Genomic DNA, 54,533 nt, shown 5'->3' on the forward strand with positions numbered 1-54,533 from the left:
GTGCTGTGGCTCTGGCGCCGCCCTGTGGCGTGGCACGGTTTTACACCACTTCCTCAGTCAGCACACGGCATGGCTGCCTGCAGAGAGAGGTGAGTGGCCTTTGTTCGGCCAGTGTCATTGTATTGATACCTAAACGTTGGTCCAAGTCTCAAATGTGTGTTTGCCTCATGTAGTGAGTTGATTGTATGTTATTCTTGGATTTTTCAAAGCAGAGTTGGACTTGAGTTGAGCATTGAGAGGTGTGCATTTGATGTCCTTGTTGGTGAACGTGTTTGATCGTTCCTGTAGCAGTGAGCAAACCTGTGTGTGTGTGTCGCTGCTGAGCCAAGACGTTTGCTCTGTTGATTGAATTGCAGGCATGTGACTGATTGCACTTGTTACATAGAATTGTTACGTTGGTATCGTCTACTATTACAGCTAAGATGTGATGCATGGATATTACATTTAGACTGTTTAATAACAATGGAAAATCTTGCTCGTAGCTGCTTTACTAATAGTTGCAGCGCGGCTGCTCAAACACATACAGTACATGACACTGTCAGTGTCATGGTGTCTGGGGTCAGGGGTCAGTACAAGATGTAAGGCTGGCCATGATTACAATGACTCAGCACTTCCTAATCTCTCTCACTCTCTCGCTCTCTCACTCTCTCTCTCTCTCTCTCTCCCACTCTCTCTCTCTCACTCTCTCACTCTCTCTCTCACTCCCCCCCCCCCCCAGCTCTCAGGTTGCCATGGTTTCATACAGTAACTCCCCCCCCCCCCAGCTCTCAGGTTGCCATGGTTTCATACAGTAACTCCCCCCCCCCAGCTCTCAGGTTGCCATGGTTTCATACAGTAACTCCCAGCCCCCCCCCCCCCCCCCCCCCCCCCCCCAGCTCTCAGGTTGCCATGGTTTCATACAGTAACTCCCAGCCCCCCCCCCCCCACCAACAGCTCTCAGGTTGCCATGGTTTCATACAGTAACTCCCCCCCCCCCCCCCCCAGCTCTCAGGTTGCCATGGTTTCATACAGTAACTCCCAGCCCCCCCCCCCCCCACCAACAGCTCTCAGGTTGCCATGGTTTCATACAGTAACTCCCCCCCCCCCCTCCCCCAGCTCTCAGGTTGCCATGGTTTCATACAGGAACATGCATCTGTGTGTGTGCACATTCCCATACATTTGGCTGAATTACACCGAGCCTCTGGTGCTGGCTGGGTCAGCAAGTCTCTCATTAGCCTCTGGGGTCTAAACCACATCAAGTCGCGTCTTGTCTTTCCTTGTGACAGCAGCAGTGGAGAGTTGAGCTTAGCTTAGCTTTTGGTTCTCGTTTTCCAACGCTGCTAGCGGTCAGAGGAAAGGCGTCCTGCATCCATAGCAGCGCCCTGCAGGCTGCAATTGACGAAGAGTTTTTGCTGAACGCATCCGGCACACAGGACGTCCACCAGGCCAGCTCTCCTCCTCCTCCGCATGCACCTCTCCTGTTCCAGCCGCTGGTGTCTCTGCCAGGCACAGACCAGAGACGCCAGGCATGGGCAATTATCAGTGGCGCTGGAAGTACTTTTAGGTAGGGGGTGCTGCAAGGCCGTAGCCACCGATTCAACATTGGGGGGGACGGCTGCCAGTGCCCACAGGGCAGCAAATTTTTTTGGCCACTTTGTCGCCAGATTAGAGGAATATTAACATTAAGATTAGACTGTTGTGTCATTATTCAGTCACCTTTTCTCACTCACCTCCATGTCACCACTTGCTCCCACTGCTGTGTTGGAATCCTCATTCTCTCTCCCACCCTTTTTGGACTTTTAGCCATATTTAGAGGAATATTTAATTTTAAATTAACATTAGGATTATACTGTTGTGATGTCATTATTCTGTGTCTTCTCCTCTTCTCTGCAGCATTACTCAATTTACCCTCAGGAATCAGGGACAGTGATAGCCTACCTGCTATTACTCCCATATATCCAGGGCCAGATTAATAGTACCATGGGCCCCCGGGGCTATTCATTTTCTAAGCTATTCATTTAGCCTTTTAGTCCTAAAGATTATATCTTCCAGACTGAAACGTTATAACAGAAGTGGAGTATTGGCCAGAATTACATGAACATTTGGACACTTATTCAGCGGGTATTTTGCATGTTGCGTTCAGTGACAAGAAAGGGTTTTAAGTCGATGGCAATTGTGGTGACATTTAGGAATGACAAATGTGTCTAAACAACAAGTCACTAGTGAATAACTTGCTTCATGAGCAACACTAGAATGAGAAAGGTGATCTAAACAGTAACCTTTATTTACAGAGGAAAAACATCTTGTGCCCTGTTCACAGAAGAGCAATAATACAGTACAATAATAGACAATAGACAATAATAGACAATAGGAAAATACAGGGACAATTTTTTAAACATAATCTCTTGTGTTATTAATATTATAGCTAGCCCAAGGGCGCGGGAAGCTGGGTGCGGTAGGTGCTGCAGCACCCCCTGGTGGCAAGAGATGTAAAAAAAAAAAAAAACAGCATGCTTTTTTTCCCTACTAAAAATCTCTGTGTGGTGGGATATTAGACTGATGTTGGACTGTAAAGTCTCCAGTTGTTTGAGGTGGAAGCTTTATTCCTTCTTTCTAGAAAGTGCCAACAAGGATTAGTGATCTAGTGATTTGGGAGGCCATGGAAGGAGTTGGACTTCAACTTTCTGCCCATGAAACCATTCTTGAATGTGTTTAGTAGGAGGCATTCTTCTTTGGCCCATACAAAAACACGCAGAGCAATCATCGGAAACAAATTCACCTTTTTCACTTCCCACCCAATTCACCCATTTTCAATAATGAGAGACTAGAGAGAAGGTACAAATAAACTTTATTGATAGTAATTTGATTTGGCCTATTACTCCATGATATGATGACGGTTCCTTCTGAGATGTGCGGAGGACGGCAGTGATTTATAGGATAGAGAATTCCCCCCATAGGGAATTCATCAGGAGCCATGACGTTGGTGGTGATCAGGGGAGGAGGTGGGGCGAAACATTGCTTTCAACAAGGTTTCAGCAACTGAGAAGTGACAGCACATAGGTGAGTTACAACACAGCGAGATACATGGGAACTTTTATACAACTCATTCAGTTGATTGGCCAGCAGAAAAACGAGGGAAATTAGCTGATTGGGTATAGTCCAGAGAGAGGGAAACCGTGGGAGACAGTGATTGGACAAGGAATGAAGGGGGCGTGTATATCAATGAGTGAATGATATAACGGACTGGCACATTTTAATAAAGTGCAGGAAGATAGAAGATAGAATCACGTTGATAATGTAAAGCCTATAGTAAACTATAGCTTACTGTACAGTGCACACAATCCTAATAATATTAGGATTGTGATTGTAATATGATACTATTATTGTAGATGATATCAGTGTTGTCTGGAGTTATCATTCCAACTTAGAAACTAAGACAGATGTAAACCTGGCCATATTGCATGGTGATACAGATGGGCCCAGCTCAGAGATGCAAAGAAGATGAGTCAACATCAGCGATAGAAGAGCAGTACAGCTGCCTCAGTAATTTCGCTGGATGCACTCCAATATTCACTCCAGTCAAAGCCAGTGAAGTCTCCACATTGGCTTGGTGGATTGTCAGGGAAGTGTCCTCCTCCACCAATACAGAACTGTATTTAAAAAAAAAAAGAGTAAAAAAAATAAAAACACATAGAGACTTGTGTTGTTATACTTGATACTGATGAAGACTTTCCTCTGTCTTACATTAGTTCTGCAGTAACCTAACCCTGGAATACTTCTTTGTTGTAATATCTGCCATTACTGACGTACTGTGTCAAAGTAGTCACTAAAATCAACTCTCACATGTTCAATATCGACTCCTGATGGTTTGGTCCCAGAGCAGATGGCAGTGGCCGCACGCTCACCGTTGATAGCTCTGAAGGTGATGTAGCCTGCGGCAAACTGACCTGATGGAGAAGCAATAAATAAATAAATAAATAAATAGATAGATAGATAGATAGATAGATATAGATTGATTGATCGATCAATCAGTCTAGGGTCTGCATGTGTAAAGTTAGTGTAAATAAAGATGATTGAAGCTAGATAGATGCAAAGAGCTTTCACTGGACAGATCACATGAGCACAGAAACCTGCACATACTGTGCATTAGTACACTCTATATCAGTGGTTCTCAACTGTTGTCGCATCAGGACCCACTATTCTCCTTGTCATGAAGTCTCGACCCAAATTTCAGATTTTTTTTTAAACCACTCAAATTGATTGCACAAAAAATAGCGCATTAATTTAATACACAATGCCTTCATGCACTGTTATAAACCTCAAATGAACAAAAAAGTGCAACAGAAGTGCAACTACGGCTAAAAACCAATTGAAATAAGGCAGACTTGAATTACAAGCCTATATGTTTTTTACAAGTCAAACTGGTCATGCTCAGAAAGTCTTATTTGAACTCTATGAAATAAAAGGCAGACTTATCTTGAATTACATGCCTATATGTTTTTAAACAAGTTAATAATAATAATAATAATAATAATAATAATAATAATAATAATAAAACAAGTTAACCTGGTCATGCTAATCCAGTTTCAATAGTCTGAATTTAACTAATATGAAATAAAAAGGAATCACAGGCAGGCTATATGCTTTTTAGTTAAACTGGTCATAACTTTTAATTAAACTGGGGCCATGCTAATCCAGTTTCAATCATCTGAATTGAACTAAAATTAAATATGAAATGAAAATGCAGACTTCTCTTGAATTACAGGCAGAGCATATGCTTCAGCTTGTTAAACAAGTAAAACTGGTCAGGCTAATCCAGTTTCAATAATCTGAATTTAACTCAAATGAAATATGAAAAAAAAGAAGATTTTTTTTTTTTTTGTTGGCCAATGTCCGCGACCCAATCAAAACGGCCCGACCCACCAGTTGAGAAACGCTGCTCTATATTGTACCAAGATCACAGCAGAAGACAAGAGCAGCACATAGACTATCTGCTAGTACACACAACATGCTCATTTGAGCTCACGTCTCGTCTTACGTCTCGTAATGGCTCCATAAAACATGTCAACAGTCTCTCCATCTCCATGATCATATATGATAGGGAAGGATGATGCATAACTGCCTGGACTCCCTTCATTGTACCTCACTGGGTAACGCTTAAAATTGCAAAAATGAAATGTTAGTGATATTTTCCTACAGCAAAACACAGTGAAACATTACACATTCAATCATTAAACTAATAGTACTGCAAATAACATTTTAAATGTAGTGCTTTTACCAGTTAAGTGCTGTAAAAATACTGTACTCTATGTACTGTACTATACTCTACTTTACTGTACTCTACTGTACAGTCAACCTAGTGACATCATCTATCTAGCAGCGCTCCAGTTGGTGAAAAGCTGAAGTGTTCATCTTCCTACCAATTCTAGGTCAATTTCAGACTTGAAAGCAGTGTCCTGTCTGGTCTGAGGTGAAATGCAAATGAACAAGAGTCACATGATCAAATGTTTCATGTGAGTCATTCTGATTGGTGTGAATGAAATGTCTCCCTGATTCAAATCCCTGTTCACTCCCTGCTAAGCTCAAGCCTTGCAAGTCAACTCAACAGTTCATCCTTTAAGGAACAGGGAATGAGCAGGGATACATTTGGAAAGGAACATCTTTCTTGTAGGCTACTGGTTACATACATAACCCAAGTGCAGAATGTATTAAGGCACAGTAGATCTTACTGTAAAGAGTCCAAAGAGGTTCCCCCCATATGCGTATAAGATGCGTCTGGCTGTGTGGTATCGTAGGATGGCTGTGCTTCTCCAGTTCTTCAGTGGGCTGTTGTTGGGAACATGCCACACTGACATATCGCTTGCAGATAAGTCAAAGTAGCCAGGATTCTGGGAAAGAAAGGGAACAAGTGAAGCAACCATCCCTATGTAGTAATTTATTTCAACTGGACTTTAAAGCATTGATGTTTTTCTCATGAACGATGGTTGTCAGTCAGTAGAATCAGTATAGTCAGGAAGCATCTAGTGATCTCATTGCCTCTCCCCAGAATGCAACACTCCTGCTCAGAGTTGCTCTCTCGCTCCATTGATGGAGTCAAATGTCAGTGATTGCTGCTTCCAGTAGACTTTTTGCAGGTGGTTTTGAACAGACAAGAGCTGGATGCTGCTGAAAACACACACAGTATGCAAATGAGAGTGAGACCATGAGTGATACACCACCTGTGACACAAGTGTAGGTGCCCACTGAGCCCTGAACATTAGCGTGCGTGCGTCAGTGTCAGTGTCAGGTGTCAGTGGCAGTGGCAGTGTCAGTACAAGATGCAATGGTGACTGGTGTCTGGTGTCAGGTGTACAATGTAAGAGTTGTTTTGATCTGACTGGCTCTGGCTCTGCCTCTGGCTCGCTGTTGTGTGACGTTGCGCTGTGGCTCTGGCGCCGCCCTGTGGCGTGCCGGGGTTTTACACCACTTCCTCAATCTGCACATGTGGCCTGCAGAGAGGAGGAGGGGAGTGGCATTTGTTTGCTCAGCGTCATTGCCAATCCCACAGAAAGACTACAGCCAACTGTGGGTAAGTTGTGTGCTCCTTGCTCTGTGTCAAAGCTGTCCAAACTCTCATTGAAGTGGTCACACAGTGTGGAAAAGTCCTCAGCATCACATGTGTTGTGTCTTGCTGTCACTCTGGTAGAGCAACACTTTGGTTAGCTGATGGTTGGCTCAAATGCAGTACTGCTGATTGAAACGTGATGAAAAGGCACGCATTGGAATGCAGCTGCGACCTGCGGTGCGACTAGCTTGTTAATGTGGAGCTTTTCTGTCTTTTCAACAAAGTGGGAGCAAGTTGCCGATGGTCTCGCAGTAGTGCTGACCTGCTCCCACTGTACAGGCATGTCAAATAGCATGTTAAATAGCATCACCACGTTGTGTCAGTTCGCTATGTTAATAGGCAAAAGCCATTCATTAGTGTTTGTGGAATTTGTGGAATGTGACTGCAGTTCTTTTTGTGCACCGAAGGTGGCAGCATGGCACCATATATTACATGTCCTTGTAAAAAAACCATGGCTATTTCAAGTATGGGGGATGAGAGTGTTGACTGCTGACTGTTGACTCGCCCCCCCCCCCCCCCCCCCCCCCCCCACACACACACACACACACACACACTCACTCACTCACTCACTCACTCACTCACTCACTCACTCACTCACTCAGCCTCCCTCTCAAGTCAAGTGTCAGGTGTCAGTACTTGTACTCAAGTCTTTAAGTCCAAGTCAAGTCTCAAGTCTTTGAGGGGCAAGTCCAAGTCAAGTCTCAAGTCTTTGGTCACAAGTCCAAGTCAAGTCTCAAGTCTGGTGTCAGGTGTCAGGTGTCAGTACCAGACACAAGGCTGGCTGGCCCGAATTACATTTGATCTGACACACGCTGTTGTGTGACGTTGTGCTGTGGCTCTGGCGCCGCCCTGTGGCGTGGCACGGTTTTACACCACTTCCTCAGTCAGCACACGGCATGGCTGCCTGCAGAGAGAGGTGAGTGGCCTTTGTTCGGCCAGTGTCATTGTATTGATACCTAAACGTTGGTCCAAGTCTCAAATGTGTGTTTGCCTCATGTAGTGAGTTGATTGTATGTTATTCTTGGATTTTTCAAAGCAGAGTTGGACTTGAGTTGAGCATTGAGAGGTGTGCATTTGATGTCCTTGTTGGTGAACGTGTTTGATCGTTCCTGTAGCAGTGAGCAAACCTGTGTGTGTGTGTCGCTGCTGAGCCAAGACGTTTGCTCTGTTGATTGAATTGCAGGATGTGACTGATTGCACTTGTTACATAGAATTGTTACGTTGGTATCGTCTACTATTACAGCTAAGATGTGATGCATGGATATTACATTTAGACTGTTTAATAACAATGGAAAATCTTGCTCGTAGCTGCTTTACTAATAGTTGCAGCGCGGCTGCTCAAACACATACAGTACATGACACTGTCAAGTGTCATGGTGTCTGGGGTCAGGGGTCAGTACAAGATGTAAGGCTGGCCATGATTACAATGACTCAGCACTTCCTAATCTCTCTCACTCTCTCGCTCTCTCACTCTCTCTCTCTCTCTCTCTCCCACTCTCTCTCTCTCACTCTCTCACTCTCTCTCTCACTCCCCCCCCCCCCAGCTCTCAGGTTGCCATGGTTTCATACAGTAACTCCCCCCCCCCCAGCTCTCAGGTTGCCATGGTTTCATACAGTAACTCCCCCCCCCCAGCTCTCAGGTTGCCATGGTTTCATACAGTAACTCCCAGCCCCCCCCCCCCCCCCCCCCCCCCCCCAGCTCTCAGGTTGCCATGGTTTCATACAGTAACTCCCAGCCCCCCCCCCCCCACCAACAGCTCTCAGGTTGCCATGGTTTCATACAGTAACTCCCCCCCCCCCCCCCCCCAGCTCTCAGGTTGCCATGGTTTCATACAGTAACTCCCAGCCCCCCCCCCCCCCACCAACAGCTCTCAGGTTGCCATGGTTTCATACAGTAACTCCCCCCCCCCCCCTCCCCCAGCTCTCAGGTTGCCATGGTTTCATACAGGAACATGCATCTGTGTGTGTGCACATTCCCATACATTTGGCTGAATTACACCGAGCCTCTGGTGCTGGCTGGGTCAGCAAGTCTCTCATTAGCCTCTGGGGTCTAAACCACATCAAGTCGCGTCTTGTCTTTCCTTGTGACAGCAGCAGTGGAGAGTTGAGCTTAGCTTAGCTTTTGGTTCTCGTTTTCCAACGCTGCTAGCGGTCAGAGGAAAGGCGTCCTGCATCCATAGCAGCGCCCTGCAGGCTGCAATTGACGAAGAGTTTTTGCTGAACGCATCCGGCACACAGGACGTCCACCAGGCCAGCTCTCCTCCTCCTCCGCATGCACCTCTCCTGTTCCAGCCGCTGGTGTCTCTGCCAGGCACAGACCAGAGACGCCAGGCATGGGCAATTATCAGTGGCGCTGGAAGTACTTTTAGGTAGGGGGTGCTGCAAGGCCGTAGCCACCGATTCAACATTGGGGGGGACGGCTGCCAGTGCCCACAGGGCAGCAAATTTTTTTGGCCACTTTGTCGCCAGATTAGAGGAATATTAACATTAAGATTAGACTGTTGTGTCATTATTCAGTCACCTTTTCTCACTCACCTCCATGTCACCACTTGCTCCCACTGCTGTGTTGGAATCCTCATTCTCTCTCCCACCCTTTTTGGACTTTTAGCCATATTTAGAGGAATATTTAATTTTAAATTAACATTAGGATTATACTGTTGTGATGTCATTATTCTGTGTCTTCTCCTCTTCTCTGCAGCATTACTCAATTTACCCTCAGGAATCAGGGACAGTGATAGCCTACCTGCTATTACTCCCATATATCCAGGGCCAGATTAATAGTACCATGGGCCCCCGGGGCTATTCATTTTCTAAGCTATTCATTTAGCCTTTTAGTCCTAAAGATTATATCTTCCAGACTGAAACGTTATAACAGAAGTGGAGTATTGGCCAGAATTACATGAACATTTGGACACTTATTCAGCGGGTATTTTGCATGTTGCGTTCAGTGACAAGAAAGGGTTTTAAGTCGATGGCAATTGTGGTGACATTTAGGAATGACAAATGTGTCTAAACAACAAGTCACTAGTGAATAACTTGCTTCATGAGCAACACTAGAATGAGAAAGGTGATCTAAACAGTAACCTTTATTTACAGAGGAAAAACATCTTGTGCCCTGTTCACAGAAGAGCAATAATACAGTACAATAATAGACAATAGACAATAATAGACAATAGGAAAATACAGGGACAATTTTTTAAACATAATCTCTTGTGTTATTAATATTATAGCTAGCCCAAGGGCGCGGGAAGCTGGGTGCGGTAGGTGCTGCAGCACCCCCTGGTGGCAAGAGATGTAAAAAAAAAAAAAAACAGCATGCTTTTTTTCCCTACTAAAAATCTCTGTGTGGTGGGATATTAGACTGATGTTGGACTGTAAAGTCTCCAGTTGTTTGAGGTGGAAGCTTTATTCCTTCTTTCTAGAAAGTGCCAACAAGGATTAGTGATCTAGTGATTTGGGAGGCCATGGAAGGAGTTGGACTTCAACTTTCTGCCCATGAAACCATTCTTGAATGTGTTTAGTAGGAGGCATTCTTCTTTGGCCCATACAAAAACACGCAGAGCAATCATCGGAAACAAATTCACCTTTTTCACTTCCCACCCAATTCACCCATTTTCAATAATGAGAGACTAGAGAGAAGGTACAAATAAACTTTATTGATAGTAATTTGATTTGGCCTATTACTCCATGATATGATGACGGTTCCTTCTGAGATGTGCGGAGGACGGCAGTGATTTATAGGATAGAGAATTCCCCCCATAGGGAATTCATCAGGAGCCATGACGTTGGTGGTGATCAGGGGAGGAGGTGGGGCGAAACATTGCTTTCAACAAGGTTTCAGCAACTGAGAAGTGACAGCACATAGGTGAGTTACAACACAGCGAGATACATGGGAACTTTTATACAACTCATTCAGTTGATTGGCCAGCAGAAAAACGAGGGAAATTAGCTGATTGGGTATAGTCCAGAGAGAGGGAAACCGTGGGAGACAGTGATTGGACAAGGAATGAAGGGGGCGTGTATATCAATGAGTGAATGATATAACGGACTGGCACATTTTAATAAAGTGCAGGAAGATAGAAGATAGAATCACGTTGATAATGTAAAGCCTATAGTAAACTATAGCTTACTGTACAGTGCACACAATCCTAATAATATTAGGATTGTGATTGTAATATGATACTATTATTGTAGATGATATCAGTGTTGTCTGGAGTTATCATTCCAACTTAGAAACTAAGACAGATGTAAACCTGGCCATATTGCATGGTGATACAGATGGGCCCAGCTCAGAGATGCAAAGAAGATGAGTCAACATCAGCGATAGAAGAGCAGTACAGCTGCCTCAGTAATTTCGCTGGATGCACTCCAATATTCACTCCAGTCAAAGCCAGTGAAGTCTCCACATTGGCTTGGTGGATTGTCAGGGAAGTGTCCTCCTCCACCAATACAGAACTGTATTTAAAAAAAAAAAGAGTAAAAAAAATAAAAACACATAGAGACTTGTGTTGTTATATACTTGTGATACTTATGAAGACTTTCCTCTGTCTTACATTAGTTCTGCAGTAACCTAACCCTGGAATACTTCTTTGTTGTAATATCTGCCATTACTGACGTACTGTGTCAAAGTAGTCACTAAAATCAACTCTCACATGTTCAATATCGACTCCTGATGGTTTGGTCCCAGAGCAGATGGCAGTGGCCGCACGCTCACCGTTGATAGCTCTGAAGGTGATGTAGCCTGCGGCAAACTGACCTGATGGAGAAGCAATAAATAAATAAATAAATAAATAGATAGATAGATAGATAGATAGATATAGATTGATTGATCGATCAATCAGTCTAGGGTCTGCATGTGTAAAGTTAGTGTAAATAAAGATGATTGAAGCTAGATAGATGCAAAGAGCTTTCACTGGACAGATCACATGAGCACAGAAACCTGCACATACTGTGCATTAGTACACTCTATATCAGTGGTTCTCAACTGTTGTCGCATCAGGACCCACTATTCTCCTTGTCATGAAGTCTCGACCCAAATTTCAGATTTTTTTTTAAACCACTCAAATTGATTGCACAAAAAATAGCGCATTAATTTAATACACAATGCCTTCATGCACTGTTATAAACCTCAAATGAACAAAAAAGTGCAACAGAAGTGCAACTACGGCTAAAAACCAATTGAAATAAGGCAGACTTGAATTACAAGCCTATATGTTTTTTACAAGTCAAACTGGTCATGCTCAGAAAGTCTTATTTGAACTCTATGAAATAAAAGGCAGACTTATCTTGAATTACATGCCTATATGTTTTTAAACAAGTTAATAATAATAATAATAATAATAATAATAATAATAATAATAATAAAACAAGTTAACCTGGTCATGCTAATCCAGTTTCAATAGTCTGAATTTAACTAATATGAAATAAAAAGGAATCACAGGCAGGCTATATGCTTTTTAGTTAAACTGGTCATAACTTTTAATTAAACTGGGGCCATGCTAATCCAGTTTCAATCATCTGAATTGAACTAAAATTAAATATGAAATGAAAATGCAGACTTCTCTTGAATTACAGGCAGAGCATATGCTTCAGCTTGTTAAACAAGTAAAACTGGTCAGGCTAATCCAGTTTCAATAATCTGAATTTAACTCAAATGAAATATGAAAAAAAAGAAGATTTTTTTTTTTTTTGTTGGCCAATGTCCGCGACCCAATCAAAACGGCCCGACCCACCAGTTGAGAAACGCTGCTCTATATTGTACCAAGATCACAGCAGAAGACAAGAGCAGCACATAGACTATCTGCTAGTACACACAACATGCTCATTTGAGCTCACGTCTCGTCTTACGTCTCGTAATGGCTCCATAAAACATGTCAACAGTCTCTCCATCTCCATGATCATATATGATAGGGAAGGATGATGCATAACTGCCTGGACTCCCTTCATTGTACCTCACTGGGTAACGCTTAAAATTGCAAAAATGAAATGTTAGTGATATTTTCCTACAGCAAAACACAGTGAAACATTACACATTCAATCATTAAACTAATAGTACTGCAAATAACATTTTAAATGTAGTGCTTTTACCAGTTAAGTGCTGTAAAAATACTGTACTCTATGTACTGTACTATACTCTACTTTACTGTACTCTACTGTACAGTCAACCTAGTGACATCATCTATCTAGCAGCGCTCCAGTTGGTGAAAAGCTGAAGTGTTCATCTTCCTACCAATTCTAGGTCAATTTCAGACTTGAAAGCAGTGTCCTGTCTGGTCTGAGGTGAAATGCAAATGAACAAGAGTCACATGATCAAATGTTTCATGTGAGTCATTCTGATTGGTGTGAATGAAATGTCTCCCTGATTCAAATCCCTGTTCACTCCCTGCTAAGCTCAAGCCTTGCAAGTCAACTCAACAGTTCATCCTTTAAGGAACAGGGAATGAGCAGGGATACATTTGGAAAGGAACATCTTTCTTGTAGGCTACTGGTTACATACATAACCCAAGTGCAGAATGTATTAAGGCACAGTAGATCTTACTGTAAAGAGTCCAAAGAGGTTCCCCCCATATGCGTATAAGATGCGTCTGGCTGTGTGGTATCGTAGGATGGCTGTGCTTCTCCAGTTCTTCAGTGGGCTGTTGTTGGGAACATGCCACACTGACATATCGCTTGCAGATAAGTCAAAGTAGCCAGGATTCTGGGAAAGAAAGGGAACAAGTGAAGCAACCATCCCTATGTAGTAATTTATTTCAACTGGACTTTAAAGCATTGATGTTTTTCTCATGAACGATGGTTGTCAGTCAGTAGAATCAGTATAGTCAGGAAGCATCTAGTGATCTCATTGCCTCTCCCCAGAATGCAACACTCCTGCTCAGAGTTGCTCTCTCGCTCCATTGATGGAGTCAAATGTCAGTGATTGCTGCTTCCAGTAGACTTTTTGCAGGTGGTTTTGAACAGACAAGAGCTGGATGCTGCTGAAAACACACACAGTATGCAAATGAGAGTGAGACCATGAGTGATACACCACCTGTGACACAAGTGTAGGTGCCCACTGAGCCCTGAACATTAGCGTGCGTGCGTCAGTGTCAGTGTCAGGTGTCAGTGGCAGTGGCAGTGTCAGTACAAGATGCAATGGTGACTGGTGTCTGGTGTCAGGTGTACAATGTAAGAGTTGTTTTGATCTGACTGGCTCTGGCTCTGCCTCTGGCTCGCTGTTGTGTGACGTTGCGCTGTGGCTCTGGCGCCGCCCTGTGGCGTGCCGGGGTTTTACACCACTTCCTCAATCTGCACATGTGGCCTGCAGAGAGGAGGAGGGGAGTGGCATTTGTTTGCTCAGCGTCATTGCCAATCCCACAGAAAGACTACAGCCAACTGTGGGTAAGTTGTGTGCTCCTTGCTCTGTGTCAAAGCTGTCCAAACTCTCATTGAAGTGGTCACACAGTGTGGAAAAGTCCTCAGCATCACATGTGTTGTGTCTTGCTGTCACTCTGGTAGAGCAACACTTTGGTTAGCTGATGGTTGGCTCAAATGCAGTACTGCTGATTGAAACGTGATGAAAAGGCACGCATTGGAATGCAGCTGCGACCTGCGGTGCGACTAGCTTGTTAATGTGGAGCTTTTCTGTCTTTTCAACAAAGTGGGAGCAAGTTGCCGATGGTCTCGCAGTAGTGCTGACCTGCTCCCACTGTACAGGCATGTCAAATAGCATGTTAAATAGCATCACCACGTTGTGTCAGTTCGCTATGTTAATAGGCAAAAGCCATTCATTAGTGTTTGTGGAATTTGTGGAATGTGACTGCAGTTCTTTTTGTGCACCGAAGGTGGCAGCATGGCACCATATATTACATGTCCTTGTAAAAAAACCATGGCTATTTCAAGTATGGGGGATGAGAGTGTTGACTGCTGACTGTTGACTCGCCCCCCCCCCCCCCCCCCCCCCCCCCACACACACACACACACACACACACTCACTCACTCACTCACTCACTCACTCACTCACTCACTCACTCACTCAGCCTCCCTCTCAAGTCAAGTGTCAGGTGTCAGTACTTGTACTCAAGTCTTTAAGTCCAAGTCAAGTCTCAAGTCTTTGAGGGGCAAGTCCAAGTCAAGTCTCAAGTCTTTGGTCACAAGTCCAAGTCAAGTCTCAAGTCTGGTGTCAGGTGTCAGGTGTCAGTACCAGACACAAGGCTGGCTGGCCCGAATTACATTTGATCTGACACACGCTGTTGTGTGACGTTGTGCTGTGGCTCTGGCGCCGCCCTGTGGCGTGGCACGGTTTTACACCACTTCCTCAGTCAGCACACGGCATGGCTGCCTGCAGAGAGAGGTGAGTGGCCTTTGTTCGGCCAGTGTCATTGTATTGATACCTAAACGTTGGTCCAAGTCTCAAATGTGTGTTTGCCTCATGTAGTGAGTTGATTGTATGTTATTCTTGGATTTTTCAAAGCAGAGTTGGACTTGAGTTGAGCATTGAGAGGTGTGCATTTGATGTCCTTGTTGGTGAACGTGTTTGATCGTTCCTGTAGCAGTGAGCAAACCTGTGTGTGTGTGTCGCTGCTGAGCCAAGACGTTTGCTCTGTTGATTGAATTGCAGGCATGTGACTGATTGCACTTGTTACATAGAATTGTTACGTTGGTATCGTCTACTATTACAGCTAAGATGTGATGCATGGATATTACATTTAGACTGTTTAATAACAATGGAAAATCTTGCTCGTAGCTGCTTTACTAATAGTTGCAGCGCGGCTGCTCAAACACATACAGTACATGACACTGTCAAGTGTCATGGTGTCTGGGGTCAGGGGTCAGTACAAGATGTAAGGCTGGCCATGATTACAATGACTCAGCACTTCCTAATCTCTCTCACTCTCTCGCTCTCTCACTCTCTCTCTCTCTCTCTCTCCCACTCTCTCTCTCTCACTCTCTCACTCTCTCTCTCACTCCCCCCCCCCCCAGCTCTCAGGTTGCCATGGTTTCATACAGTAACTCCCCCCCCCCCAGCTCTCAGGTTGCCATGGTTTCATACAGTAACTCCCCCCCCCCAGCTCTCAGGTTGCCATGGTTTCATACAGTAACTCCCAGCCCCCCCCCCCCCCCCCCCCCCCCCCCAGCTCTCAGGTTGCCATGGTTTCATACAGTAACTCCCAGCCCCCCCCCCCCCACCAACAGCTCTCAGGTTGCCATGGTTTCATACAGTAACTCCCCCCCCCCCCCCCCCCAGCTCTCAGGTTGCCATGGTTTCATACAGTAACTCCCAGCCCCCCCCCCCCCCACCAACAGCTCTCAGGTTGCCATGGTTTCATACAGTAACTCCCCCCCCCCCCCTCCCCCAGCTCTCAGGTTGCCATGGTTTCATACAGGAACATGCATCTGTGTGTGTGCACATTCCCATACATTTGGCTGAATTACACCGAGCCTCTGGTGCTGGCTGGGTCAGCAAGTCTCTCATTAGCCTCTGGGGTCTAAACCACATCAAGTCGCGTCTTGTCTTTCCTTGTGACAGCAGCAGTGGAGAGTTGAGCTTAGCTTAGCTTTTGGTTCTCGTTTTCCAACGCTGCTAGCGGTCAGAGGAAAGGCGTCCTGCATCCATAGCAGCGCCCTGCAGGCTGCAATTGACGAAGAGTTTTTGCTGAACGCATCCGGCACACAGGACGTCCACCAGGCCAGCTCTCCTCCTCCTCCGCATGCACCTCTCCTGTTCCAGCCGCTGGTGTCTCTGCCAGGCACAGACCAGAGACGCCAGGCATGGGCAATTATCAGTGGCGCTGGAAGTACTTTTAGGTAGGGGGTGCTGCAAGGCCGTAGCCACCGATTCAACATTGGGGGGGACGGCTGCCAGTGCCCACAGGGCAGCAAATTTTTTTGGCCACTTTGTCGCCAGATTAGAGGAATATTAACATTAAGATTAGACTGTTGTGTCATTATTCAGTCACCTTTTCTCACTCACCTCCATGTCACCACTTGCTCCCACTGCTGTGTTGGAATCCTCATTCTCTCTCCCACCCTTTTTGGACTTTTAGCCATATTTAGAGGAATATTTAATTTTAAATTAACATTAGGATTATACTGTTGTGATGTCATTATTCTGTGTCTTCTCCTCTTCTCTGCAGCATTACTCAATTTACCCTCAGGAATCAGGGACAGTGATAGCCTACCTGCTATTACTCCCATATATCCAGGGCCAGATTAATAGTACCATGGGCCCCCGGGGCTATTCATTTTCTAAGCTATTCATTTAGCCTTTTAGTCCTAAAGATTATATCTTCCAGACTGAAACGTTATAACAGAAGTGGAGTATTGGCCAGAATTACATGAACATTTGGACACTTATTCAGCGGGTATTTTGCATGTTGCGTTCAGTGACAAGAAAGGGTTTTAAGTCGATGGCAATTGTGGTGACATTTAGGAATGACAAATGTGTCTAAACAACAAGTCACTAGTGAATAACTTGCTTCATGAGCAACACTAGAATGAGAAAGGTGATCTAAACAGTAACCTTTATTTACAGAGGAAAAACATCTTGTGCCCTGTTCACAGAAGAGCAATAATACAGTACAATAATAGACAATAGACAATAATAGACAATAGGAAAATACAGGGACAATTTTTTAAACATAATCTCTTGTGTTATTAATATTATAGCTAGCCCAAGGGCGCGGGAAGCTGGGTGCGGTAGGTGCTGCAGCACCCCCTGGTGGCAAGAGATGTAAAAAAAAAAAAAAACAGCATGCTTTTTTTCCCTACTAAAAATCTCTGTGTGGTGGGATATTAGACTGATGTTGGACTGTAAAGTCTCCAGTTGTTTGAGGTGGAAGCTTTATTCCTTCTTTCTAGAAAGTGCCAACAAGGATTAGTGATCTAGTGATTTGGGAGGCCATGGAAGGAGTTGGACTTCAACTTTCTGCCCATGAAACCATTCTTGAATGTGTTTAGTAGGAGGCATTCTTCTTTGGCCCATACAAAAACACGCAGAGCAATCATCGGAAACAAATTCACCTTTTTCACTTCCCACCCAATTCACCCATTTTCAATAATGAGAGACTAGAGAGAAGGTACAAATAAACTTTATTGATAGTAATTTGATTTGGCCTATTACTCCATGATATGATGACGGTTCCTTCTGAGATGTGCGGAGGACGGCAGTGATTTATAGGATAGAGAATTCCCCCCATAGGGAATTCATCAGGAGCCATGACGTTGGTGGTGATCAGGGGAGGAGGTGGGGCGAAACATTGCTTTCAACAAGGTTTCAGCAACTGAGAAGTGACAGCACATAGGTGAGTTACAACACAGCGAGATACATGGGAACTTTTATACAACTCATTCAGTTGATTGGCCAGCAGAAAAACGAGGGAAATTAGCTGATTGGGTATAGTCCAGAGAGAGGGAAACCGTGGGAGACAGTGATTGGACAAGGAATGAAGGGGGCGTGTATATCAATGAGTGAATGATATAACGGACTGGCACATTTTAATAAAGTGCAGGAAGATAGAAGATAGAATCACGTTGATAATGTAAAGCCTATAGTAAACTATAGCTTACTGTACAGTGCACACAATCCTAATAATATTAGGATTGTGATTGTAATATGATACTATTATTGTAGATGATATCAGTGTTGTCTGGAGTTATCATTCCAACTTAGAAACTAAGACAGATGTAAACCTGGCCATATTGCATGGTGATACAGATGGGCCCAGCTCAGAGATGCAAAGAAGATGAGTCAACATCAGCGATAGAAGAGCAGTACAGCTGCCTCAGTAATTTCGCTGGATGCACTCCAATATTCACTCCAGTCAAAGCCAGTGAAGTCTCCACATTGGCTTGGTGGATTGTCAGGGAAGTGTCCTCCTCCACCAATACAGAACTGTATTTAAAAAAAAAAAGAGTAAAAAAAATAAAAACACATAGAGACTTGTGTTGTTATATACTTGTGATACTTATGAAGACTTTCCTCTGTCTTACATTAGTTCTGCAGTAACCTAACCCTGGAATACTTCTTTGTTGTAATATCTGCCATTACTGACGTACTGTGTCAAAGTAGTCACTAAAATCAACTCTCACATGTTCAATATCGACTCCTGATGGTTTGGTCCCAGAGCAGATGGCAGTGGCCGCACGCTCACCGTTGATAGCTCTGAAGGTGATGTAGCCTGCGGCAAACTGACCTGATGGAGAAGCAATAAATAAATAAATAAATAAATAGATAGATAGATAGATAGATAGATATAGATTGATTGATCGATCAATCAGTCTAGGGTCTGCATGTGTAAAGTTAGTGTAAATAAAGATGATTGAAGCTAGATAGATGCAAAGAGCTTTCACTGGACAGATCACATGAGCACAGAAACCTGCACATACTGTGCATTAGTACACTCTATATCAGTGGTTCTCAACTGTTGTCGCATCAGGACCCACTATTCTCCTTGTCATGAAGTCTCGACCCAAATTTCAGATTTTTTTTTAAACCACTCAAATTGATTGCACAAAAAATAGCGCATTAATTTAATACACAATGCCTTCATGCACTGTTATAAACCTCAAATGAACAAAAAAGTGCAACAGAAGTGCAACTACGGCTAAAAACCAATTGAAATAAGGCAGACTTGAATTACAAGCCTATATGTTTTTTACAAGTCAAACTGGTCATGCTCAGAAAGTCTTATTTGAACTCTATGAAATAAAAGGCAGACTTATCTTGAATTACATGCCTATATGTTTTTAAACAAGTTAATAATAATAATAATAATAATAATAATAATAATAATAATAATAAAACAAGTTAACCTGGTCATGCTAATCCAGTTTCAATAGTCTGAATTTAACTAATATGAAATAAAAAGGAATCACAGGCAGGCTATATGCTTTTTAGTTAAACTGGTCATAACTTTTAATTAAACTGGGGCCATGCTAATCCAGTTTCAATCATCTGAATTGAACTAAAATTAAATATGAAATGAAAATGCAGACTTCTCTTGAATTACAGGCAGAGCATATGCTTCAGCTTGTTAAACAAGTAAAACTGGTCAGGCTAATCCAGTTTCAATAATCTGAATTTAACTCAAATGAAATATGAAAAAAAAGAAGATTTTTTTTTTTTTTGTTGGCCAATGTCCGCGACCCAATCAAAACGGCCCGACCCACCAGTTGAGAAACGCTGCTCTATATTGTACCAAGATCACAGCAGAAGACAAGAGCAGCACATAGACTATCTGCTAGTACACACAACATGCTCATTTGAGCTCACGTCTCGTCTTACGTCTCGTAATGGCTCCATAAAACATGTCAACAGTCTCTCCATCTCCATGATCATATATGATAGGGAAGGATGATGCATAACTGCCTGGACTCCCTTCATTGTACCTCACTGGGTAACGCTTAAAATTGCAAAAATGAAATGTTAGTGATATTTTCCTACAGCAAAACACAGTGAAACATTACACATTCAATCATTAAACTAATAGTACTGCAAATAACATTTTAAATGTAGTGCTTTTACCAGTTAAGTGCTGTAAAAATACTGTACTCTATGTACTGTACTATACTCTACTTTACTGTACTCTACTGTACAGTCAACCTAGTGACATCATCTATCTAGCAGCGCTCCAGTTGGTGAAAAGCTGAAGTGTTCATCTTCCTACCAATTCTAGGTCAATTTCAGACTTGAAAGCAGTGTCCTGTCTGGTCTGAGGTGAAATGCAAATGAACAAGAGTCACATGATCAAATGTTTCATGTGAGTCATTCTGATTGGTGTGAATGAAATGTCTCCCTGATTCAAATCCCTGTTCACTCCCTGCTAAGCTCAAGCCTTGCAAGTCAACTCAACAGTTCATCCTTTAAGGAACAGGGAATGAGCAGGGATACATTTGGAAAGGAACATCTTTCTTGTAGGCTACTGGTTACATACATAACCCAAGTGCAGAATGTATTAAGGCACAGTAGATCTTACTGTAAAGAGTCCAAAGAGGTTCCCCCCATATGCGTATAAGATGCGTCTGGCTGTGTGGTATCGTAGGATGGCTGTGCTTCTCCAGTTCTTCAGTGGGCTGTTGTTGGGAACATGCCACACTGACATATCGCTTGCAGATAAGTCAAAGTAGCCAGGATTCTGGGAAAGAAAGGGAACAAGTGAAGCAACCATCCCTATGTAGTAATTTATTTCAACTGGACTTTAAAGCATTGATGTTTTTCTCATGAACGATGGTTGTCAGTCAGTAGAATCAGTATAGTCAGGAAGCATCTAGTGATCTCATTGCCTCTCCCCAGAATGCAACACTCCTGCTCAGAGTTGCTCTCTCGCTCCATTGATGGAGTCAAATGTCAGTGATTGCTGCTTCCAGTAGACTTTTTGCAGGTGGTTTTGAACAGACAAGAGCTGGATGCTGCTGAAAACACACACAGTATGCAAATGAGAGTGAGACCATGAGTGATACACCACCTGTGACACAAGTGTAGGTGCCCACTGAGCCCTGAACATTAGCGTGCGTGCGTCAGTGTCAGTGTCAGGTGTCAGTGGCAGTGGCAGTGTCAGTACAAGATGCAATGGTGACTGGTGTCTGGTGTCAGGTGTACAATGTAAGAGTTGTTTTGATCTGACTGGCTCTGGCTCTGCCTCTGGCTCGCTGTTGTGTGACGTTGCGCTGTGGCTCTGGCGCCGCCCTGTGGCGTGCCGGGGTTTTACACCACTTCCTCAATCTGCACATGTGGCCTGCAGAGAGGAGGAGGGGAGTGGCATTTGTTTGCTCAGCGTCATTGCCAATCCCACAGAAAGACTACAGCCAACTGTGGGTAAGTTGTGTGCTCCTTGCTCTGTGTCAAAGCTGTCCAAACTCTCATTGAAGTGGTCACACAGTGTGGAAAAGTCCTCAGCATCACATGTGTTGTGTCTTGCTGTCACTCTGGTAGAGCAACACTTTGGTTAGCTGATGGTTGGCTCAAATGCAGTACTGCTGATTGAAACGTGATGAAAAGGCACGCATTGGAATGCAGCTGCGACCTGCGGTGCGACTAGCTTGTTAATGTGGAGCTTTTCTGTCTTTTCAACAAAGTGGGAGCAAGTTGCCGATGGTCTCGCAGTAGTGCTGACCTGCTCCCACTGTACAGGCATGTCAAATAGCATGTTAAATAGCATCACCACGTTGTGTCAGTTCGCTATGTTAATAGGCAAAAGCCATTCATTAGTGTTTGTGGAATTTGTGGAATGTGACTGCAGTTCTTTTTGTGCACCGAAGGTGGCAGCATGGCACCATATATTACATGTCCTTGTAAAAAAACCATGGCTATTTCAAGTATGGGGGATGAGAGTGTTGACTGCTGACTGTTGACTCGCCCCCCCCCCCCCCCCCACACACACACACACACACACACACTCACTCACTCACTCACTCACTCACTCAGCCTCCCTCTCAAGTCAAGTGTCAGGTGTCAGTACTTGTACTCAAGTCTTTAAGTCCAAGTCAAGTCTCAAGTCTTTGAGGGGCAAGTCCAAGTCAAGTCTCAAGTCTTTGGTCACAAGTCCAAGTCAAGTCTCAAGTCTGGTGTCAGGTGTCAGGTGTCAGTACCAGACACAAGGCTGGCTGGCCCGAATTACATTTGATCTGACACACGCTGTTGTGTGACGTTGTGCTGTGGCTCTGGCGCCGCCCTGTGGCGTGGCACGGTTTTACACCACTTCCTCAGTCAGCACACGGCATGGCTGCCTGCAGAGAGAGGTGAGTGGCCTTTGTTCGGCCAGTGTCATTGTATTGATACCTAAACGTTGGTCCAAGTCTCAAATGTGTGTTTGCCTCATGTAGTGAGTTGATTGTATGTTATTCTTGGATTTTTCAAAGCAGAGTTGGACTTGAGTTGAGCATTGAGAGGTGTGCATTTGATGTCCTTGTTGGTGAACGTGTTTGATCGTTCCTGTAGCAGTGAGCAAACCTGTGTGTGTGTGTCGCTGCTGAGCCAAGACGTTTGCTCTGTTGATTGAATTGCAGGCATGTGACTGATTGCACTTGTTACATAGAATTGTTACGTTGGTATCGTCTCTACTATTACAGCTAAGATGTGATGCATGGATATTACATTTAGACTGTTTAATAACAATGGAAAATCTTGCTCGTAGCTGCTTTACTAATAGTTGCAGCGCGGCTGCTCAAACACATACAGTACATGACACTGTCAAGTGTCATGGTGTCTGGGGTCAGTACAAGATGTAAGGCTGGCCATGATTACAATGACTCAGCACTTCCTAATCTCTCTCACTCTCTCGCTCTCTCACTCTCTCTCTCACTCTCTCTCTCTCACTCTCTCACTCTCTCTCTCACTCCCCCCCCCCCAGCTCTCAGGTTGCCATGGTTTCATACAGTAACTCCCCCCCCCCCCCCCCAGCTCTCAGGTTGCCATGGTTTCATACAGTAACTCCCCCCCCCCCTCCCCCAGCTCTCAGGTTGCCATGGTTTCATACAGTAACTCCCCCCCCCCCCCCCCAGCTCTCAGGTTGCCATGGTTTCATACAGTAACTCCCCCCCCCCCCTCCCCCAGCTCTCAGGTTGCCATGGTTTCATACAGGAACATGCATCTGTGTGTGTGCACATTCCCATACATTTGGCTGAATTACACCGAGCCTCTGGTGCTGGCTGGGTCGGCAAGTCTCTCATTAGCCTCTGGGGTCTAAACCACATCAAGTCGCGTCTTGTCTTTCCTTGTGACAGCAGCAGTGGAGAGTTGAGCTTAGCTTAGCTTTTGGTTCTCGTTTTCCAAGCTGCTAGCGGTCAGAGGAAAGGCGTCCTGCATCCATAGCAGCGCCCTGCAGGCTGCAATTGACGAAGAGTTTGCTGAACGCATCCGGCACACAGGACGTCCACCAGGCCAGCTCTCCTCCTCCGCATGCACCTCTCCTCTTCCAGCCGCTGGTGTCTCTGCCAGGCACAGACCAGAGACGCCAGGCCTGGGCAATGTGGCGCTGGAAGTACTTTTAGGTAGGGGGTGCTGCAAGGCCGTAGCCACCGATTCAACATTGGGGGGGACGGCTGCCAGCGCCCACAGGGCGGCAATTTTTTTTGGCCACTTTGTCGCCAGATTAGAGGAATATTAACATTAAGATTAGACTGTTGTGTCATTATTCAGTCACCTTTTCTCACTCACCATGTCACCACTTGCTCCCACTGCTGTGTTGGAATCCTCATTCTCTCTCCCACCCTTTTTGGACTTTTAGCCATATTTAGAGGAATATTTAATTTTAAATTAACATTAGGATTATACTGTTGTGATGTCATTATTCAGTGTCTTCTCCTCTTCTCTGCAGCATTACTCAATTTACCCTCAGGAATCAGGGACAGTGATACCTGCTATTACTCCCATATATCCAGGGCCAGATTAATAGTACCATGGGCCCCCGGGGCTATTCATTTTCTAAGCTATTCATTTAGCCTTTTAGTCCTAAAGATTATATCTTCCAGACTGAAACGTTATAACAGAAGTGGAGTATTGGCCAGAATTACATGAACATTTGGACACTTATTCAGCGGGTATTTTGCATGTTGCGTTCAGTGACAAGAAAGGGTTTTAAGTCGATGGCAATTGTGGTGACATTTAGGAATGACAAATGTGTCTAAACAACAAGTCACTAGTGAATAACTTGCTTCATGAGCAACACTAGAATGAGAAAGGTGATCTAAACAGTAACCTTTATTTACAGAGGAAAAACATCTTGTGCCCTGTTCACAGAAGAGCAATAATACAGTACAATAATAGACAATAGACAATAATAGACAATAGGAAAATACAGGGACAATTTTTTAAAGATAATCTCTTGTGTTATTAATATTATAGCTAGCCCAAGGGCGCGGGAAGCTGGGTGCGGTGGGTGCTGCAGCACCCCCTGGTGGCAAGAGATGTAAAAAAAAAAAAAACAGCATGCTTTTTTTCGCTACTAAAAATCTCTGTGTGGTGGGATATTAGACTGATGTTGGACTGTAAAGTCTCCAGTTGTTTGAGGTGGAAGCTTTATTCCTTCTTTCTAGAAAGTGCCAACAAGGATTAGTGATCTAGTGATTTGGGGGGAGGCCATGGAAGGAGTTGGACTTCAACTTTCTGCCCATGAAACCATTCTTGAATGTGTTTAGTAGGAGGCATTCTTCTTTGGTCCTTACAAAAACATGCAGAGCAATCATCGGAAACAAATTCACCTTTTTCACTTCCCACCCAATTCACCCATTTTCAATAATGAGAGACTAGAGAGAAGGTACAAATAAACTTTATTGATAGTAATTTGATTTGGCCTATGACTCCATGATATGATGACGGTTCCTTCTCAGATGTGCGGAGGACGTCAGTGATTTATAGGATAGAGAATTCCCCCATAGGGAATTCATCAGGAGCCATGACATTGGTGGTGGTCAGGGGAGGAGGTGGGGCGAAACATTGCTTTCAACAAGGTTTCAGCAACTGAGAGGTGACAGCACATAGGTGAGTTACAACACAGCGAGATACATGGGAACTTTTATACAACTCATTCAGTTGATTGGCCAGCAGAAAAACGAGGGAAATTAGCTGATTGGGTATAGTCCAGAGAGAGGGAAACCGTGGGAGACAGTGATTGGACAAGGAATGAAGGGGGCGTGTAAATCAATGAGTGAATTATATAACTGACTGGCACATTTTAATAAAGTGCAGGAAGATAGAAGATAGAATCATGTTGATAATGTAAAGCATAGTAAACTATAGCTTACTGTACAGTGCACACAATCCTAATAATATTAGGATTGTGATTGTAATATGATACTATTAATGTAGATGATATCAGTGTTGTCTGGAGTTATCATTCCAACTTAGAAACTAAGACAGATGTAAACCTGGCCATATTGCATGGTGATACAGATGGGCCCAGCTCAGAGATGCAAAGAAGATGAGTCAACATCAGCGATAGAAGAGCAGTACAGCTGCCTCAGTAATTTCCCTGGATGCACTCCAATTAACACTCCAGTCAAAGGCAGTGAAGTCTCCACATTGGCGATTTCTAGGGAAGTGTCCTCCTCCACCAATACAGAACTGTATTTAAAAAAAAAAAGAGTAAAAAAAATAAAAACACATAGAGACTTGTGTTGTTATACTTGATACTGATGAAGACTTTCCTCTGTCTTACATTAGTTCTGCAGTAACCTAACCCTGGAATACTTCTTTGTTGTAATATCTGCCATTACTGACGTACTGCGTCAAAGTAGTCACTAAAATCAACTCTCACATGTTCAATATCGACTCCTGATGGTTTGGTCCCAGAGCAGATGGCAGTGGCCGCACGCTCACCGTTGATAGCTCTGAAGGTGATGTAGCCTGGGGCAAACTGACCTGATGGAGAAGCAATAAATAAATAAATAAATAAATAAATAGATAGATAGATAGATAGATAGATTGATTGATTGATTGATTGATTGATTGATCGATCGATCGATCAGTCTAGGGCCTGCATGTGTAAAGTTAGTGTAAATAAAGATGATTGAAGCTAGATAGATGCAAAGAGCTTTCACTGGACAGATCACATGAGCACAGAAACCTGCACATACTGTGCATTAGTACACTCTATATCATACATGGGCAAACTACGGCCCGCGGGCGCCACCTCTGTGGCCCGTGATGGAATTGCAAAAAAAAATAAAAAAATTTTTACACAGTGCACCTGAACGCAACATGCAAGATACCCGCTGAATAAGTGTCCAAATGTTCATGTCATTCTGGCCAATACTCCACTTCTGTTATAGCATTTCAGTCTGGAATATGGAATATCTTTCAATAATCTTTATGACTAAAAGGTTACATTGAATTAGAAATTTAAATAATTAACTCATTGGTTTTGGATTTATTTAGCTTCAAGACTGCATTTTTGTTCGTGTGACCCGCAACACAGGCTTTGATCATCCCGGGCCACTTACTGATACTTATGCTTAAATTAACCCACTCATATTCTGATTTATTTCAAGAAAAACATTTTGGCTAGTGGAAATTCTAATTGCCTGGTAACTTTGAAATCTAGCAGCCATATTGGCAGGTGGTCAAAAAAGTTAATTTCAAGCCCTGAGAGCAGGTGGTGACATAGGAGTGAGTGAGAAAAGGATGAAATATTGGTGGTTAAGACTGAATAATGACATCACAACTGTTAATTTAAAATGAGTTATTCCTCTAAACGTGGCTTCAAATGCACCAAATTTTTCATAGACTATCTGCTAGTACACACAACATGCTCATTTGAGCTCACGTCTCGTCTTACGTCTCGCAAGGACTCCATAAAACATGCGTGTGGTCTCTGCATCTCCATGATCATAGATGATAGGGAAGGATGGTCCATTATCCCTGCCTGGACTCCCTTCATTGTACCTCACTGGGTAACGCTTAAAATGGCAAAAATGAAATGTTATTGATATTTTCCTACAGCAAAACACAGTGAAACATTACACATTCAATCATTAAACTAATAGTACTGCAAATAATGTTTTAAATGTAGTGCTTTTACCAGTTAAGTGCTGTAAAAATACTGTACTCTATGTACTGTACTATACTCTACTTTACTGTACTCTACTGTACAGTCAACCTAGTGACATCATCTATCTAGCAGCGCTCCAGTTGGTGAAAAGCTGAAGTGTTCATCTTCCTACCAATTCTAGGTCAATTTCAGACTTGAAAGCAGTGTCCTGTCTACGCTGAGGTGAAATGCAAATGAACAAGAGTCACATGATCAAATGTTTCATGTGAGTCATTCTGATTGGTGTGAATGAAATATCTCCCTGATTCAAATCCCTGTTCACTCCCTGTTAAGCTCAAGCCTTGCAAGTCAACTCAACAGTTCATCCTTTAAGGAACAGGGAATGAGCAGGGATACATTTGGAAAGGAACATCTTTCTTGTAGGCTACTGGTTACATACATAACCCAAGTGCAGAATGTATTAAGGCACAGTAGATCTTACTGTAAAGAGTCCAAAGAGGTTCCCCCCATATGCGTATAAGATGCGTCTGGCTGTGTGGTATCGTAGGATGGCTGTGCTTCTCCAGTTCTTCAGTGGGCTGTTGTTGGGAACATGCCACACTGACATATCGCTTGCAGATAAGTCAAAGTAGCCAGGATTCTGGGAAAGAAAGGGAACAAGTGAAGCAACCATCCCTATGTAGTAATTTATTTCAACTGGACTTTAAAGCATTGATGTTTTTCTCATGAACGATGGTTGTCAGTCAGTAGAATCAGTATAGTCAGGAAGCATCTACTGATCTCATTGCCTCTTCCCAGCATGCAACACTCCTGCTCAGAGTTACTCTCTCGCTCCATTGATGGAGTCAAATGTCAGTGATTGCTGCTTCCAGTAGACTTTTTGCAGGTGGTTTTGAACAGACAAGAGCTGGATGCTGCTGAAAACACACACAGTATGCAAATGAGAGTGAGACCATGAGTGATACACCACCTGTGACACAAGTGTAGGTGCCCACTGAGCCCTGAACATTAGCGTGCGTGCGTCAGTGTCAGTGTCAGGTGTCAGTGGCAGTGGCAGTGTCAGTACAAGATGCAATGGTGACTGGTGTCTGGTGTCAGGTGTACAATGTAAGAGTTGTTTTGATCTGACTGGCTCTGGCTCTGCCTCTGGCTCGCTGTTGTGTGACGTTGCGCTGTGGCTCTGGCGCCGCCCTGTGGCGTGCCGGGGTTTTACACCACTTCCTCAATCTGCACATGTGGCCTGCAGAGAGGAGGAGGGGAGTGGCATTTGTTTGCTCAGCGTCATTGCCAATCCCACAGAAAGACTACAGCCAACTGTGGGTAAGTTGTGTGCTCCTTGCTCTGTGTCAAAGCTGTCCAAACTCTCATTGAAGTGGTCACACAGTGTGGAAAAGTCCTCAGCATCACATGTGTTGTGTCTTGCTGTCACTCTGGTAGAGCAACACTTTGGTTAGCTGATGGTTGGCTCAAATGCAGTACTGCTGATTGAAACGTGATGAAAAGGCACGCATTGGAATGCAGCTGCGACCTGCGGTGCGACTAGCTTGTTAATGTGGAGCTTTTCTGTCTTTTCAACAAAGTGGGAGCAAGTTGCCGATGGTCTCGCAGTAGTGCTGACCTGCTCCCACTGTACAGGCATGTCAAATAGCATGTTAAATAGCATCACCACGTTGTGTCAGTTCGCTATGTTAATAGGCAAAAGCCATTCATTAGTGTTTGTGGAATTTGTGGAATGTGACTGCAGTTCTTTTTGTGCACCGAAGGTGGCAGCATGGCACCATATATTACATGTCCTTGTAAAAAAACCATGGCTATTTCAAGTATGGGGGATGAGAGTGTTGACTGCTGACTGTTGACTCGCCCCCCCCCCCCCCCCACACACACACACACACACACACACTCACTCACTCACTCACTCACTCACTCAGCCTCCCTCTCAAGTCAAGTGTCAGGTGTCAGTACTTGTACTCAAGTCTTTAAGTCCAAGTCAAGTCTCAAGTCTTTGAGGGGCAAGTCCAAGTCAAGTCTCAAGTCTTTGGTCACAAGTCCAAGTCAAGTCTCAAGTCTGGTGTCAGGTGTCAGGTGTCAGTACCAGACACAAGGCTGGCTGGCCCGAATTACATTTGATCTGACACACGCTGTTGTGTGACGTTGTGCTGTGGCTCTGGCGCCGCCCTGTGGCGTGGCACGGTTTTACACCACTTCCTCAGTCAGCACACGGCATGGCTGCCTGCAGAGAGAGGTGAGTGGCCTTTGTTCGGCCAGTGTCATTGTATTGATACCTAAACGTTGGTCCAAGTCTCAAATGTGTGTTTGCCTCATGTAGTGAGTTGATTGTATGTTATTCTTGGATTTTTCAAAGCAGAGTTGGACTTGAGTTGAGCATTGAGAGGTGTGCATTTGATGTCCTTGTTGGTGAACGTGTTTGATCGTTCCTGTAGCAGTGAGCAAACCTGTGTGTGTGTGTCGCTGCTGAGCCAAGACGTTTGCTCTGTTGATTGAATTGCAGGCATGTGACTGATTGCACTTGTTACATAGAATTGTTACGTTGGTATCGTCTCTACTATTACAGCTAAGATGTGATGCATGGATATTACATTTAGACTGTTTAATAACAATGGAAAATCTTGCTCGTAGCTGCTTTACTAATAGTTGCAGCGCGGCTGCTCAAACACATACAGTACATGACACTGTCAAGTGTCATGGTGTCTGGGGTCAGTACAAGATGTAAGGCTGGCCATGATTACAATGACTCAGCACTTCCTAATCTCTCTCACTCTCTCGCTCTCTCACTCTCTCTCTCACTCTCTCTCTCTCACTCTCTCACTCTCTCTCTCACTCCCCCCCCCCCAGCTCTCAGGTTGCCATGGTTTCATACAGTAACTCCCCCCCCCCCCCCCCAGCTCTCAGGTTGCCATGGTTTCATACAGTAACTCCCCCCCCCCCTCCCCCAGCTCTCAGGTTGCCATGGTTTCATACAGTAACTCCCCCCCCCCCCCCCCAGCTCTCAGGTTGCCATGGTTTCATACAGTAACTCCCCCCCCCCCCTCCCCCAGCTCTCAGGTTGCCATGGTTTCATACAGGAACATGCATCTGTGTGTGTGCACATTCCCATACATTTGGCTGAATTACACCGAGCCTCTGGTGCTGGCTGGGTCGGCAAGTCTCTCATTAGCCTCTGGGGTCTAAACCACATCAAGTCGCGTCTTGTCTTTCCTTGTGACAGCAGCAGTGGAGAGTTGAGCTTAGCTTAGCTTTTGGTTCTCGTTTTCCAAGCTGCTAGCGGTCAGAGGAAAGGCGTCCTGCATCCATAGCAGCGCCCTGCAGGCTGCAATTGACGAAGAGTTTGCTGAACGCATCCGGCACACAGGACGTCCACCAGGCCAGCTCTCCTCCTCCGCATGCACCTCTCCTCTTCCAGCCGCTGGTGTCTCTGCCAGGCACAGACCAGAGACGCCAGGCCTGGGCAATGTGGCGCTGGAAGTACTTTTAGGTAGGGGGTGCTGCAAGGCCGTAGCCACCGATTCAACATTGGGGGGGACGGCTGCCAGCGCCCACAGGGCGGCAATTTTTTTTGGCCACTTTGTCGCCAGATTAGAGGAATATTAACATTAAGATTAGACTGTTGTGTCATTATTCAGTCACCTTTTCTCACTCACCATGTCACCACTTGCTCCCACTGCTGTGTTGGAATCCTCATTCTCTCTCCCACCCTTTTTGGACTTTTAGCCATATTTAGAGGAATATTTAATTTTAAATTAACATTAGGATTATACTGTTGTGATGTCATTATTCAGTGTCTTCTCCTCTTCTCTGCAGCATTACTCAATTTACCCTCAGGAATCAGGGACAGTGATACCTGCTATTACTCCCATATATCCAGGGCCAGATTAATAGTACCATGGGCCCCCGGGGCTATTCATTTTCTAAGCTATTCATTTAGCCTTTTAGTCCTAAAGATTATATCTTCCAGACTGAAACGTTATAACAGAAGTGGAGTATTGGCCAGAATTACATGAACATTTGGACACTTATTCAGCGGGTATTTTGCATGTTGCGTTCAGTGACAAGAAAGGGTTTTAAGTCGATGGCAATTGTGGTGACATTTAGGAATGACAAATGTGTCTAAACAACAAGTCACTAGTGAATAACTTGCTTCATGAGCAACACTAGAATGAGAAAGGTGATCTAAACAGTAACCTTTATTTACAGAGGAAAAACATCTTGTGCCCTGTTCACAGAAGAGCAATAATACAGTACAATAATAGACAATAGACAATAATAGACAATAGGAAAATACAGGGACAATTTTTTAAAGATAATCTCTTGTGTTATTAATATTATAGCTAGCCCAAGGGCGCGGGAAGCTGGGTGCGGTGGGTGCTGCAGCACCCCCTGGTGGCAAGAGATGTAAAAAAAAAAAAAACAGCATGCTTTTTTTCGCTACTAAAAATCTCTGTGTGGTGGGATATTAGACTGATGTTGGACTGTAAAGTCTCCAGTTGTTTGAGGTGGAAGCTTTATTCCTTCTTTCTAGAAAGTGCCAACAAGGATTAGTGATCTAGTGATTTGGGGGGAGGCCATGGAAGGAGTTGGACTTCAACTTTCTGCCCATGAAACCATTCTTGAATGTGTTTAGTAGGAGGCATTCTTCTTTGGTCCTTACAAAAACATGCAGAGCAATCATCGGAAACAAATTCACCTTTTTCACTTCCCACCCAATTCACCCATTTTCAATAATGAGAGACTAGAGAGAAGGTACAAATAAACTTTATTGATAGTAATTTGATTTGGCCTATGACTCCATGATATGATGACGGTTCCTTCTCAGATGTGCGGAGGACGTCAGTGATTTATAGGATAGAGAATTCCCCCATAGGGAATTCATCAGGAGCCATGACATTGGTGGTGGTCAGGGGAGGAGGTGGGGCGAAACATTGCTTTCAACAAGGTTTCAGCAACTGAGAGGTGACAGCACATAGGTGAGTTACAACACAGCGAGATACATGGGAACTTTTATACAACTCATTCAGTTGATTGGCCAGCAGAAAAACGAGGGAAATTAGCTGATTGGGTATAGTCCAGAGAGAGGGAAACCGTGGGAGACAGTGATTGGACAAGGAATGAAGGGGGCGTGTAAATCAATGAGTGAATTATATAACTGACTGGCACATTTTAATAAAGTGCAGGAAGATAGAAGATAGAATCATGTTGATAATGTAAAGCATAGTAAACTATAGCTTACTGTACAGTGCACACAATCCTAATAATATTAGGATTGTGATTGTAATATGATACTATTAATGTAGATGATATCAGTGTTGTCTGGAGTTATCATTCCAACTTAGAAACTAAGACAGATGTAAACCTGGCCATATTGCATGGTGATACAGATGGGCCCAGCTCAGAGATGCAAAGAAGATGAGTCAACATCAGCGATAGAAGAGCAGTACAGCTGCCTCAGTAATTTCCCTGGATGCACTCCAATTAACACTCCAGTCAAAGGCAGTGAAGTCTCCACATTGGCGATTTCTAGGGAAGTGTCCTCCTCCACCAATACAGAACTGTATTTAAAAAAAAAAAGAGTAAAAAAAATAAAAACACATAGAGACTTGTGTTGTTATACTTGATACTGATGAAGACTTTCCTCTGTCTTACATTAGTTCTGCAGTAACCTAACCCTGGAATACTTCTTTGTTGTAATATCTGCCATTACTGACGTACTGCGTCAAAGTAGTCACTAAAATCAACTCTCACATGTTCAATATCGACTCCTGATGGTTTGGTCCCAGAGCAGATGGCAGTGGCCGCACGCTCACCGTTGATAGCTCTGAAGGTGATGTAGCCTGGGGCAAACTGACCTGATGGAGAAGCAATAAATAAATAAATAAATAAATAAATAGATAGATAGATAGATAGATAGATTGATTGATTGATTGATTGATTGATTGATCGATCGATCGATCAGTCTAGGGCCTGCATGTGTAAAGTTAGTGTAAATAAAGATGATTGAAGCTAGATAGATGCAAAGAGCTTTCACTGGACAGATCACATGAGCACAGAAACCTGCACATACTGTGCATTAGTACACTCTATATCATACATGGGCAAACTACGGCCCGCGGGCGCCACCTCTGTGGCCCGTGATGGAATTGCAAAAAAAAATAAAAAAATTTTTACACAGTGCACCTGAACGCAACATGCAAGATACCCGCTGAATAAGTGTCCAAATGTTCATGTCATTCTGGCCAATACTCCACTTCTGTTATAGCATTTCAGTCTGGAATATGGAATATCTTTCAATAATCTTTATGACTAAAAGGTTACATTGAATTAGAAATTTAAATAATTAACTCATTGGTTTTGGATTTATTTAGCTTCAAGACTGCATTTTTGTTCGTGTGACCCGCAACACAGGCTTTGATCATCCCGGGCCACTTACTGATACTTATGCTTAAATTAACCCACTCATATTCTGATTTATTTCAAGAAAAACATTTTGGCTAGTGGAAATTCTAATTGCCTGGTAACTTTGAAATCTAGCAGCCATATTGGCAGGTGGTCAAAAAAGTTAATTTCAAGCCCTGAGAGCAGGTGGTGACATAGGAGTGAGTGAGAAAAGGATGAAATATTGGTGGTTAAGACTGAATAATGACATCACAACTGTTAATTTAAAATGAGTTATTCCTCTAAACGTGGCTTCAAATGCACCAAATTTTTCATAGACTATCTGCTAGTACACACAACATGCTCATTTGAGCTCACGTCTCGTCTTACGTCTCGCAAGGACTCCATAAAACATGCGTGTGGTCTCTGCATCTCCATGATCATAGATGATAGGGAAGGATGGTCCATTATCCCTGCCTGGACTCCCTTCATTGTACCTCACTGGGTAACGCTTAAAATGGCAAAAATGAAATGTTATTGATATTTTCCTACAGCAAAACACAGTGAAACATTACACATTCAATCATTAAACTAATAGTACTGCAAATAATGTTTTAAATGTAGTGCTTTTACCAGTTAAGTGCTGTAAAAATACTGTACTCTATGTACTGTACTATACTCTACTTTACTGTACTCTACTGTACAGTCAACCTAGTGACATCATCTATCTAGCAGCGCTCCAGTTGGTGAAAAGCTGAAGTGTTCATCTTCCTACCAATTCTAGGTCAATTTCAGACTTGAAAGCAGTGTCCTGTCTACGCTGAGGTGAAATGCAAATGAACAAGAGTCACATGATCAAATGTTTCATGTGAGTCATTCTGATTGGTGTGAATGAAATATCTCCCTGATTCAAATCCCTGTTCACTCCCTGTTAAGCTCAAGCCTTGCAAGTCAACTCAACAGTTCATCCTTTAAGGAACAGGGAATGAGCAGGGATACATTTGGAAAGGAACATCTTTCTTGTAGGCTACTGGTTACATACATAACCCAAGTGCAGAATGTATTAAGGCACAGTAGATCTTACTGTAAAGAGTCCAAAGAGGTTCCCCCCATATGCGTATAAGATGCGTCTGGCTGTGTGGTATCGTAGGATGGCTGTGCTTCTCCAGTTCTTCAGTGGGCTGTTGTTGGGAACATGCCACACTGACATATCGCTTGCAGATAAGTCAAAGTAGCCAGGATTCTGGGAAAGAAAGGGAACAAGTGAAGCAACCATCCCTATGTAGTAATTTATTTCAACTGGACTTTAAAGCATTGATGTTTTTCTCATGAACGATGGTTGTCAGTCAGTAGAATCAGTATAGTCAGGAAGCATCTACTGATCTCATTGCCTCTTCCCAGCATGCAACACTCCTGCTCAGAGTTACTCTCTCGCTCCATTGATGGAGTCAAATGTCAGTGATTGCTGCTTCCAGTAGACTTTTTGCAGGTGGTTTTGAACAGACAAGAGCTGGATGCTGCTGAAAACACACACAGTATGCAAATGAGAGTGAGACCATGAGTGATACACCACCTGTGACACAAGTGTAGGTGCCCACTGAGCCCTGAACATTAGCGTGCGTGCGTCAGTGTCAGTGTCAGGTGTCAGTGGCAGTGGCAGTGTCAGTACAAGATGCAATGGTGACTGGTGTCTGGTGTCAGGTGTACAATGTAAGAGTTGTTTTGATCTGACTGGCTCTGGCTCTGCCTCTGGCTCGCTGTTGTGTGACGTTGCGCTGTGGCTCTGGCGCCGCCCTGTGGCGTGCCGGGGTTTTACACCACTTCCTCAATCTGCACATGTGGCCTGCAGAGAGGAGGAGGGGAGTGGCATTTGTTTGCTCAGCGTCATTGCCAATCCCACAGAAAGACTACAGCCAACTGTGGGTAAGTTGTGTGCTCCTTGCTCTGTGTCAAAGCTGTCCAAACTCTCATTGAAGTGGTCACACAGTGTGGAAAAGTCCTCAGCATCACATGTGTTGTGTCTTGCTGTCACTCTGGTAGAGCAACACTTTGGTTAGCTGATGGTTGGCTCAAATGCAGTACTGCTGATTGAAACGTGATGAAAAGGCACGCATTGGAATGCAGCTGCGACCTGCGGTGCGACTAGCTTGTTAATGTGGAGCTTTTCTGTCTTTTCAACAAAGTGGGAGCAAGTTGCCGATGGTCTCGCAGTAGTGCTGACCTGCTCCCACTGTACAGGCATGTCAAATAGCATGTTAAATAGCATCACCACGTTGTGTCAGTTCGCTATGTTAATAGGCAAAAGCCATTCATTAGTGTTTGTGGAATTTGTGGAATGTGACTGCAGTTCTTTTTGTGCACCGAAGGTGGCAGCATGGCACCATATATTACATGTCCTTGTAAAAAAACCATGGCTATTTCAAGTATGGGGGATGAGAGTGTTGACTGCTGACTGTTGACTCGCCCCCCCCCACACACACACACACACACACACACACACACTCACTCACTCACTCACTCACTCACTCAGCCTCCCTCTCAAGTCAAGTGTCAGGTGTCAGTACTTGTACTCAAGTCTTTAAGTCCAAGTCAAGTCTCAAGTCTTTGAGGGGCAAGTCCAAGTCAAGTCTCAAGTCTTTGGTCACAAGTCCAAGTCAAGTCTCAAGTCTGGTGTCAGGTGTCAGGTGTCAGTACCAGACACAAGGCTGGCTGGCCCGAATTACATTTGATCTGACACACGCTGTTGTGTGACGTTGTGCTGTGGCTCTGGCGCCGCCCTGTGGCGTGGCACGGTTTTACACCACTTCCTCAGTCAGCACACGGCATGGCTGCCTGCAGAGAGAGGTGAGTGGCCTTTGTTCGGCCAGTGTCATTGTATTGATACCTAAACGTTGGTCCAAGTCTCAAATGTGTGTTTGCCTCATGTAGTGAGTTGATTGTATGTTATTCTTGGATTTTTCAAAGCAGAGTTGGACTTGAGTTGAGCATTGAGAGGTGTGCATTTGATGTCCTTGTTGGTGAACGTGTTTGATCGTTCCTGTAGCAGTGAGCAAACCTGTGTGTGTGTGTCGCTGCTGAGCCAAGACGTTTGCTCTGTTGATTGAATTGCAGGCATGTGACTGATTGCACTTGTTACATAGAATTGTTACGTTGGTATCGTCTCTACTATTACAGCTAAGATGTGATGCATGGATATTACATTTAGACTGTTTAATAACAATGGAAAATCTTGCTCGTAGCTGCTTTACTAATAGTTGCAGCGCGGCTGCTCAAACACATACAGTACATGACACTGTCAAGTGTCATGGTGTCTGGGGTCAGTACAAGATGTAAGGCTGGCCATGATTACAATGACTCAGCACTTCCTAATCTCTCTCACTCTCTCGCTCTCTCACTCTCTCTCTCACTCTCTCTCTCTCACTCTCTCACTCTCTCTCTCACTCCCCCCCCCCCAGCTCTCAGGTTGCCATGGTTTCATACAGTAACTCCCCCCCCCCCCCCCCAGCTCTCAGGTTGCCATGGTTTCATACAGTAACTCCCCCCCCCCCTCCCCCAGCTCTCAGGTTGCCATGGTTTCATACAGTAACTCCCCCCCCCCCCCCCCAGCTCTCAGGTTGCCATGGTTTCATACAGTAACTCCCCCCCCCCCCTCCCCCAGCTCTCAGGTTGCCATGGTTTCATACAGGAACATGCATCTGTGTGTGTGCACATTCCCATACATTTGGCTGAATTACACCGAGCCTCTGGTGCTGGCTGGGTCGGCAAGTCTCTCATTAGCCTCTGGGGTCTAAACCACATCAAGTCGCGTCTTGTCTTTCCTTGTGACAGCAGCAGTGGAGAGTTGAGCTTAGCTTAGCTTTTGGTTCTCGTTTTCCAAGCTGCTAGCGGTCAGAGGAAAGGCGTCCTGCATCCATAGCAGCGCCCTGCAGGCTGCAATTGACGAAGAGTTTGCTGAACGCATCCGGCACACAGGACGTCCACCAGGCCAGCTCTCCTCCTCCGCATGCACCTCTCCTCTTCCAGCCGCTGGTGTCTCTGCCAGGCACAGACCAGAGACGCCAGGCCTGGGCAATGTGGCGCTGGAAGTACTTTTAGGTAGGGGGTGCTGCAAGGCCGTAGCCACCGATTCAACATTGGGGGGGACGGCTGCCAGCGCCCACAGGGCGGCAATTTTTTTTGGCCACTTTGTCGCCAGATTAGAGGAATATTAACATTAAGATTAGACTGTTGTGTCATTATTCAGTCACCTTTTCTCACTCACCATGTCACCACTTGCTCCCACTGCTGTGTTGGAATCCTCATTCTCTCTCCCACCCTTTTTGGACTTTTAGCCATATTTAGAGGAATATTTAATTTTAAATTAACATTAGGATTATACTGTTGTGATGTCATTATTCAGTGTCTTCTCCTCTTCTCTGCAGCATTACTCAATTTACCCTCAGGAATCAGGGACAGTGATACCTGCTATTACTCCCATATATCCAGGGCCAGATTAATAGTACCATGGGCCCCCGGGGCTATTCATTTTCTAAGCTATTCATTTAGCCTTTTAGTCCTAAAGATTATATCTTCCAGACTGAAACGTTATAACAGAAGTGGAGTATTGGCCAGAATTACATGAACATTTGGACACTTATTCAGCGGGTATTTTGCATGTTGCGTTCAGTGACAAGAAAGGGTTTTAAGTCGATGGCAATTGTGGTGACATTTAGGAATGACAAATGTGTCTAAACAACAAGTCACTAGTGAATAACTTGCTTCATGAGCAACACTAGAATGAGAAAGGTGATCTAAACAGTAACCTTTATTTACAGAGGAAAAACATCTTGTGCCCTGTTCACAGAAGAGCAATAATACAGTACAATAATAGACAATAGACAATAATAGACAATAGGAAAATACAGGGACAATTTTTTAAAGATAATCTCTTGTGTTATTAATATTATAGCTAGCCCAAGGGCGCGGGAAGCTGGGTGCGGTGGGTGCTGCAGCACCCCCTGGTGGCAAGAGATGTAAAAAAAAAAAAAACAGCATGCTTTTTTTCGCTACTAAAAATCTCTGTGTGGTGGGATATTAGACTGATGTTGGACTGTAAAGTCTCCAGTTGTTTGAGGTGGAAGCTTTATTCCTTCTTTCTAGAAAGTGCCAACAAGGATTAGTGATCTAGTGATTTGGGGGGAGGCCATGGAAGGAGTTGGACTTCAACTTTCTGCCCATGAAACCATTCTTGAATGTGTTTAGTAGGAGGCATTCTTCTTTGGTCCTTACAAAAACATGCAGAGCAATCATCGGAAACAAATTCACCTTTTTCACTTCCCACCCAATTCACCCATTTTCAATAATGAGAGACTAGAGAGAAGGTACAAATAAACTTTATTGATAGTAATTTGATTTGGCCTATGACTCCATGATATGATGACGGTTCCTTCTCAGATGTGCGGAGGACGTCAGTGATTTATAGGATAGAGAATTCCCCCATAGGGAATTCATCAGGAGCCATGACATTGGTGGTGGTCAGGGGAGGAGGTGGGGCGAAACATTGCTTTCAACAAGGTTTCAGCAACTGAGAGGTGACAGCACATAGGTGAGTTACAACACAGCGAGATACATGGGAACTTTTATACAACTCATTCAGTTGATTGGCCAGCAGAAAAACGAGGGAAATTAGCTGATTGGGTATAGTCCAGAGAGAGGGAAACCGTGGGAGACAGTGATTGGACAAGGAATGAAGGGGGCGTGTAAATCAATGAGTGAATTATATAACTGACTGGCACATTTTAATAAAGTGCAGGAAGATAGAAGATAGAATCATGTTGATAATGTAAAGCATAGTAAACTATAGCTTACTGTACAGTGCACACAATCCTAATAATATTAGGATTGTGATTGTAATATGATACTATTAATGTAGATGATATCAGTGTTGTCTGGAGTTATCATTCCAACTTAGAAACTAAGACAGATGTAAACCTGGCCATATTGCATGGTGATACAGATGGGCCCAGCTCAGAGATGCAAAGAAGATGAGTCAACATCAGCGATAGAAGAGCAGTACAGCTGCCTCAGTAATTTCCCTGGATGCACTCCAATTAACACTCCAGTCAAAGGCAGTGAAGTCTCCACATTGGCGATTTCTAGGGAAGTGTCCTCCTCCACCAATACAGAACTGTATTTAAAAAAAAAAAGAGTAAAAAAAATAAAAACACATAGAGACTTGTGTTGTTATACTTGATACTGATGAAGACTTTCCTCTGTCTTACATTAGTTCTGCAGTAACCTAACCCTGGAATACTTCTTTGTTGTAATATCTGCCATTACTGACGTACTGCGTCAAAGTAGTCACTAAAATCAACTCTCACATGTTCAATATCGACTCCTGATGGTTTGGTCCCAGAGCAGATGGCAGTGGCCGCACGCTCACCGTTGATAGCTCTGAAGGTGATGTAGCCTGGGGCAAACTGACCTGATGGAGAAGCAATAAATAAATAAATAAATAAATAAATAGATAGATAGATAGATAGATAGATTGATTGATTGATTGATTGATTGATTGATCGATCGATCGATCAGTCTAGGGCCTGCATGTGTAAAGTTAGTGTAAATAAAGATGATTGAAGCTAGATAGATGCAAAGAGCTTTCACTGGACAGATCACATGAGCACAGAAACCTGCACATACTGTGCATTAGTACACTCTATATCATACATGGGCAAACTACGGCCCGCGGGCGCCACCTCTGTGGCCCGTGATGGAATTGCAAAAAAAAAAAAAAATTTTTTTACATAGTGCACCTGAACGCAACATGCAAGATACCCGCTGAATAAGTGTCCAAATGTTCATGTCATTCTGGCCAATACTCCACTTCTGTTATAGCATTTCAGTCTGGAATATGGAATATCTTTCAATAATCTTTATGACTAAAAGGTTACATTGAATTAGAAATTTAAATAATTAACTCATTGGTTTTGGATTTATTTAGCTTCAAGACTGCATTTTTGTTCGTGTGACCCGCAACACAGGCTTTGATCATCCCGGGCCACTTACTGATACTTATGCTTAAATTAACCCACTCATATTCTGATTTATTTCAAGAAAAACATTTTGGCTAGTGGAAATTCTAATTGCCTGGTAACTTTGAAATCTAGCAGCCATATTGGCAAGTGGTCAAAAAAGTTAATTTCAAGCCCTGAGAGCAGGTGGTGACATAGGAGTGAGTGAGAAAAGGATGAAATATTGATGGTTAAGACTGAATAATGACATCACAACTGTTAATTTAAAATGAGTTATTCCTCTAAACGTGGCTTCAAATGCACCAAATTTTTCATAGACTATCTGCTAGTACACACAACATGCTCATTTGAGCTCACGTCTCGTCTTACGTCTCGCAAGGACTCCATAAAACATGCGTGTGGTCTCTGCATCTCCATGATCATAGATGATAGGGAAGGATGGTCCATTATCCCTGCCTGGACTCCCTTCATTGTACCTCACTGGGTAACGCTTAAAATGGCAAAAATGAAATGTTATTGATATTTTCCTACAGCAAAACACAGTGAAACATTACACATTCAATCATTAAACTAATAGTACTGCAAATAATGTTTTAAATGTAGTGCTTTTACCAGTTAAGTGCTGTAAAAATACTGTACTCTATGTACTGTACTATACTCTACTTTACTGTACTCTACTGTACAGTCAACCTAGTGACATCATCTATCTAGCAGCGCTCCAGTTGGTGAAAAGCTGAAGTGTTCATCTTCCTACCAATTCTAGGTCAATTTCAGACTTGAAAGCAGTGTCCTGTCTACGCTGAGGTGAAATGCAAATGAACAAGAGTCACATGATCAAATGTTTCATGTGAGTCATTCTGATTGGTGTGAATGAAATATCTCCCTGATTCAAATCCCTGTTCACTCCCTGCTAAGCTCAAGCCTTGCAAGTCAACTCAACAGTTCATCCTTTAAGGAACAGGGAATGAGCAGGGATACATTTGGAAAGGAACATCTTTCTTATAGGCTACTGGTTACATACATAACCCAAGTGCAGAATGTATTAAGGCACAGTAGATCTTACTGTAAAGAGTCCAAAGAGGTTCCCCCCATATGCGTATAAGATGCGTCTGGCTGTGTGGTATCGTAGGATGGCTGTGCTTCTCCAGTTCTTCAGTGGGCTGTTGTTGGGAACATGCCACACTGACATATCGCTTGCAGATAAGTCAAAGTAGCCAGGATTCTGGGAAAGAAAGGGAACAAGTGAAGCAACCATCCCTATGTAGTAATTTATTTCAACTGGACTTTAAAGCATTGATGTTTTTCTCATGAACGATGGTTGTCAGTCAGTAGAATCAGTATAGTCAGGAAGCATCTAGTGATCTCATTGCCTCTCCCCAGAATGCAACACTCCTGCTCAGAGTTGCTCTCTCGCTCCATTGATGGAGTCAAATGTCAGTGATTGCTGCTTCCAGTAGACTTTTTGCAGGTGGTTTTGAACAGACAAGAGCTGGATGCTGCTGAAAACACACACAGTATGCAAATGAGAGTGAGACCATGAGTGATACACCACCTGTGACACAAGTGTAGGTGCCCACTGAGCCCTGAACATTAGCGTGCGTGCGTCAGTGTCAGTGTCAGGTGTCAGTGGCAGTGGCAGTGTCAGTACAAGATGCAATGGTGACTGGTGTCTGGTGTCAGGTGTACAATGTAAGAGTTGTTTTGATCTGACTGGCTCTGGCTCTGGCTCTGGCTCGCTGTTGTGTGACGTTGCGCTGTGGCTCTGGCGCCGCCCTGTGGCGTGCCGGGGTTTTACACCACTTCCTCAATCTGCACATGCAGAGAGGGGAGTGAGTGGCATTTGTTTGCTCAGCGTCATTGCCAATCCCACAGAAAGACTACAGCCAACTGTGGGTAAGTTGTGTGCTCCTTGCTCTGTGTCAAAGCTGTCCAAACTCTCATTGAAGTGGTCACACAGTGTGGAAAAGTCCTCAGCATCACATGTGTTGTGTCTTGCTGTCACTCTGGTAGAGCAACACTTTGGTTAGCTGATGGTTGGCTCAAATGCAGTACTGCTGATTGAAACGTGATGAAAAGGCACGCATTGGAATGCAGCTGCGACCTGCGGTGCGACTAGCTTGTTAATGTGGAGCTTTTCTGTCTTTTCAACAAAGTGGGAGCAAGTTGCCGATGGTCTCGCAGTAGTGCTGACCTGCTCCCACTGTACAGGCATGTCAAATAGCATGTTAAATAGCATCACCACGTTGTGTCAGTTCGCTATGTTAATAGGCAAAAGCCATTCATTAGTGTTTGTGGAATTTGTGGAATGTGACTGCAGTTCTTTTTGTGCACCGAAGGTGGCAGCATGGCACCATATATTACATGTCCTTGTAAAAAAACCATGGCTATTTCAAGTATGGGGGATGAGACTGTTGACTGCTGACTGTTGACTCGCCCCCCCCCCCCCACACACACACACACACACACACACACACACACTCACTCACTCACTCACTCACTCACTCACTCACTCAGCCTCCCTCTCAAGTCAAGTGTCAGGTGTCAGTACTTGTACTCAAGTCTTTAAGTCCAAGTCAAGTCTCAAGTCTTTGAGGGGCAAGTCCAAGTCAAGTCTCAAGTCTTTGGTCACAAGTCCAAGTCAAGTCTCAAGTCTGGTGTCAGGTGTCAGGTGTCAGTACCAGACACAAGGCTGGCTGGCCCGAATTACATTTGATCTGACACACGCTGTTGTGTGACGTTGTGCTGTGGCTCTGGCGCCGCCCTGTGGCGTGGCACGGTTTTACACCACTTCCTCAGTCAGCACACGGCATGGCTGCCTGCAGAGAGAGGTGAGTGGCCTTTGTTCGGCCAGTGTCATTGTATTGATACCTAAACGTTGGTCCAAGTCTCAAATGTGTGTTTGCCTCATGTAGTGAGTTGATTGTATGTTATTCTTGGATTTTTCAAAGCAGAGTTGGACTTGAGTTGAGCATTGAGAGGTGTGCATTTGATGTCCTTGTTGGTGAACGTGTTTGATCGTTCCTGTAGCAGTGAGCAAACCTGTGTGTGTGTGTGTCGCTGCTGAGCCAAGACGTTTGCTCTGTTGATTGAATTGCAGGCATGTGACTGATTGCACTTGTTACATAGAATTGTTACGTTGGTATCGTCTACTATTACAGCTAAGATGTGATGCATGGATATTACATTTAGACTGTTTAATAACAATGGAAAATCTTGCTCGTAGCTGCTTTACTAATAGTTGCAGCGCGGCTGCTCAAACACATACAGTACATGACACTGTCAAGTGTCATGGTGTCTGGGGTCAGTACAAGATGTAAGGCTGGCCATGATTACAATGACTCAGCACTTCCTAATCTCTCTCACTCTCTCGCTCTCTCACTCTCTCTCTCACTCTCTCTCTCTCACTCTCTCACTCTCTCTCTCACTCCCCCCCCCCCCAGCTCTCAGGTTGCCATGGTTTCATACAGTAACTCCCCCCCCCCAGCTCTCAGGTTGCCATGGTTTCATACAGTAACTCCCAGCCCCCCCCCCCCCCCCCCCCCAGCTCTCAGGTTGCCATGGTTTCATACAGTAACTCCCAGCCCCCCCCCCCACCAACAGCTCTCAGGTTGCCATGGTTTCATACAGTAACTCCCCCCCCCCCCCCCCCAGCTCTCAGGTTGCCATGGTTTCATACAGTAACTCCCAGCCCCCCCCCCCCCCCCCCCACCAACAGCTCTCAGGTTGCCATGGTTTCATACAGTAACTCCCCCCCCCCCCTCCCCCAGCTCTCAGGTTGCCATGGTTTCATACAGTAACTCCCAGCCCCCCCCCCCCCCCCCCCCCACCAACAGCTCTCAGGTTGCCATGGTTTCATACAGTAACTCCCCCCCCCCCCCCCAGCTCTCAGGTTGCCATGGTTTCATACAGTAACTCCCAGCCCCCCCCCCCCCCCCCCCCCCACCAACAGCTCTCAGGTTGCCATGGTTTCATACAGTAACTCCCCCCCCCCCCTCCCCCAGCTCTCAGGTTGCCATGGTTTCATACAGGAACATGCATCTGTGTGTGTGCGCATTCCCATACATTTGGCTGAATTACACCGAGCCTCTGGTGCTGGCTGGGTCAGCAAGTCTCTCATTAGCCTCTGGGGTCTAAACCACATCAAGTCGCGTCTTGTCTTTCCTTGTGACAGCAGCAGTGGAGAGTTGAGCTTAGCTTAGCTTTTGGTTCTCGTTTTCCAAGCTGCTAGCGGTCAGAGGAAAGGCGTCCTGCATCCATAGCAGTGCCCTGCAGGCTGCAATTGACGAAGAGTTTGCTGAACGCATCCGGCACACAGGACGTCCACCAGGCCAGCTCTCCTCCTCCTCCGCATGCACCTCTCCTCTTCCAGCCGCTGGTGTCTCTGCCAGGCACAGACCAGAGACACCAGGCCTGGGCAATGTGGCGCTGGAAGTACTTTTAGGTAGGGGGTGCTGCAAGGCCGTAGCCACCGATTCAACATTGGGGGGGACGGCTGCCAGCGCCCACAGGGCGGCAATTTTTTTTGGCCACTTTGTCGCCAGATTAGAGGAATATTAACATTAAGATTAGACTGTTGTGTCATTATTCAGTCACCTTTTCTCACTCACCTCCATGTCACCACTTGCTCCCACTGCTGTGTTGGAATCCTCATTCTCTCTCCCACCCTTTTTGGACTTTGAGCCATATTTAGAGGAATATTAAATTTTAAATTAACATTAGGATTATACTGTTGTGATGTCATTATTCTGTGTCTTCTCCTCTTCTCTGCAGCATTACTCAATTTACCCTCAGGAATCAGGGACAGTGATAGCCTACCTGCTATTACTCCCATATATCCAGGGCCAGATTAATAGTACCATGGGCCCCCGGGGCTATTCATTTTCTAAGCTATTCATTTAGCCTTTTAGTCCTAAAGATTATATCTTCCAGACTGAAACGTTATAACAGAAGTGGAGTATTGGCCAGAATTACATGAACATTTGGACACTTATTCAGCGGGTATTTTGCATGTTGCGTTCAGTGACAAGAAAGGGTTTTAAGTCGATGGCAATTGTGGTGACATTTAGGAATGACAAATGTGTCTAAACAACAAGTCACTAGTGAATAACTTGCTTCATGAGCAACACTAGAATGAGAAAGGTGATCTAAACAGTAACCTTTATTTACAGAGGAAAAACATCTTGTGCCCTGTTCACAGAAGAGCAATAATACAGTACAATAATAGACAATAGACAATAATAGACAATAGGAAAATACAGGGACAATTTTTTAAACATAATCTCTTGTGTTATTAATATTATAGCTAGCCCAAGGGCGCGGGAAGCTGGGTGCGGTGGGTGCTGCAGCACCCCCTGGTGGCAAGAGATGTAAAAAAAAAAAAAAAAAAACAGCATGCTTTTTTTCCCTACTAAAAATCTCTGTGTGGTGGGATATTAGACTGATGTTGGACTGTAAAGTCTCCAGTTGTTTGAGGTGGAAGCTTTATTCCTTCTTTCTAGAAAGTGCCAACAAGGATTACTGATCTAGTGATTTGGGGGGAGGCCATGGAAGGAGTTGGACTTCAACTTTCTGCCCATGAAACCATTCTTGAATGTGTTTAGTAGGAGGCATTCTTCTTTGGCCCTTACAAAAACATGCAGAGCAATCATCGGAAACAAATTCACCTTTTTCACTTCCCACCCAATTCACCCATTTTCAATAATGAGAGACTAGAGAGAAGGTACAAATAAACTTTATTGATAGTAATTTGATTTGGCGAATGGCTCCATGATATGATGACGGTTCCTTCTGAGATGAGCGGAGGACGTCAGTGATTTATACGATAGAGAATTCCCCCCATAGGGAATTCATCAGGAGCCATGACATTGGTGGTGATCAGGGGAGGAGGTGGGGCGAAACATTGCTTTCAACAAGGTTTCAGCAACTGAGAGGTGACGGCACATAGGTGAGTTACAACACAGCGAGATACATGGGAACTTTTATACAACTCATTCAGTTGATTGGCCAGCAGAAAAACGAGGGAAATGAGCTGATTGGGTATAGTCCAGAGAGAGGGAAACCGTGGGAGACAGTGATTGGACAAGGAATGAAGGGGGCGTGTAAATCAATGAGTGAATTATATAACTGACTGGCACATTTTAATAAAGTGCAGGAAGATAGAAGATAGAATCATGTTGATAATGTAAAGCCTATAGTAAACTATAGCTTACTGTACAGTGCACACAATCCTAATAATATTAGGATTGTGATTGTAATATGATACTATTAATGTAGATGATATCAGTGTTGTCTGGAGTTATCATTCCAACTTAGAAACTAAGACAGATGTAAACCTGGCCATATTGCATGGTGATACAGATGGGCCCAGCTCAGAGATGCAAAGAAGATGAGTCAACATCAGCGATAGAAGAGCAGTACAGCTGCCTCAGTAATTTCCCTGGATGCACTCCATTTGTCACTCCAGTCAAAGCCAGTGAAGTCTCCACATTGGCGATTGTCAGGGAAGTGTCCTCCTCCACCAATACAGAACTGTATTTAAAAAAGACAGACAAAAAACACATAGAGACTTGTGTTGTTATATACTTGTGATACTTATGAAGACTTTCCTCTGTCTTACATTAGTTCTGCAGTAACCTAACCCTGGAATACTTCTTTGTTGTAATATCTGCCATTACTGACGTACTGCATCAAAGTAGTCACATAAATCAACTCTCACATGTTCAACATCGCCTCCTGATGGTTTGGTCCCAGAGCAGATGGCAGTGGCCGCACGCTCACCGTTGATAGCTCTGAAGGTGATGTAGCCTGGGGCAAACTGACCTGATGGAGAAGCAATAAATAAATAAATAAATAAATAAATAGATAGATAGATAGATAGATAGATAGATTGATTGATTGATTGATTGATTGATTGATCGATCGATCGATCAGTCTAGGGCCTGCATGTGTAAAGTTAGTGTAAATAAAGATGATTGAAGCTAGATAGATGCAAAGAGCTTTCACTGGACAGATCACATGAGCACAGAAACCTGCACATACTGTGCATTAGTACACTCTATATCATACATGGGCAAACTACGGCCCGCGGGCGCCACCTCTGTGGCCCGTGATGGAATTGCAAAAAAAAAAAAAAATTTTTTTACATAGTGCACCTGAACGCAACATGCAAGATACCCGCTGAATAAGTGTCCAAATGTTCATGTCATTCTGGCCAATACTCCACTTCTGTTATAGCATTTCAGTCTGGAATATGGAATATCTTTCAATAATCTTTATGACTAAAAGGTTACATTGAATTAGAAATTTAAATAATTAACTCATTGGTTTTGGATTTATTTAGCTTCAAGACTGCATTTTTGTTCGTGTGACCCGCAACACAGGCTTTGATCATCCCGGGCCACTTACTGATACTTATGCTTAAATTAACCCACTCATATTCTGATTTATTTCAAGAAAAACATTTTGGCTAGTGGAAATTCTAATTGCCTGGTAACTTTGAAATCTAGCAGCCATATTGGCAAGTGGTCAAAAAAGTTAATTTCAAGCCCTGAGAGCAGGTGGTGACATAGGAGTGAGTGAGAAAAGGATGAAATATTGATGGTTAAGACTGAATAATGACATCACAACTGTTAATTTAAAATGAGTTATTCCTCTAAACGTGGCTTCAAATGCACCAAATTTTTCATAGACTATCTGCTAGTACACACAACATGCTCATTTGAGCTCACGTCTCGTCTTACGTCTCGCAAGGACTCCATAAAACATGCGTGTGGTCTCTGCATCTCCATGATCATAGATGATAGGGAAGGATGGTCCATTATCCCTGCCTGGACTCCCTTCATTGTACCTCACTGGGTAACGCTTAAAATGGCAAAAATGAAATGTTATTGATATTTTCCTACAGCAAAACACAGTGAAACATTACACATTCAATCATTAAACTAATAGTACTGCAAATAATGTTTTAAATGTAGTGCTTTTACCAGTTAAGTGCTGTAAAAATACTGTACTCTATGTACTGTACTATACTCTACTTTACTGTACTCTACTGTACAGTCAACCTAGTGACATCATCTATCTAGCAGCGCTCCAGTTGGTGAAAAGCTGAAGTGTTCATCTTCCTACCAATTCTAGGTCAATTTCAGACTTGAAAGCAGTGTCCTGTCTACGCTGAGGTGAAATGCAAATGAACAAGAGTCACATGATCAAATGTTTCATGTGAGTCATTCTGATTGGTGTGAATGAAATATCTCCCTGATTCAAATCCCTGTTCACTCCCTGCTAAGCTCAAGCCTTGCAAGTCAACTCAACAGTTCATCCTTTAAGGAACAGGGAATGAGCAGGGATACATTTGGAAAGGAACATCTTTCTTATAGGCTACTGGTTACATACATAACCCAAGTGCAGAATGTATTAAGGCACAGTAGATCTTACTGTAAAGAGTCCAAAGAGGTTCCCCCCATATGCGTATAAGATGCGTCTGGCTGTGTGGTATCGTAGGATGGCTGTGCTTCTCCAGTTCTTCAGTGGGCTGTTGTTGGGAACATGCCACACTGACATATCGCTTGCAGATAAGTCAAAGTAGCCAGGATTCTGGGAAAGAAAGGGAACAAGTGAAGCAACCATCCCTATGTAGTAATTTATTTCAACTGGACTTTAAAGCATTGATGTTTTTCTCATGAACGATGGTTGTCAGTCAGTAGAATCAGTATAGTCAGGAAGCATCTAGTGATCTCATTGCCTCTCCCCAGAATGCAACACTCCTGCTCAGAGTTGCTCTCTCGCTCCATTGATGGAGTCAAATGTCAGTGATTGCTGCTTCCAGTAGACTTTTTGCAGGTGGTTTTGAACAGACAAGAGCTGGATGCTGCTGAAAACACACACAGTATGCAAATGAGAGTGAGACCATGAGTGATACACCACCTGTCACACAAGTGTAGGTGCCCACTGAGCCCTGAACATTAGCGTGCGTGCGTCAGTGTCAGTGTCAGGTGTCAGTGGCAGTGGCAGTGTCAGTACAAGATGCAATGGTGACTGGTGTCTGGTGTCAGGTGTACAATGTAAGAGTTGTTTTGATCTGACTGGCTCTGGCTCTGGCTCTGGCTCGCTGTTGTGTGACGTTGCGCTGTGGCTCTGGCGCCGCCCTGTGGCGTGCCGGGGTTTTACACCACTTCCTCAATCTGCACATGCAGAGAGGGGAGTGAGTGGCATTTGTTTGCTCAGCGTCATTGCCAATCCCACAGAAAGACTACAGCCAACTGTGGGTAAGTTGTGTGCTCCTTGCTCTGTGTCAAAGCTGTCCAAACTCTCATTGAAGTGGTCACACAGTGTGGAAAAGTCCTCAGCATCACATGTGTTGTGTCTTGCTGTCACTCTGGTAGAGCAACACTTTGGTTAGCTGATGGTTGGCTCAAATGCAGTACTGCTGATTGAAACGTGATGAAAAGGCACGCATTGGAATGCAGCTGCGACCTGCGGTGCGACTAGCTTGTTAATGTGGAGCTTTTCTGTCTTTTCAACAAAGTGGGAGCAAGTTGCCGATGGTCTCGCAGTAGTGCTGACCTGCTCCCACTGTACAGGCATGTCAAATAGCATGTTAAATAGCATCACCACGTTGTGTCAGTTCGCTATGTTAATAGGCAAAAGCCATTCATTAGTGTTTGTGGAATTTGTGGAATGTGACTGCAGTTCTTTTTGTGCACCGAAGGTGGCAGCATGGCACCATATATTACATGTCCTTGTAAAAAAACCATGGCTATTTCAAGTATGGGGGATGAGACTGTTGACTGCTGACTGTTGACTCGCCCCCCCCCCCCCACACACACACACACACACACACACACACACACTCACTCACTCACTCACTCACTCACTCACTCACTCAGCCTCCCTCTCAAGTCAAGTGTCAGGTGTCAGTACTTGTACTCAAGTCTTTAAGTCCAAGTCAAGTCTCAAGTCTTTGAGGGGCAAGTCCAAGTCAAGTCTCAAGTCTTTGGTCACAAGTCCAAGTCAAGTCTCAAGTCTGGTGTCAGGTGTCAGGTGTCAGTACCAGACACAAGGCTGGCTGGCCCGAATTACATTTGATCTGACACACGCTGTTGTGTGACGTTGTGCTGTGGCTCTGGCGCCGCCCTGTGGCGTGGCACGGTTTTACACCACTTCCTCAGTCAGCACACGGCATGGCTGCCTGCAGAGAGAGGTGAGTGGCCTTTGTTCGGCCAGTGTCATTGTATTGATACCTAAACGTTGGTCCAAGTCTCAAATGTGTGTTTGCCTCATGTAGTGAGTTGATTGTATGTTATTCTTGGATTTTTCAAAGCAGAGTTGGACTTGAGTTGAGCATTGAGAGGTGTGCATTTGATGTCCTTGTTGGTGAACGTGTTTGATCGTTCCTGTAGCAGTGAGCAAACCTGTGTGTGTGTGTGTCGCTGCTGAGCCAAGACGTTTGCTCTGTTGATTGAATTGCAGGCATGTGACTGATTGCACTTGTTACATAGAATTGTTACGTTGGTATCGTCTACTATTACAGCTAAGATGTGATGCATGGATATTACATTTAGACTGTTTAATAACAATGGAAAATCTTGCTCGTAGCTGCTTTACTAATAGTTGCAGCGCGGCTGCTCAAACACATACAGTACATGACACTGTCAAGTGTCATGGTGTCTGGGGTCAGTACAAGATGTAAGGCTGGCCATGATTACAATGACTCAGCACTTCCTAATCTCTCTCACTCTCTCGCTCTCTCACTCTCTCTCTCACTCTCTCTCTCTCACTCTCTCACTCTCTCTCTCACTCCCCCCCCCCCCAGCTCTCAGGTTGCCATGGTTTCATACAGTAACTCCCCCCCCCCAGCTCTCAGGTTGCCATGGTTTCATACAGTAACTCCCAGCCCCCCCCCCCCCCCCCCCCAGCTCTCAGGTTGCCATGGTTTCATACAGTAACTCCCAGCCCCCCCCCCCACCAACAGCTCTCAGGTTGCCATGGTTTCATACAGTAACTCCCCCCCCCCCCCCCCAGCTCTCAGGTTGCCATGGTTTCATACAGTAACTCCCAGCCCCCCCCCCCCCCCCCCCACCAACAGCTCTCAGGTTGCCATGGTTTCATACAGTAACTCCCCCCCCCCCCTCCCCCAGCTCTCAGGTTGCCATGGTTTCATACAGTAACTCCCAGCCCCCCCCCCCCCCCCCCCCCCACCAACAGCTCTCAGGTTGCCATGGTTTCATACAGTAACTCCCCCCCCCCCCCCCCAGCTCTCAGGTTGCCATGGTTTCATACAGTAACTCCCAGCCCCCCCCCCCCCCCCCCCCCCACCAACAGCTCTCAGGTTGCCATGGTTTCATACAGTAACTCCCCCCCCCCCCTCCCCCAGCTCTCAGGTTGCCATGGTTTCATACAGGAACATGCATCTGTGTGTGTGCGCATTCCCATACATTTGGCTGAATTACACCGAGCCTCTGGTGCTGGCTGGGTCAGCAAGTCTCTCATTAGCCTCTGGGGTCTAAACCACATCAAGTCGCGTCTTGTCTTTCCTTGTGACAGCAGCAGTGGAGAGTTGAGCTTAGCTTAGCTTTTGGTTCTCGTTTTCCAAGCTGCTAGCGGTCAGAGGAAAGGCGTCCTGCATCCATAGCAGTGCCCTGCAGGCTGCAATTGACGAAGAGTTTGCTGAACGCATCCGGCACACAGGACGTCCACCAGGCCAGCTCTCCTCCTCCTCCGCATGCACCTCTCCTCTTCCAGCCGCTGGTGTCTCTGCCAGGCACAGACCAGAGACACCAGGCCTGGGCAATGTGGCGCTGGAAGTACTTTTAGGTAGGGGGTGCTGCAAGGCCGTAGCCACCGATTCAACATTGGGGGGGACGGCTGCCAGCGCCCACAGGGCGGCAATTTTTTTTGGCCACTTTGTCGCCAGATTAGAGGAATATTAACATTAAGATTAGACTGTTGTGTCATTATTCAGTCACCTTTTCTCACTCACCTCCATGTCACCACTTGCTCCCACTGCTGTGTTGGAATCCTCATTCTCTCTCCCACCCTTTTTGGACTTTTAGCCATATTTAGAGGAATATTAAATTTTAAATTAACATTAGGATTATACTGTTGTGATGTCATTATTCTGTGTCTTCTCCTCTTCTCTGCAGCATTACTCAATTTACCCTCAGGAATCAGGGACAGTGATAGCCTACCTGCTATTACTCCCATATATCCAGGGCCAGATTAATAGTACCATGGGCCCCCGGGGCTATTCATTTTCTAAGCTATTCATTTAGCCTTTTAGTCCTAAAGATTATATCTTCCAGACTGAAACGTTATAACAGAAGTGGAGTATTGGCCAGAATTACATGAACATTTGGACACTTATTCAGCGGGTATTTTGCATGTTGCGTTCAGTGACAAGAAAGGGTTTTAAGTCGATGGCAATTGTGGTGACATTTAGGAATGACAAATGTGTCTAAACAACAAGTCACTAGTGAATAACTTGCTTCATGAGCAACACTAGAATGAGAAAGGTGATCTAAACAGTAACCTTTATTTACAGAGGAAAAACATCTTGTGCCCTGTTCACAGAAGAGCAATAATACAGTACAATAATAGACAATAGACAATAATAGACAATAGGAAAATACAGGGACAATTTTTTAAACATAATCTCTTGTGTTATTAATATTATAGCTAGCCCAAGGGCGCGGGAAGCTGGGTGCGGTGGGTGCTGCAGCACCCCCTGGTGGCAAGAGATGTAAAAAAAAAAAAAAAAAAACAGCATGCTTTTTTTCCCTACTAAAAATCTCTGTGTGGTGGGATATTAGACTGATGTTGGACTGTAAAGTCTCCAGTTGTTTGAGGTGGAAGCTTTATTCCTTCTTTCTAGAAAGTGCCAACAAGGATTACTGATCTAGTGATTTGGGGGGAGGCCATGGAAGGAGTTGGACTTCAACTTTCTGCCCATGAAACCATTCTTGAATGTGTTTAGTAGGAGGCATTCTTCTTTGGCCCTTACAAAAACATGCAGAGCAATCATCGGAAACAAATTCACCTTTTTCACTTCCCACCCAATTCACCCATTTTCAATAATGAGAGACTAGAGAGAAGGTACAAATAAACTTTATTGATAGTAATTTGATTTGGCGAATGGCTCCATGATATGATGACGGTTCCTTCTGAGATGAGCGGAGGACGTCAGTGATTTATACGATAGAGAATTCCCCCCATAGGGAATTCATCAGGAGCCATGACATTGGTGGTGATCAGGGGAGGAGGTGGGGCGAAACATTGCTTTCAACAAGGTTTCAGCAACTGAGAGGTGACGGCACATAGGTGAGTTACAACACAGCGAGATACATGGGAACTTTTATACAACTCATTCAGTTGATTGGCCAGCAGAAAAACGAGGGAAATGAGCTGATTGGGTATAGTCCAGAGAGAGGGAAACCGTGGGAGACAGTGATTGGACAAGGAATGAAGGGGGCGTGTAAATCAATGAGTGAATTATATAACTGACTGGCACATTTTAATAAAGTGCAGGAAGATAGAAGATAGAATCATGTTGATAATGTAAAGCCTATAGTAAACTATAGCTTACTGTACAGTGCACACAATCCTAATAATATTAGGATTGTGATTGTAATATGATACTATTAATGTAGATGATATCAGTGTTGTCTGGAGTTATCATTCCAACTTAGAAACTAAGACAGATGTAAACCTGGCCATATTGCATGGTGATACAGATGGGCCCAGCTCAGAGATGCAAAGAAGATGAGTCAACATCAGCGATAGAAGAGCAGTACAGCTGCCTCAGTAATTTCCCTGGATGCACTCCATTTGTCACTCCAGTCAAAGCCAGTGAAGTCTCCACATTGGCGATTGTCAGGGAAGTGTCCTCCTCCACCAATACAGAACTGTATTTAAAAAAGACAGACAAAAAACACATAGAGACTTGTGTTGTTATATACTTGTGATACTTATGAAGACTTTCCTCTGTCTTACATTAGTTCTGCAGTAACCTAACCCTGGAATACTTCTTTGTTGTAATATCTGCCATTACTGACGTACTGCATCAAAGTAGTCACATAAATCAACTCTCACATGTTC

At 44.3% G+C, this 54,533-nt stretch overlaps 2 protein-coding genes and 5 long non-coding RNA genes across 7 annotated transcripts; all 7 read right to left on the bottom strand.

The window, feature by feature from the left end:
• Positions 1-2,484: 2,484 nt before the first annotated feature.
• LOC310771639 lies at positions 2,485-5,863 on the bottom strand. The gene is made up of 4 exons (XR_014552454.1): positions 5,709-5,863; positions 5,018-5,135; positions 3,823-3,926; positions 2,485-3,629 (listed from the first exon to the last, which is right to left on the bottom strand). It is a non-coding gene; the product is annotated as an uncharacterized lncRNA (long non-coding RNA).
• A 4,030-nt stretch (positions 5,864-9,893) lies between these two features.
• On the bottom strand, positions 9,894-13,276 carry LOC310771633. Its single transcript, XR_014552450.1, has 4 exons — positions 13,122-13,276; positions 12,431-12,548; positions 11,236-11,339; positions 9,894-11,038 (listed from the first exon to the last, which is right to left on the bottom strand). It is a non-coding gene; the product is annotated as an uncharacterized lncRNA (long non-coding RNA).
• Positions 13,277-17,307: 4,031 nt separating this feature from the next.
• LOC310771637 lies at positions 17,308-20,690 on the bottom strand. The gene is made up of 4 exons (XR_014552453.1): positions 20,536-20,690; positions 19,845-19,962; positions 18,650-18,753; positions 17,308-18,452 (listed from the first exon to the last, which is right to left on the bottom strand). It is a non-coding gene; the product is annotated as an uncharacterized lncRNA (long non-coding RNA).
• Positions 20,691-25,323: 4,633 nt separating this feature from the next.
• LOC310771636 (intelectin-like) lies at positions 25,324-28,684 on the bottom strand (the record flags this gene model as incomplete). Its single annotated transcript, XM_083664203.1, has 5 exons — positions 25,324-25,619; positions 25,813-25,916; positions 26,833-26,953; positions 27,527-27,685; positions 28,664-28,684. 5 exons carry the CDS (start codon positions 28,682-28,684, stop codon positions 25,488-25,490), a joined length of 537 nt encoding a protein of 178 aa, XP_083520329.1. The 3' UTR covers positions 25,324-25,487.
• A 4,118-nt stretch (positions 28,685-32,802) lies between these two features.
• On the bottom strand, positions 32,803-34,671 carry LOC310771635. Its single transcript, XR_014552452.1, has 3 exons — positions 34,517-34,671; positions 33,823-33,943; positions 32,803-32,906 (listed from the first exon to the last, which is right to left on the bottom strand). It is a non-coding gene; the product is annotated as an uncharacterized lncRNA (long non-coding RNA).
• Positions 34,672-39,303: 4,632 nt separating this feature from the next.
• LOC310771634 lies at positions 39,304-41,660 on the bottom strand. Its single transcript, XR_014552451.1, has 4 exons — positions 41,506-41,660; positions 40,812-40,932; positions 39,792-39,895; positions 39,304-39,598 (listed from the first exon to the last, which is right to left on the bottom strand). It is a non-coding gene; the product is annotated as an uncharacterized lncRNA (long non-coding RNA).
• Positions 41,661-46,829: 5,169 nt separating this feature from the next.
• LOC310771638 (intelectin-like) lies at positions 46,830-49,030 on the bottom strand. Its single transcript, XM_083664204.1, has 4 exons — positions 48,876-49,030; positions 48,182-48,302; positions 47,158-47,261; positions 46,830-46,970 (listed from the first exon to the last, which is right to left on the bottom strand). Exons 1-4 carry the CDS (start codon positions 48,999-49,001, stop codon positions 46,839-46,841), a joined length of 483 nt encoding a protein of 160 aa, XP_083520330.1. The 5' UTR covers positions 49,002-49,030; the 3' UTR covers positions 46,830-46,838.
• Between the last annotated feature and the right edge of the window lie 5,503 nt (positions 49,031-54,533).

This window comes from Poromitra crassiceps, assembly GCF_964638095.1.
Source record: "Poromitra crassiceps genome assembly, contig: HAP1_SCAFFOLD_919, whole genome shotgun sequence".
In the NCBI taxonomy this organism is placed as follows: Eukaryota; Metazoa; Chordata; class Actinopteri; order Beryciformes; family Melamphaidae; genus Poromitra; species Poromitra crassiceps.

Bases quoted from the DNA above. Each gene is read 5' to 3' on its own strand.
- LOC310771638 (XM_083664204.1), bottom strand. From the start codon at position 49,001: ATGTCAGTGTGGCATGTTCCCAACAACAGCCCACTGAAGAACTGGAGA. The intron at 48,303-48,875 runs GTAAGATCTACT...TGCCATTTTAAG, and splicing joins ACCTCTTTGGACTCTTTACA to CGTTACCCAGTGAGGTACAA. The intron at 47,262-48,181 runs GTAAGACGAGAC...CTTCTCCATCAG, and splicing joins TTATGGAGTCCTTGCGAGAC to GTCAGTTTGCCCCAGGCTAC.